Genomic DNA, 52,500 nt, shown 5'->3' with positions numbered 1-52,500 from the left:
ATAAAAAACTTTGAGCGTGAGGTACTAGGAGAAGGAAGGCCGCGTTCACTCGCCTTCGTTCGTGATTTGCTCGATGGCTTAAAAGCGTCACGTGAAAATAATGTTAACTGTCATTAGCAGCTGTAATTTGAGCAATAACAGTGAACATGAAAACATCATTGATGTATTAAAACACTACTACATCGTCCTAATGATGTCCTAATACAATACTGATATAGATCGTTTTGTGATATGAACGCAACGCAAACCGGCCCAAATCTCCTTGGGTCAACTGAACGCGGCCAGGAAGTAAGATTGCCCTGGGGGCATTAAAGCACTATCTGGCAACCGCGATCATTTTAGGACAGAGGAGGAGAGGGAATATTGGTGGTGTGTCTCAGTCCCTCATGGCTCAGTGTCGTGGTGTTTCGGTGTTGAAAAGTGGTGTAGCAGACTTCATTTGTTTGAGAGAAGGTTAAGTTAGAGAGTTAAAGTGTTGGTTTTTGTTAAGAAGTGAAGAACCCAATATTCAAGATTATTTATGAGTGGAAAATTAGGCCTACTGTTTCAGTAAATCCCAAAAGTACAGCTGCTTCAATTCCCCATAAAATTCTGAAAAAACGAATCTAAACACATTTCAAAAATAGAACCCAGTGAAATATCTCTCATACTTGCCTAAAAAGTGGGCCAATTCTCCACCTGGGAAAAAATAAGCATAAATAATGAAAACAAGAATTGATCTTAATGACGTCCAGTTTCTTCCAAGTTCCGAAGACTTGAATTCAAGAGAATCATTTGAAGAAGAAGAAGAAGAGTTGCCAAGAGTAAACAAAGAGGTGCTCAGGTGAGAATGTGAATCTCAGGTGTGTGTGTGACACACAGGTAAACATGACAGGAAGTAGTGGGTTCCAGTTACCCCTTTTGGCTTAAAAAAATATGTATTTTGTTACACCTCTGGAGGCAAATATTAAAATACAGTAAAATATTGAATCCGTTTGGTAATTATCTGTAATTATCGTGCGATTATCGTGTGCAGTGTAGGGGGGAGTTAATGGGATAATGGAATAACAGGATAACTGGTAATTGATAATTGCATAATTGCATAATTGATTTAGGAGAAATGTCACTTTGAATTATCTTAGAAATGTTATTTTTAATTTTATTTGTTTAATTAAGTAGTAGTTTAGGTATATCAGTTAACTAGCGTTTTTGGGGAGGTCTAAGCTACACGTGGATTCTCTCTCTCTCTCTCTTCTCTCTCTCTCTCCTCTCTCTCTCTCTCTCTTCATCAGGGCGGAAATAGCTGTAATTTAAAAAGATCATTCAAGTGTGATAGTGTCAATTCTGGCCGTGAGTGATGAAGATCCCACAATTAGGGGAGGACCAGACTGATGTTCTTAAATTGAGAGAGGAGAGAGAGAGAGAGAGAGAGAGAGAGAGAGAGAGAGAGAGAGAGAGAGAAGATTGCTACCTGACTTTATACATGAAAAGTGATGGAGCAAATATCATTATGAAATGTCAGTAATATTTGTTACTGGTAGGAGAGAGAGAGAGAGAGCTGGTAAATTATTCCGAATTGCTCCCACACCTGTGCTTGGCTTAACACACCTGTAAAAATTGATTACAGCAAACAGAGAGAGAGAGAGAGAGAGAGAGAGAGCCGTAAACCCTTCTGTAAAATTGTTCCCACACTTGTGATTGGTCTAACACACTTGTGAAACTAATTGCAGTAAACATTGAATAAGAGAGAGAGAGAGAGAGAGAGAGAGAGAGAGAGAGAGAGAGAGAGAGAGAGTTCTATAATAAATATATACATATACAAGACACAATTGATATATCATATTACACATACTAAAGGCTTAAAAAGCAACAAAAAACGGGAACTGACCTCAAGTGAGAGGGTAACTAGACCAATATAATTTTATTATAGGTTCTGTCGGACCCCTGAATCAAAAGAGCACGTGTTCCATACGCGCGCGCGCTCACACAGGTTAGGCGTAGGCGCGCTTAAGTGTGTGTCTACATTCCATTTAAACGCTCACGCACCGCTAAAGAGGGTGAAAGTGCGATCAGTGATCAGTGATCGGTGATCTGTGATCAGTGGTGGGGCGGACGGAGGTGCGTGTTTGAGAGATTGGGATCAAACTCGATTGTCTTTTGTTTTTTTCGTGTTTTGTTTATGTTAATTATTCTTTCGTTTTTTTGTATAGTTTACTTATTATATTTGTGTGAGTTTTTTTTTTATTTTTTAACGAAGTTTTTGGCTTTATGTTTAGATTGGTGCTTTTGCAATTGATTCTATTAATATATTGCGGTGTTTAGTGCTCATTTACAACATATTTTCGTTATGTAGTGGTGCTTATATAATTTTTTGCGTTATTTATAACAATTTGCTTGATTTCAGTGCGTTATTTATCGTTAAGTTGCTTTTTTTGTAGCTTTTAGTGCTAATTGCTTCGTTTTTTAGTTGTTTAGTACAAATTTGCTTTTCTACTCTTCGTAATTTGTTATTCTTCATTTACAGAATTCTGTACTAAAAGCAATTTATCCCTGTAAATTCAGAATTAAATCATTTTCAATATTTTATAAACAGTTCTCTGAAGGGAATTTACTCCTTTAAGAAGTGTATGTCGTTTAAAGTAACAAATGAATAAATAAATATGGAAGATGGGAAATAGAAATATGGAAAAAAGGATTTCATGCTGAAATATTAGTCTTTTGATGATTTAACCTTATTCGGTTCAATGATTACAACGTGGACAATTTTATTCGAGGTAAGAAAAAAGTATATATATATGTATGTATATATATATAATTTTTTTATTTTAGTATAATGGTATATTGAATGTACTTATTGGTAATATTCGTGTAAAAATAATATTAATATTTTCCAAAATTTTTTGAATGATTTGAAGTTACCATTTATTATTTCAATAATAATAATAATAATAATAATAATGTAATATAATAATAATAATAATAAATAATAATAATAATATAATAATAATATAATAATAATAGCTACTTTTACAACAACCACTATTACCATTTCTACAGACCACAACAACAACAACAACAACAACAACATAATAATAATAAAATAATAATAATAATAATAATAATAATAATAATAATAATAATAATAATAATAATAATAATAATGTAATCTATTTGTCATCATTTTCACATTTTTCATACTTCACTAATGACAGTAACAACAAAACAAAACTATGAAATTTATTCCATAGCATTGAATCTTATTATTATTATTATATTTGCTGTGGTGGGTGGGGGTGGGGTGGGGGTGAGGGGGTGGGGGGACTATCACAGTCCTCAATTCGACTGGGTGTATATATAGTGTGGGGTTCCGGGTTGCATCCTGCCTCCTTAGGAGTCCATCACTCTTCTTACTATGTGCGCCGTTTCTAGGATCACACTCCTCTGCATGAGTCCTGGAGCTACTTCAGCCTCTATTTTTTCCACATTCCTTTTCAGGGATCTTGGGATCGTGCCTAGTGTTCCTATGATTATGGGTACAATTTCCACTGCCATATCCCAAATATCCTTCTTATTTCTATTTTCAGGTCTCGATAATTATCATTTTACTTATTAATTTTATTATTCCATTATTCATTACTTATTCTTATTTATTATTATTATTATTATTATTATTATTATTCAGTCCCCCACAAGACATTCCTAACCTACTCAGTCAGTCTCAAAGATTCCACTACTAATTTAATCTCATTTGTAATACTAGAACCGCTACAGATAATTCCTTTAAGCCATAGTAAGTTCCCAGTGACCTAAATGTTACAAGAAATATTTATTGACCGTATGACAGCTGTATGGTTTCGGTGTATTCTGGGTCTCTTTCTTTCTTTCCTATTTCCTTCCCGATACTTCCTGAGTGTATAGTTTTTGAATTAACGTGTCGCTTACTCGGGGAGTAAGCCTACAAACTACTTTGTTGTCGATGTTGTTTTTCGGGGGTGGGGTAGGAAAGGTCTACGGAAGAGTCTAAGAAGGTCTGAAAAAGGTGTTTTGAGTTGAGTTAAAGATGCAGGAATTTCAGGACAGGATGTTTATGGTTTATTTATTAGAATGAAAATGTGAAAAATAAATAATGTGCTGTTAAACAGTACAGAACAATTATTTCTAATCAAATAGAGCGTATTGTATTTTGATTTTCGTTGGTGAAACAATGCTTTATTTTACCGTAGATTTTAGCACTTTTCAATTTACGTTAAAAGTTGGGAATATAATGTTTACAACTTGTGCGTAAAGGGAAAATCTCGCACGAGTCCCAAGTAAGCTGGAGGTCGGATCACGCCTTTTTTTCCGAGTTTCTCCACATGGCCAGATTGTTTCAAATCGCCCCAATGCCTCCTTTTGTAGATGCTGATGTTTTTACTATTTCTGGGGAGCTACATAAATTCTCATATTTAAATGCTTTCTAATTGTATACCCGTTTCATTAACCCTTTGTTTCACATTCTTTCCACATGAGCAGACCAATTCATAACACATCCTTGCACAAATGCAGACAGTTTAACCATTTCTAGACTCCTCCATATTACTCATACTTGCCTAATTACCTATCTACCTATACTTAGGAAATAGTTCAGTCGTTTTAGTATTCTGTAAAAGAAAACTATTGAGATGCTTTGTCTGTCCATTCACACATTTCTGTCCACCCTCAGATCTTAGAAACTACTGAGGCTAGAGGGCTGCAAGTTGGTATGTTAATCATCCAACCTCCAATCATCAAACATACCAAATTGCAGTCCTCTAGCCTCAGTAGTTCTGATTTTATTGAAGGTTAAAGTTAGTCATAATCATGCTTCTGGCAACGATATAGGCCAGGACACCACCAGGCCGTGGTTAAAGTTTCATGGGAGGTGGCTCAAACTGTATTATGCTGAGACCAGAGAAAGATTTATCTATTTTCCATGACCTTGATAATATGCTATGCACAATTGCGCTGAAGAAACTTCGGCACATTTTTAACTTGTTTCTTTTACATTCAAAGTCAATGATCATACTTCACTCCCATAAAGGAAAGTTGGCTCAACAGCCCCATTTTACACTGAGTGTCGACAGCGGCGTCTTGTATTCAAACTGAAACGTGGTATTAGCATCTCAGTACATTAGGATAGGGGCCAAGGATGAGTGGTACATCGCTCAGCTCATGATAGCTGGGACAAAGTTCACCTCCAGTCTACCACCCACAAGTCCACCCGGTTTGAAACCGTACCAGCTGGTGTCAAGAAAAAAAAAAGGGTGTGGGTGAAGCAACCTGACTCCCAAAGACTTTTCCAGAATGCCACAACACTCCAGACACCCTCTCTCTCTCTCTCTCTCCCTCACATAGATGACTCATTCAGGCCTATGGCACAATTATGAATTCTAATGAGGATGATATTTCTATGACGGTCATACCCACTCATAACCTATTGAATATTCTCTTCAAATTACAACAGTCACCGAGACAGATGTCTCTTTCACTTGTGGGAATAATGACTTGTGATTCTTCTGTACAGGTAACAATAGTGGGTCTGCCCCCACTCTTCCTTCTCCTCCTGGTGCCAGACTGACTTTCTTTCAACTCAAGATCCTCTCTGTCCTCTCTAACAGTCTCCACCATTTGCCTCCTTTCCAGATGGCGAGCATCGAGGTGTCTCTCGGCTGGAAGAGGCGACGGGAGGCACTACTCGAGACTCTACCCAGGGCAGCCAGGGACCTCGTCCGCGAGCTAGACGGTCTACACCAGGCTCTCAGGGACAAGGACGGCGTCATTCAGTCGTAAGTTTGATGAGGGTTCAGTGGGTTAAGTGGTTCCCAAAATGGGACGCGAAGTTTTTTTTTTGTCTGTTTAGAGACTCCATCTTGGTTGCTGTGAAGTTAAGTCCTCAAGTGTTTTCTTTAGAATAGAGAGAGAGAGAGAGAGAGAGAGAGAGAGAGAGAGAGAGAGATGCATCGTTGCACTCAATTGCGAGCTATTGTTGAATTCTGGGGTGCTCGTCTGTTTTTTATTTCAGTTTAAGACGATGCTGATCTCTCTCTCTCTCTCTCTGTTAAGAAATAATGTTAGTGATTCTCGATGAAATTGAAATATTGCTCTAAACCATTCGGTAATGCATTGTAATCTCTCTCTCTTTCTCTCTCGCTAAGTAAATATTCTAGGCACGTAATCCCTCAAAGCAATATATTTCGAGAATGTCTTTCCCTCCAGGCGATACTTCTAAGGAATTTGGCCCCTTGGGGAATATTATCGAGACTCCTTACACGCATTCCATTCGAGTCAAAGTTTCGAATGCCATTCTTTCACCCTGGGTGAAATAGATAACTTTTAAGGATATTTTTCTCCCCTCCAAAATTTAATCGTTCAAAAAAATCTATGACCCTAAAAAAGAGGAGTTCATTATTTCAAGCTGTCAAACCAATCTACTGATCGTTAAAAAAATCTGACCTTAAATCATAGATGATAAATGTATTAAGCTCTAAGAGTAATTCATTTATCATTAGGAATATTTGTGATCCCAATTCATAGGAATTCATTGAATCAAGCTGTTGAATTAATATACTAATCATTAAAAACAATCTGTGACCCCAAATCATAGGAGACCAATATATCACTTCCGAGATATAACACTGTCCTTTTTCCCTTCTTCAGCTTCTGATGCTGTGATACTATGAACAAAATAACTTAGAAGCAAGTACTTGTATTTAACAACTGGTGCCTTATTTATTTGCTAATTTTAAGTAAAGGACCTCCCCAACCCCACTTTATCTTTGATGGTGATTGGGGATATTACTCTCTCTTGTGTATACATTTAGAAGCCGTCTAAGTGCAGTCTCTAAGACCTATACATCTTGATTCTTTGATTGTTATTTCTTCTCAACTATTCCTCAGGTTGAAGACCCAAATCACCAACTTAGGAGGCACAGTTGGGGGTGCAGGAGAGGGAGGGGGCGTCTTGACAGAGGCAGAGAAGAAGACCATTCAGGAGAGGCTGACGAAGGTCCAGGGAGAGATGGACGCCAAGAAGGTAGCCATTAAGAACTTGAAACTGGCACTGGAGAAGATTGATATTACAGAGTAAGTTGGATTTCTGTATTGGGTTGTCTGATTGGAGTGTTCTGTGGGGTATGTAGAGTAGGCATAAACCTATTCATGATTGGGTTGTCTTGAATTACATTCTGTAGGGCCGGCTGGAGTGCCCTGTGAAGAAGGTAGAGTAGGAATAGGCCTATTCATGAGGACAACCTTCATCCAGAAGCAGGTACTGTTAAGTACAGAGACTTATTCTTCTTGTTCAGATCGAAGAGACTTGTAGTCTCATATTTCATTTGGTGATTGTATCAACCTTACCTTTTGTGACCAAACAAGATTGTTGCACATAGAGCAACTTCCAGTGAGGGGCAACTCAATGGCTATTAGCAAAGAGGAAGTATTTGTTACTGTTTGTAAATGGTTGACTAGATCTAGTATGCTTCTAGCCCTAAGAGTAACTGGATTATTGGAGAGATGGTACTGTGTATAATGAATGAGAAACATTATCTTGAGTCTCTTTAAATACCTTCTTTGGCTCTAAGAGAATGACACTTTTTGGCTACATTAGTGACCTCACTATACAATCCTCGATGACACTATGTATAATGGATGAAAAACATTATTTTATGACTGTTTGAAAAGCTCTTTTGGCTATAATAGAATGGTACTACTTGGCTACATGAATGACTTCACTATACAATCCTCCATTTTCTTACAGTAACATCGACGTCAGAATCCGAGCGGCGGAACTCGAATACGAGTTGGAGAGGGAGGAACTCAACATCCTAAACCTGAAGGAGGAATCGAACGTCCTGGGAGCCCGCCTTCAGGAGAACACCTCCTCGACGTCCTCCTCTTCCACCTCGTCGAATGGGGGCCAGGGCCCCAAGGTGACCCTGCACGCCCTCATGTCGTCAGCGGGGGGAGGGGCCGCCCTAGGTGGAGCGAACCTGGTGACGCTTAGCCTAGCTCACACTCCTGGTAACCCGCCGTTCCACGTCATACCAAGGCCTCCCATGGGCTGTGTCATCGACTGGGCGGCTGAGGACACGAAGCTCAAGAAGGGAGACAGGTGAAAAAGGGTTCCTTTTAAGTTAGATGGGTCTCCTTGGGCTGCGAGAGAAGGCCTGTCAACTTGACAGAGGCTTCAAAGGGAGTTGATATCTTTAGCATATCCAGCTCAGCATACTATAAGCAATACTAAAAGCCCTTTGCAGCTATGATTTGGATCAAAATTATGCTAGAACTACTAGGAAAAGCCACCAATTCACCAGGGACCCTGTGAGGAGTGCCACCTATTGATCTTATTGAGTGATATTACAATAAAAATTTAAGTAGAGTAATAGACATTATGCCTGTTGGGTTTCTTGTAATCTAATTCACCAAAAAACTAAGTTTTATGACATTTTACAGCAACGAAAAAAAAGGGCTAATCTACCATAACCTGACCTTGCCTTACTTAACACCACCCTAATCCTAAAACTTAAACTCCAGCTTTATTTTGTTATATGAAAGTTACTATTATAATAACTTCAATTCAAGAAAATATGTAGGGCTTTCTACTGAATCATACAAAAACAACAAATAAGTTTTAGGCAAAAAAAGTGACGTTGTAACTTAGTTAACCCTTTCATCTCTGTGCAGGCTTTTGGAGGTTGTGAGAAAAAATGTGCCCCATTGATTTATAGCTTAATCAACCCTTTCACCTCTTCTCAGGCTGCTGGAGGTTAACGGGTCAAACGTGGTCGGAGGAGGACTCGAGATGGTAACTCGACTAATGGCTGCTTCGACTCACCTGAATTTAGTCATAGCAAGACCAAATCCAGGTTAGATGCTGAAATGTTTGCTCTAAATTGCTCGGGTGTTCCTTACTAAAAAAAGAGACAGAGAAACAGCATGGCTACTCAAAGGTTGTTTATTGATAAAAAATACTTAATAGCACCAATTTTCAACCTTGGACCTTTCCATAAACAGCAGTATTGACTGATATTGCCAAGAATTAACAAAGATTAAAGGTTAATATAATCATAATAATAAACCTCTTTCTACCAGGAACTGGAACGTGCGGAAGGAGGTCAGACGCAAGAGCCGAAAAGCAGCTGGAAGACAGGTCACGCGAGATCAAGGATCTGGTCAGCCGGCTTGATAAAGCACTGAAGGAGAAGGAGACAATGAAGTAAGGTCGTTAGGTTAGGTTGTACCTGTCTGAGGGCAGAAATATGATCAGTAAGAATTGGGTACATGTAGTGAGATTGAATCGTTTATAGTTATTTCTTTTGGTAAAATCGGAGGACTCTGTTCCTTTAAAAATGGAGCGTATATCAATGCGAAAAATGAGGATGTACACTGATAACGTACTTAGATTGAACAGTCAGATGTAACAGGTGATTTTCTTCGAACACAAACGGCAGGTGTGTGTGGTTTTAAAAATGTATTAATGAATTTATCGACAATTAAAAGCCACAGTAGTGTTAAAAATATATTTTTGTAGCGTTAAAAATTACTAGGAGAGACTTTCGGATACTGATCTGAATAGTGACACTCCCAATGGCCTTTAATTAACCCTTTGTGCTCTTTGTAGATAGTCTCCTGTAACACTCCCTCCATTGTTTTGCAATCAGTAGGACTGAAGAGGGATACGAAGCAGTATCCAAAAGTCTCTCCTAGTCATTTTTAATATTGTACAAAGATATATTCTTAACACTACTGTGGCTTTTAATTGTCAATATTATAGCCTCGTTATGGAGGTTCCTTAGTTCACTGAATTTATCATTACTACTTTCTTATATTTAACCATTTTATGATCATGAGTTACTTTCGTGTGATGAAAATAGCTAGATTTCATTCAAGATTCCTACCAGGTTCTGTTCCTGTATTACATTCTTCGGTCTCCATTCATGCAAGCACAGATCTGTTCATTCTTAACAGGAGCGACAACACTCGTCTCAACCACAGAATAAGTTATCTGGAGGAACAAGTGTCAGAGCTACAAATATCCCTTCAGAAGACTCGAGAAGCCACCCTTGGACAATCTGAAGGAGAAGCCATTGTGACGACCTCTCAACCAGGGGCTACTGTCATACAGGTAAGAGTTTTAAGTTTAGAAGGATGTTCTAAGTAGCTTTTATTCAGGTAAAGGTAGGAGCTGCTTTGGGAACCTCTTCTCCTGTCATACAGGATTGGGGATATCTCCCTAAGCAGAGATAGAAAATCTATTATAGTTCCTGCCATAGTCTCTACAAAGTAGTTTGTTATTATATCTTCGTAAAGCCTCAATACATGATCTTTTAGGCAGCTGACATATGCATTGGTAACCTCTGCTGAAAGACATTGGTCAGCTTTAGAGGTAGACTCAGAGTAAGGGGTGTTTCCATTCAAGCAAAGTAATCTTTACGAAAAAACTCAGGATAAAATATCAGGATCATTTAGAGAAATTACTGTCTATGCCTCTCAACCAAGTAATGCAGTCACGTAAGATACAAAACTTCCCTGGGGAGAACTCAGAGGAACTCCTCAAAAGGAAGACATTGTAACAATAGGTCTTATTTAACTTGAATCTAACTCTGTCCCCTGGAACCTAACTGTTTTCCCAAAAGCTTGTCCACCCCTTCCAGGTCTTCCAGAAGGGGGACCAGAAACTCGCAGTTGCCAGTCCAGATGTGAGCAACGGAGGGGTGGAGAGGGCCCAGCAGTATCCTACTTTGCCTAGGATTCGCTCTCCGGACTCCTCCATGTCCTCCTCTCCTAGTTCCTCACCCTCAGATGGTCCTATGGGTAGGCAACACCACACCCTAGGGCATGCCACTTCCAGGCCTACCTCAGCAGCTGACCAAAGAAGAAGGATGCTCTCTCCTCGGCCAGAATCAAAGAATGAGGTATGAGTTAGGACCCAACCTCCATTTTTTTATTTGTTTTCTATATTCCTTCAGGGGTGGGCTCAATGGGGGTTATGAAGATGCCTGTTTTTTAGACCTGCACATAAGAAAGTAGAGTTACAGGTTAAGGAAAGCTAGCTTTGTATGAACAATAATCGTTAAATGAATGGTCAACTTCGATTTTAAATTTATATGTCAGATATCTTATCATTTTCTCCAGGATCTACCTTTATCTACCTAAGGGAAAGTTACCAACTTTCAAATTTATTATTTTACTATGTCATACTTCCATTTTCCCTTGATTAACCTTCATTGCCGCCTGAAAACAAAGTAATATTCTAACGTTATCCTCCTTCCAGGACTCAAGACCTCCTTCCAGAACAAAGCCAGTCCCCCCAAAGAAGCCAGAACGACTGAGCTTGCAGAGAACGACGAGCATGCAGAGCGTAGAAGAACTACCCACCAACTCCAGGTCGTCCAACAGCGCATCCACAGCGAGAAGCAGCAGCAACGGCGTGCATACTTGGCACTCTCACGACAATGACCTAAGCTCTCAGGAGAACGACTACGTCCCTCACGCGACCTCCTATGACCAGGATCGCCTCCTGGGTTACCGGAGCCGGGAGCACTCTTTCGACAGGCTCCAGGAGCGCTCGCATTACTCCACCCGGGACAGGAGCTACGATCGTCTCTCTAACGATCGCCTCTCCAACGGCGGGGACGGAAGTGTCAGGATGGTTGTGAATGGTGGCAGCAGAAGCCCCGTCACCACAGGGGAGCACCTCAGCAGGAGACCCAGTCCTCAAGGGGCTGCTGCTTCAACAACGTCGGTTCAGGAAGTAGCGTTGCCGAGGAGAGGGAATTACAGGTCTCATTCACCAGACAGCTCTTACCACCTGGAATCGGACCGCATAGACGGGCAAGACAACGACATATTCCGGGCGGAAATATACACCAGCCCGGGTAGCACGTCTCACTATTCGTCCTATTCTCACAAGCACCATCAACCAGACTATCATCGTCACAGCCACAGTCACTATCACCATCAAACGCCTTCGACGCCGGTGGCCTCCAGAACCTCCACGCTCAGCGTTCCAGCCAAGAGTTCGCGCGCTCACGAGCAGTGGTGTTGAGCATCTCCGGGAACCTCTGCTCATGTGCAATTTGAAATGCAGAATGATTATGTCAGAAAATAGCCAAAACATAAGCCTCATAATTGAAGGGTCCCATAATTGTGTTTAAATCTAGTGAAGTGATTCAAAAGCCTATACCTATCCAAAACCAACGTGACTTATCAGGATTAGGTCCAGTGTAGTGTAGTGTCTTCTCATGACAATGCTTCAACATTCCGTTAATGTTTTATTTATTGTGATAATTATAGCACTCCAGAAGAATTTTACTGTGTGCTTTTGATGGCAACACTGCAATATTCCTGAGCCATCTTTTCCTGTGATGGCAACACTGAAACATTCCATGCTGCTTTAGTCACACTAAATTCCAAGTGTTTTGGAGTCATGACATTAATGGTTCAGGACATAAATTTAATATTATTATCAATATTATTATTATTATTATATTATATTATATATACGATGTCCTCCATAGTTACCGTGAGCTCATTCAAGCTAAATCCTTAAGTTTAGTGTCGATATGAGATATCACTGACATAAACATAACTCCAAATATTCACAATTGCAGATCTCAGTTTAATTTGTAACATGTAGTAGACTGAAGTTCTGCGCATCACTGTGCCAGTAAACATTCATTTTGACAGAAAAATGGAAGATACAATTAATTTTAATGATGTTTTGGAAGTCCTAAGTTAGGTTAGATAATGTCCTTTCTAGGTTACAACTATATTTTCATCCAAATCATCAGTAAATTATTGATTTCTGTATTTTTTTCTGTCATGAAAATCACTAAAAAAATAATACAATGAAGATATGTTTCCCACGAATCATTATGTTGGACAAATTTACAATATTTTGTGCATAATTTAAGTTCTACCATGTGTCTGAATATTCCAGTCAAGAGAGGCACCACTGAAAATATATTTTGAGAAACACTACGAGTCAGCTTGCCATACATCTATGTGATATTTGAGTTTGTATGTTTTCATACAATTCAAAGCTGACGTTTTTCACTGAGGATTGGAAATTATGCATTTTTATATAGCATTTACACCTTATATACAAGAATACTATAACTGCCAGAGGCTGCTATTGTAATTAAACCTAGATAGCTGTTAAATTAGCTGTACTCTGCTACATGGATCAAAACAATCAGTCATTATTCTGCATTTGTGTACATAGTTTTGTATCAGCAAAGACATTTAATTCTGTAATCACTTGACCAACGTATCTCAAAATAGCAAAATTTTACTTTGGTTGTGCATGTTATTAAGAACACTGGTTCGTCTCATAAGAATATTTTAAAAAAACTGAAAATGTTATTAATTCTTTGAAAGAACGTATGGAGCAAACTAACTGTTCCTAACCTAACGTAACTTAGAGCCAAACTACAAAATAATATGCTCAACTAAAGTGAATTTCTACCCACTTAAAAAGGTACAGTCCTCAAGAATCATGTTGCACATAATGTACAAATTTACTGTAATATTGTTTAGACGTGTTAATTTCAATGTAGTGTTAGCAATTTTTTTCCCATTTAGTTACCAGAAATGTAAATATAAAACCCTTGCATTTGTGACATAATAAAAGAGAAAAGAATTTTTTAATAGAGATTATTTTGTTTTTCCTTTGATAGGATGGTCTGTTATTAAAAGTAATTAGTGGCTTTTGAAAGTAACTAAAGGTAATTGGAAAGTAAATCAGTGGTCTAGCTTATATTGGTCGATCAATAGCTAACTGTAAAACATATCCCTTCTCGTTTTAAATGGTAGTGATACCTGTCAAGCTGCCTCTTCCCACATTTGCTCGTAGAGATCAGTAAACCCATGGCTGTTAGATTTAGTTATAGATTTAACCCTCTACAAGCAGGCTCTGGAATTTCCTAGCTTATTCAGTTTTCCATAGAAAATCTGCAGAGAGAGAGAGAGAGAGAGAGAGAGAGAGAGAGAACGAACGTAGCAGTACATTTCAGCTGTTCTTGACAGAGAGAGAGAGAGAGAGAGAGAGAGAGAGAGAGAGAGAGAGAGAGAGAGAGAGTAAAGGAAGTCTCTCTTCATGAGGACACAAGAAACATGAATATAATTTTGTCCAGTTAATGAAGGTTCATTGAGATAATGACTTGCAATGACATTTCATTTAATAATTGGAGTTGATTATTTTATAATGAACGATTTCATTGTGATTCTTTGTATCTCCTTTTGGTAATCAGAGCATTTGTTCATCTGCCTGTGAATCAGACGCACCTGTAATTTATATTCCTGTATGATACAAGGTTGATTTGGTTTGAAATCTATACCTGTATCTATACAGATAATTGTCATAAACATAAACAATTGATTTGGACCCTATACCTGTATCAATACAGGTATGGACATAAACTTTAAACAATTGATTTGGATCCTATACCTGTATCAATGCAAGTATGGACATAAGCATAAACAATTGATTTGGATCCTGTACCTGTATCAATACAGGTATGGACATAAACAAATGATTTGGATCCTATACCTGTATCAGTACAGGTATGGGCATAAACAAACAATTGATTTGCATCCTATAACTGTATCAATACAGGTATGGACATAACCATAGACAATTGATTTGGATCCTGTACCTGTATTGTGGCTGGATCACAAGCAAAGCAAAAGCAAGCAACAAGATCTCCCCACTTTTATTTTATGGAACACGGTTGACAAATAGTTCGTCCCAGCCCCACTTACTCCTTTACGACACTAATTACGCAGGACATTTGTCTTAACGAGACACAGAACACACAAAACTCAAACTCATGTACTCACCTCAGTCGTCGAGACACAACAACAGCTGAATTCAAAACACAAAGACAGACAAGAACTAAAGAAAAAAAAACAACAACAATCACTTCGTAAACACATACCAACAACTCGAAAACAACATAACAAATCATACAACAACTCAGATACACAACAACATCAAAGACAACGCGACAAATCAACACACAAACAACTGCCAACACTGTCTCCAACAAACAATTCACAAACATCAAAACACAAAATCAAATGCAACAGACACTCTTTAGCTCAACAACAACCAGACAGACACATGCACAACAACTATACAATATCAAAATCAATCAAATCGCAAAACAATAACTGACCATCAATAGACTCTGCCTTTATCTCTGTCCTCTTTGACTGCTAATCACAGACTGACTCACTGACTGCAGGGTTGCCAGATTATTTTGGGAAAAATAGCCTGTACTAGCTTCAAAAGTAGCGGATTTGAAATAAAAGTAGCCCAATGGTGAAGTCTATGATAACACTGTAAAATTATCAAGCAAGACTTATACTGAAATATACCACATATTTATATTGATAAATAGAGAGATAGATCAACCTCAGAGACCTATCTGTGAAACTTACCTTCAATATGATGTATTTTACTCAAGGGTGCTATGATTAAAATGCTGTATCTTCTCAGATGGGTGAAAATTCCAACTATTTCTGTTGAACTAAAAAGGCTGAACTTCTTGTTTTCTTAGAAAAATAAACTTTCTTTCCACTTGGTATGACATGTTGAAAACATAATAAACTGAACTCAAAATGCTTGAATTGTTTAAATAAAATAATTTTCACTTAATGGGGAAAGGTTAACAAAACTGAATTACTTCTTATTAAGGAATCAACATTTTCTCTGTTACTAGGTTTCGAATATTAATTCATTTACCAACTCTTCCTCATTTTCATCACTCTCTTCCTGTTTATAGTTGTATATTGAGGAGTCAAAATTAAGCATAGCCCTACTGGGCTCAAAACCTACACAACATTTTCCCGATAATTCAAGGTTCGTTTTTATTCTTAGAATTGATGTCAATAACTCTTGATGTGCTGGTACAGAGCTTCTGCTGTCGTACTGGTAACTGGAATAAGTCCAACAAACTGAGAAATTATCCTGCTGTGTTTCTTACTATAGTATCGAACGCATACACATAAGTGTTTGGCACAAGCAATATACCAGGTCATTTAAGAGCTCTGGTGATAATACCTTCTTAATAAGGGCTGTGCATTTTGTTCTATGTAATCTCATTGTATCTGAACTTGAAGTGCATGGGATATTATTCTTTTAAAAAGTCACATAAATGATCAACAGTATTAATAGAAGAATGACAAGCAACATAAACTGCAAGTTTAAGCTCAAAGATTTTAACTTTCTCTACCTTTGAAACAGCTTTAAGGCTAGGTTGCTTAGGACATACTGTAGACATGTTTACCTTGTGTTTTGTTGCTTCACCATGCTTTTTCAAATCTGTTTTATGAGTAGGCCTTTGTTTTGTCAGTCTTAAATTCTTCAATCCATTTTTCAAATAATGGATCCTTTAACCAGGCTGCTTGAAAAGCCTTATCATACTTGGCCCACTTCCCCATTATAATATAATTACAATATCACGTCCTTGTACGGAAATATCAAGATCGCTCTGACTACAGCCTGAGAAGGCAGCGCCGCAGTGAAGCCTTTATTGAACATGTATGATACAGGTTACATACCGAGAACATAAACAACGCAATATATTGCACGACGCTTCTTGGAAATAGAAATGAATTATAATAAACTCTCATAGAAAATTGTACACATTTAAGAGTGGGCACTAAAAAAATACCAATTATGTACAAAAGTTTAGTTTATTTCAACAAAATGAAATGTTATATAATTGAAACTTTCGAAAGATCTATCGTTCAAAGCAGATTATATGAAAGTAGCCCAATTTTAACATTAGATTAATGATAAAAGTAACTAATAATTACAAAAAGTAGCCCAAAATTTAGCAAGTAGCGGATTGTAATTTTTTGTAGCAGACAGCCATAAAATGTAGCCCAATCCGCTACTTTTAGCCCAATCTGGCAACTCTGACTGACTGACCAAGCAATCGCGCCAGCAGACAACCCAAAACGATCGCCCAACAAGCAAACCATCACTAACTATCCATCCACCACTTACGCTCTTTCTCTCTCTTTCTCGATAGCTCGCTCACTCACATTATTCAGAAAAACACATATGCACTTACACACTACCATACAGCAACACCAAACACGAACTCGACACATCAAACCCACGCAAACATTTACTCTCAATTATTCCCGACAACTACCAACAACCCAACGACGCTGTAACTTACTCTCTCACTCTCTCTCTTTCTATCTCTCTCTCTCACGCAACCCTAGAAGACGTTGTCAAATGTAACTACCAATACAGGTATGGGCATAAACTTAAACAATTGAATTTAGAAAATCTTGTGGGGGCCTGCTATGTATACAGGTATGGGCATAAACTTAAACAATTGATTTAGATCTTGTGCCTGTATGTATACAGGTTATAGACATGAACATAAACAATTGATTTGAATCCTGTACCTGTATCAATACAGGTATGGACATAAACATAAACAATTGATTTAGACCATGTACCTGTATGTATACAGGTATGGATAGGGTGGTGGCCACTTCAAAATTCCAAAAAAGAAGGACAATAATTTTTTTTTTGCCAACACCAATTTTTTACCTAAATTGAACATGATTATTGAGGGCTTGAAACAATATAATATATATATATATATAGTATATATCTATTATATATATATTTATAGATCTATATATATATATATATTAATAGATATATATATATATATAAATATATATTTTATGTATATATAATGTATATATATATAATAATATATAATTATATATATATATGTGTGTGTGTGTATATATATATATATATATATATATATATATATATATATATATATATATAATATATATATATATATATATAAATGAGCGTTTATTTGTCAAATAGTATAAGAATAAGGAACTGAAATTAATTAATGCTCAATTTTATTAATGATGGGACAATTTAGTACATAACAATAATATAAAAATAAAATAACTTGTGAAAAAATTAGTCTTGTTGGAAAGGATTGCTGCATCAGCTCCATTAATTTTGTATAGAGTCTTCTCTATTTTCCTTATTAAGGATTTCTCAATGTTGCTGAAACTGGCAAGCAACGTGCCAAAGGGGATCGTCAAATCCAGTAGTGTCATATTGAATTATCTTTATTATCTATCTGTCTAACATTTTATATTATTCCCGAGTTGAATACCAAATTAAGCCAGTGTTTAAAATATATAAAAAATATTAAATAAATAATTACCATCAAACTACTGAATAAATTAGTCTAAACAAGAAAAAAAAAAAATACGAATATAATAATAAATTTAATATATAAAAATTAAAAATTTAAAATTATCATTACCGGAATAAGATAATATAAAAACTGGTTATCCATAAAGAAAATGAAATAACTTTATCCTCAGACCAGTATCTGAGTATATTACTGAGAACATCATAAAAAAAAAAAATGGAATTTCGAAGAAAATCATATATTATTTATGTTATGAGTTAATCACCCATTAATCACCTTACCCTGATGAGCCCCTATTGAAGGCGGGTTAATTTTACCACACTGTGCCCACGTCCGCGCCCGCGCCCGAGATCTCTCAGGCTCCCGAAGTCCGTATAAAAGATGCAGGGTGAGTTCCAGGAGACCAGAGACGCAGCGATGGCTCCTCTTCGTCAGAATTCTTCGAGGTTCTCCTTCGTCGCCTTCGTCAGCGTCCTTCTCATCGCCCTCGGGCAGCAGAAGGGCGCCCAGAGCACTTCAGACCTGCCCGCGTTCCCCCCCGCCCCTTTCCTCTTGCCGGGGTGGGACGAGGACAAGGAACTCCACCGGCTGAAGTGGTCGGAAGCGCTGCGGAGTTCCCTGAAGAGGAACCAAGACCCCGCCGCTAGCGACCTGGTGCAGTACTTCACGGAGGAGCAGGTGGACGCAGCCACGAAGTCCGAGTACAAGATTGTGCCCCACCCGATCATCTACACGTCCCAGATCCTCCACAAGGGCGTGAACTGCTCCACGATCAATGTAGACCTCCACAAGAACCACGTGAAACCCGAGCTTCAGCTTAGGCCTAACTGGATCCACAAGTCCGAATTCATAGGCGACTGCCCCACGAACTACGTGGCGAGGGAGTTGCCCCCCATGTACTCGCCTACGGTCATTCTCGAGGCCGTCTGCGCTTGCGGGGGCTCCCAGTGTTCCAGGAGAGGACACCAGTGCGTCCCAGTTTCCAGTCGTGTGCCCGTCTGGGTCCGGAGGGGCCCTAATTTCCTCGTTCTTGACGTTGAAGAGCTGACTGTCGCCTGCGTGTGCGTCCGGCGACCGAGTGGCGAAGGGAACTTCATTTTCGAGGCGGCCGTTCAGAGCTAGATCAGCCATAGGTTCTCTCCTCTCAAGCCCTGTCATACCCTCGGCGCCATCTTGCAGGCTTCTTGCACCTTCCAGATGGCTTGATGAATCGTACAGTACAAGCTTAGTACTTGTACTGTTTGTAGACTACACAAGAGTTACTGTACAAGAATTCTGGTGAATTCTGATATGACCTTCATCTTACTTTCATCATATTTAATCTTTGTACCTTTCAGATGGCATTATAAAACTTGCAGCACTTAACTAAACTTGTGGGAACTTACCCTCTTCTTCTTGCTTCCATCAATTTCAACCTTAATTTACAGAAGTTCTTAAAATGGCCTCCCCCAAACTGTCCACTTACTTTCCTATATTTATTTTTCAATCGGTTGAATTTCTTCCGCATTCTGCATGTTCATGAAAACATTCTACAACATAAAAGTGAGCAATGATGTTTGTGTTTCTGTAACCTGTAACCTCACGGGGACATTTGTCTTTCAAAGACAATTTAATCTCGTTAAAAAGCTGAATGAAACGATCCATTACCAGTGTCTGATATCACCCAAGCTTCTATCTTGCTCCTGATTGGTCGAGACATTTAATTGCTAGCCTCTGATTGGTGGAAAGAAGCATAAGCTTCAGTCTAAAAGTTAAGAGGAAAGTGAGGATTGCAAGCAACCTTAGGCGCCTTGTACAAGGGGCAATTGGTCACAATAAAACCAGAGATAATTAGAAACCATTACAAAGATGATCCGATGTACTGGTTAATGATCATATTATATAGTATTTGAGATAATTATCTAATTATCTTAATTATTTATATTAATTGGTTTCTTGTGATTTTTGGAAAAGATGTAATGTCTCTCTCTCACTGTTAAAGTTATAAATGACATTATGGGGAGGTTTATGTGACATGAAATAATTATAGTTTCGTCTTAATCAAATATATTTCATTTTCCAATTCTAGCAAGAGCATCATTAGGTCATATAGAAAGGATGGAAAGACAGATGTAAAAAGGGCTACTCAATTAACTAGGTAATTTCAAACTCATTATATATCGCTGCTTTTAATAATGTCTCATCATCTAAAAATAATTGCCTCATTTGTGACGAAAAGGTGAAATTAACGCATGATTATAATCCATAAATAACTCTTAATCAAAAGGTCTTTTGATTAAGAGTTATTTACTGAGACATTTTGATACAGAGAAGCACCTGTTAGCCACATGTCACCTTGAGGTTTTTGAGCTCGACACCATTTGGACTCTTTGCCCCGATGAAGGTGTCCTTTTCTTCAGTACCTGACGCTCGGTGCCTGAAAGATAATAATAAATTAAATGAAATGCTAACCAAAAATGTTAAAATGTTTGGGTCTATGATCTAAGGTGAAGGCTGTGATCCCGAGAGTCAATGAAGCTTAAGTTTTGTATCTTATTCTGAATTTGTATTTGACCTGGGAGGATTTAGCCATTCTTGGTTATTTCTAGTTCTTCTTTTGAACGAATTCATATTTTTGTTCAAAGCAACATTCCTTGATCAACCTTATTACACTGTAAGCCTTGTTAGAGGGAGTTCCGATCATTAGGCCCCCCTCCCTTGCAGGGCAAACTGTAGTCAATATGACAGGTTCTCTGAAGCCTCCATTCCAATTCCAGAAATGAGGACGTCACGTTCCGTCCAAAACATTCAGGGCAAAGTGATTCTATTAAAGGTTGCAATCTGAGAATGTATATACTCACGTCTTCGAAGAGCTACGCCTCTCCAGGGCTTCGACGGTCTCGATCATGGGGCGTCCTTTGGTTTCTGGCAAGGGCAGCAAGAGGAAGCTGCCCACTATGGACGAGAGTCCAAAGATCACGGAGGGTGCCCAGGGTGTGATGGGGCCCTGAGACGGATGTACTTATGAAACTTTGTGGAAATGTTTCTACAATTGTAGTGGGAGGGTTTAGTGAGATTTGGGGAAACGTAAAATGTTTTGGCAAACGGTTTTTGGAGTAATATGTCTTGAAATGGTTTGGTGAAACAATTCTTTGAGTGATAAGTCTCAAAATGGTTTGATCAAACAATTTTTTTGGAGTGATAAATCTCAAAATGGTTTGATCAAACAATATTTTTGGAGTGTAAGTCTTAAAATGGTTTGATCAAACAATTTTTTTGGAGTGATAAGTCTCAAAATGGTTTGATGAAAAACATTTTGGGGGTGATAAGTCTCTAAATGCTTTCATAAAACAATTCTTTTGGGATGATGTCTCGAAATGTTTGGAAAAAAATATTTTTGAATGATGTCTCGAAATGTTTTAGAAAATGATTTCTTGAGGGTTAACAAGTTGAAAAAGGTTTTACTGGATTTCAATTAAATGGTTGTTAAAGCTTGTTGAGATCAAGTTTAGCTGACGATTGCTTGATGAAGTGAGTGAAAAATGTTTACATTCATCAGTGAAAACATTTGAAAAAATATCTAGATCATATATCTGGCAAAACTTTGGCAAATTATCTGTTACAAAAGTTTTGTAGAATACATTACACATAAGAAGTTTGATGAGAAACATTACTTAACTCACAAAGACACAGAATGTCGAACCTACTGAGCAGTTTCGAGAAACAACACCAAAACACACCAGATAATCTGTGACGTAAGGAGCGATGGCGCTTCCGACGCAAGACAGGGTCACACCTACGCCTAGTCCTTGCATCCTGACCTCCGTTGGGAAGAGTTCGTTCAAGTACACAAAGAGAGACATGAATGCCATACAGTTGCACAGTTTCCCCAGCATTGCCAGCGTGGTGACGAGCCAAGACAGATCTGAAAGACAGACTTTCCTTTACCACTATTGGCCTGTTCGCTGCCGTCTTTTAAAATATAGCTTCCAAATCAGTCTCGCCTTGAAGAAAAGAGACCAATATGTCTTGAATTGGGGCTAGCCTTCAGACAATTTATCTTGACACTCTTGGACTTATTTTGAAAGTGAGATAAAAATGGAGCCTATTCTTTGGACATTTTATCCAGAAATCCTTATTTTCTTCATTGACAGAAAACTGAAGACTATAACTGTTCACCATCTGTTAAACAGACCAATATGTCTTGAATTAAGGCCAGTCTTCAGACAGCTTACCCTGAAACTCTTAATTTCTTCACTGAGAGAGAAATGAAGACTACAACGTACCCACCATCTGTTAAATAGACCAATATATTATTACACCACAGGGGCTAATGTCTTGAAATTCAAGCTCCCAAAGAATATGGTGTTCATTAGAAATGTAGGATATACAGGAAAGGAGGATATACAGGAAGAATATCCAGAATGTGCTCTAGCTTTCAGACAATTTATCCTGAAACTCTCAACGTTCTCTCTGCACTGAGAGAGGACTGTAGACTCACCCTCTGGTATGAAGGCCAGGGCCAGCACAGCCACTCCGCAGAAAATGAGGAAGAAGATAATGGGCTTCTTCTTCCCCAGCCAGTTGATGAGAGGGGCAGCCACAGTGTAAGCTGGAATCTCCATGACCCCTCCGAGAACAATGTAGAGGAAAGGGTCTGTGCTGTAGATGTCTCCGCTTAGGGTGAGGCCAGCGTAGACGACGGACGAGCTGAACAGCACAGAGGAGAGTAGGATGGTCATGGAACGAACCTTTGGAGTTCTGGAAGGTGAGAGATGGAAGGTGATGTAGAGAAGTACAGTTATGAGTGGATGATAAAATAAAGTTTATTTGGTAAAAGATAAAAAAATTAAAGTGGAATTGTTATAAGGTGCATCCTCCAGAATCCTGGAAAGGAAGACGGAAAGAGATGTCATGACAGGTTTTTTTTGGAAAAGTATGATTGCAATGAAATGGGCGAGTGAAGTTGATGCAAAAAGCAAACAAATAACAAAGAAAAAGAAACTAAAAAGAAGATAGGATTCAGGAATGTTTTGAGAATCACTTACGAGGTTCTGGAAAGGGAAAAAAGTATAATCTTACAATAAATGCTTGCATGATAAACATATTTCATTGATGTAATTGAAATAAAATAGATCGAGTTGCTTTTGACCTTACCTAAGCAATGTTGGAATGTAATTTATCAATTGCTTCTCTTCTCTCTTCTCCTTTACTGCAGTAACATTTTGCTGAAAAGGAGATATGGAAAATGAAGCTGGTAGAACAACGTCTGCGATTATATCAACATCCCAAAATAGTTGCACCATAGCAATGGGCTTGTCAATCTATGTATTCCACCATAGTTAAACAGTGCCAAAGTCTAGAGCCTGTCTTAGAGAATCACCTCATCTTGGATCTCCTTGAAAATCTCCTTCAGTCTCTCATCAGAGGGCAACTCGACCTTGTTCCACCGGGCAGCTTTGCGTAGGACTCTAATCGCCTCATCTTCTTTCCCTTTCAGGATCAGCCAGCGGGGCGATTCATCTATCAAGCTGTTGAAGTAGAGGGGGGAATACTGTATGTATATATATGTACATTCCCCCTTTTACAGACTCATCATTTTTAACTTCCTTGGAGACAGAGTGGTCCGAGCGACGACCCAGAGAATGCTGATGACTCTTTTTTGGGGTGGTGTGATGTTAAAGTTCCTTACCTAAGCATAGCAGTGCCATGAGAGCTTGTCCAAGGCGCCTTTGAAAACTAGCTGCAACCAGTTACCTGAGGCGTGGACGAAGAGTGTGAATTCATGTGTACGTGTACGAGCTATGTCCATTCTTAATGGCAGGTATTAGCCAGAAGGATGGAGACGGTTGCCTTGGAGAGAAAGAGCCTGGATGGCTCTATAATGTGTTTTTATTTCTGTGCGTGATATTCCAGGCTGCAATGGGTAAGAGTTACTGTGCTTTAGCCAAAGATGTGGCTTACTGTTTTTTTTTGATATTTTGTAAAGATGTTCTATTTCATTTAATCTTTTGACTTTGTCTTTACAATTGTGTATGCTCATTAGTGTGTCCCTCCTGTCTTTTAAACAGGCGGATCTATTGATGTTGGCTGTGTCCTGTGTGGAGGAAACAATATTTTGGAGAGGAGATAATCGGTGTTTGACTATTACTGATTAAGACTATTATTTACCGGGGGTTATCTAAGTTACTTGAACTTTGGGTTATCATTCCATTAATTATCCTGTAAGAATCTGAGTTATTCAATTAGTACTTTATGGAGGAGTTATGAAGTTTCATTTGACAACGTCTGTGTGTGTGTGTGAGAGAGAGAGAGAGAGAGAGAGAGAGAGAGAGAGAGAGAGAGAGTAATTGGTAGTTGGATGGTTAACGACTGTATTGGCTGTTGGGGAGTTCTGGGTTGTCTGCTGGTGCTGGTAGAGATCTGAGTTCTGTTTTTGAGTGAGGTTTTCAGTCAGTCTTTAGTAAGAACTGGTGAGGTTTATTAGTGACGGCAGCGGTCTTTGAAGGCATTGGGAGTTCGTTGAGTTTTGTGTGTTTTTGTTTGTTATTGTGATTGTTAGGTTAGTGTTGTTTGATTAGAGTTGTTGTGCCTGTGCTGTTGTGATTTTTGTGTTTGTGCAGTGGTCTTTTGTTGTGTTTTGTTGTGATATGTGAGGTTGTGTTTCTTGGTTGGTTGCTGTGTTGTTTGGTGGTTGTGTTGTTTGGTGGTTGTTGTGTTTTTGAGTTGTTTTGTGGTTGTGTTCCTTGGTTGTTGTTGTGTAGTTGTGGTCCTTGGTGGTTGTTCTTGGTTGTTGTTGTTGGTGTTGTTGTTGTGTCCTCGACCAGCGGACAGCACAGGATAGCCCCGGAGTAACTGGAATGTTGGTAAGTACGTGTGTTTTGTGTTGTGTTTTGTGTTTTGTTTTTTGTTTTGTTTTTGTGTAGCTGTTAGGTCAACTGTCCTGCTGTATTCTGAAGTGTAAAGTAGAAAGTGTGACTGGGGTGAGTTGGGCAGCTGGACTGATTAGGTATATGTGGGGGGGGATTCTGCAGTTTTTTTTCTAGCTTGTGATCCCGCCACAACTTTACTTTGAATAAACATAACTTTTGTAGTTCTGACTCTGATTTGATGACCTAATGAGAGAGAGAGGGGAAGGCTATTTTCAGGGTCTGAGAGAGAGAGAGAGAGAGAGAGAGGGGAAAGCGCGTGGGTACGAGAGAGAGAGAGAGAGAGAGAGGGGGAAAGGAGCTGTTGGGTATCAGGGGGGAGAGAGAGAGAGAGAGGGGAGGGACAAGGCGTTACCAGTTCGCCTTCCGCTATGGCTTAACGCTTACCAAATGTGAAACGAGACTCTACTCTCGTAAGATAGATATGTATATATAATAAAGGCACCCCATAAAAACACCAAAAGGGTAGAGTTTATAGTATTATATTTCAAAGACAACTGTCTTCCTCAAAGGACAGGTAATGGATCCATTACCTGTTCGTTGAGGAAGACAATTGTCTCCAAAATAGGGTGATTAAAAACGAATGACCCTATTTCACGATCAAATATTTCGTAAGTAAATGTATGATTCAGAATGAGGGAGTAGGTGTTTGAAAGATCAGATTTCCCAGTTTTCTATAATTGTCATGTGACGCTGCCCGACCCATGACTCATGCGTCTGGCAGCGACAGCGAAAAAATGGCGACCCGTCAACAGAAGACTTTTTGCATTCTTGAGTTTGCCTAAACTAAATCAGTGATTACAGTGCAGCGTGCATTCAGAGTGAAATTCAGTTGCGATGCTCCTTCTTCCAAGAACATCCGAAGGTGGTTTAAGCAGTTTGAAGAGAGCAGGTGTCTGTGTAAAGTTAAAGTCCCGGGTGACGGCGCACTTCAGAGGAAGATGTGGAGAGAATCTGTGCTGTGTTTACCTGGAGCCCAAGGAAATCCACACGCCATGCAAGTCGTGAGCTGTGCATTCCTCAACCCACGGTATGGCGTGTGCTTAAAAAATGGTTGCAATTGAAACCGTACAGACTGTAGCTCGTTCAGGCGCTTAAAAACAATGGCTACCTACGACGAATGGAATTTTGCAACCAGATGCTGCAAATGATGGAGGGTGACGAAAACTTCAGTTCACTGTTAATTTTCAGCGACTACGCCACATTTCATCTGAATGGCAAAGTCAACCGACACAATGTGCGAATTTGGGGAACCGAATTTGGGGAACTCTGTTACAGGGCAAGGCTATAAGGATATGTTACGACACTGACTCTTCCCATTAATGGAAGCTGATTCAAATGGATTCATTTTTCAACAAGATGGGGCGCCTCCCCACTGGAGCTTATCAGTTAGAGCATTTTTAAATGAAAAACTGCCTCAGCGATGGATTGGTCGGATAGGGGCCCAAGACAGTGCTCTTTGTGCTCGGCCTCCTAGATCTCCTGACCTCACAGTTTGTGATTTTTTTCTCTGGAGGTTTGTAAAAGATAAAGTCTTTGTTCCGCCATTGCCAACTGACCTGGAAAACTTAAAACATCGAATAACAACAGCGATCAATTCAATTGATCCTGATGTGCTTCAACGTGTTTGGGAAGAATTCTCATATCGTATTGATGTTGTTTGTGCTGCAAGGGGTGGCCATATTGAGCACTTGGAACATGTGAAATAAAACTTGACTGTTAGTAGAATACATGTATTATAAGTTTTATTTTTTGCTATTTTTCCTTCATAAAATATTTAATCATGAAATAGGGTCATTCTTTTTTAATCCCCGTATAACGCTGTAAAATCTACCCTTTTTGGCATTTTTATGGGCCACCTCTATTAGGTGGAATTCTGTTAACAGATAATATTTCATAGTTATATGCATATCAATCTATATGAATATAAATCTTGATGTCCTAACCTTCTCCTAAGAGCAAAGAATATTTTCTCCTTCCCAGAGATAGCTAACCAAACTTACACTTCGCGTACTTACAAATGAAAGACCACTCTCAAGAGCAGAGGTAACGTCACAGCCACCTGAAGGATCCTCCAGTCCCCGATGACGGATGCCATTCCCCCCCATGCCATCATGCCAAATGACCAGGGCAGGGCAATGATGATACCCACAACGGATCGCCATCTCAGCTCCGCCACCTCCAGAGCTGAAGAGATGCACGAGATGATAGAGGATTGAAATGGATGTTTAGATATAGTAACCCTTAATGGACGGATTGCTCCTCGGGAGTAGTAATAACAAATTTGGGGTGGTGGACGGATTGATCCCCATTATCAGTAAGTTGAATGAATTAAACTGAACATAGAATTTAGGCCAAAGGCCAAGCACTGGGGCCTATATGTCATTCAGCGCTGAAACGGAAGTTGATAGTAAGAGGTTTGAAAGGTTTAACAGGGGTAAAACCTCAGAGTTGCAATATGAACCAATTGTAAGGAGAGGGTGGAAAGTAAGATGGAAAAATGAGAATAGATATCAGTAAGTTAGTTCATTCATTTATTCACCGTTTCATCTTCAATTCTGATGAGTATCTTATCTAGTACAAATCGATGGAGCTTGCAGATTTGATGCATTAAATGGAAGTATATCGGTTGATGAATGATGTAATATTTTAATAAATAATTGAACAAATGATTATGTCAATAAGTTAATTAATTCATTCATTCATCGATTCACCTTCACTTTTGTAGAGTACCTCTTGTAGTACAAATCAATGTCATGTACATTTTGCCTATTGTTGATTCCAGGATTTCAATCTGAATGTCAAATTGTTTTATAGTTTGTCAAGCCACATTGTCGAAATGTTTTTATTGTGGACATTTTGTAGATTCAGTGGATTACCAGACTAACAAACAAATGATAGAAATGGACGTAAACAAAGGAACTAACCCAACGGGTGGGCGCCATTCGCTGAAACGCATCCCTGCAGAAACCGGAGGGCGAGAATCAAAGTGAAGTCTCGGGAGAACACGATGCTGAGGCAGAGGATGGAGTGGATGTTCTGTGTCACCACCAGGACTGTCTTCCTGCCAAACCTGTGATGGAGAGAAGGTGATGTTAATTAGTTAGCCAGGACAGGTGAGGAAAGGTGAGATGCTTTGCCGCGGAGACGTTTCAGGATGTTCTGACCTTCATCTTCAGATTTTTCGTTTGTGGAGATGTTTCATTACTTCCTGAATCAGTCTTCAGGTTATGCCCTTGAGATGTTTCTAGATGTTTCTTAATCAATCTTCAGGTCTTTATACTAAAGTTCTTTGTGTTGAAGATGTTTCTGGTTGTTTCTAGATCCATCTTCAGGGGTTACAGTCTTACAGATGTTTCAAGTCGTTGCAAAATCCATCTTCAGTTTATGCCCTTGAGATGTTTCTAGATGTTTCTTAATCCATCTTCAGGTTTTTACCCTAAGGATGTTTGTGTCTGTTTCTAGATCCATCTTCAGGGGCTATAGTCTTACAGATGTTTCAAGACGTTGCTAAATCCATCTTCAGTTTATACCCTTGAGATGTTTCAGAATGTTGTAGAAGCCATCTTCATTTTCCAAGTTCCTTAGATGTCGTCCATCTAGTTTTTTTACATCTTTGGTGACCCCTAGCTAGAGGTCAGGTCACTTTGCTTCGTGTGGGGGGAAGTGAGTTTTACCTACAAAAATACTAAATATTCATTTTCAGTTTGGAAATGACTGAACCTAAAATATATCAATGCTAAAACATATGGCACATTGAAGTTTATTACTGTTATTTTTTTGTAAAACCCATCAAGCCACCTCTTCCCAAACTGACAACAGGAAGCTAAGTCTTAGTGACTGCTATTGGTCATCCTAACTCTTGTTCTTGGCTCTTTTTCTTCAAGTAAACATGATCACTGACTACTTCCAAGTTTTCCAGAACTAATTAAGTATATCTTAGTTTTACCAGACCACTGAGCTGCTTAACAGCTCTCCTAGGGCTGGCCCGAAGGATTAGCTATTTTTACGTGACTAGGAACCAATTGGTTACCTAGCAACGGGACCTACAGCTTATTGTGGGATCCGAACCACACTGTATCGAGAAATGAATTTCTATCACTTGAAATAAATTCCTCTGGTTCCGCGTTGGCCGAGCCGAGAATCGAACTTCGGACCACCAGATTGGTTGCCGAGCGCGAAATGCACTCGGCCAATGTGGAACTTCCAGAACTATCGAGTGGATACAAACCTGTCTGAAAGGTATCCAGTGAAGCTACAGGTAAAAATGGTGGCAATCATTTGCATCCCCTGATATGTAGCTTTCAGGTAAGCCTTTCCACAGACCAGCTGGAACTGGAACGAAATAAAACAAGTAAAAAGTGCGCCGATAGCATTACTAGACACATGATCAAGGCTAACTTTAATCTTAGATAAAATAGAATCTACCGAGGCTAGAGAGCTGCAATTTAGTATGTTTGATGACTGGAGGATGAATGATCAACATACCAACTTGCAGCCCTCTAGCCTCAGCAGTTTGTATAGATTACGGATAACTTTAACCTTAAATAAAATAAAACCTACCGAGACTAGAGAGCTGCAATTTGGTATGTTTGTTAAATGGAGGGTGGATGATCAACATACCAATTTGCAGCCCTCTATTTTCATTAGTTTTTAAAGATTAAATAAAATAAAATCTACCGAGACTAGAGAGCTGCAATTTGGTATGTTTGTTAATTGGAGGGTGGATGATCAACATACCAATTTGCATCCCTCTATTTTTTAGTAATTTTCAAGATCTGAGGCCGGACATAAAAAGTGCGGACGGACAGACAAAACGGACATTCTTAAGCTTCATTTCGAGAAATGAATAAGATGAATGTGGAATAAATAAAGGAACAGAAACATTTTAAAAATTAATGGAATACTTATTGAATGGATGAAAATAAATTAATACAAAAATAAATAATGAAATAAAACCAAAGAATAAATTCATAAACACTGAGCAACGACTAAATAAAAGAAATGAAATACTCCAGTGAATGAATGAAATGAATGATGAAGAAATAGACAGTGAATGAAAGAAAATGAATGAATGTTTGAGCACTGAAAAGCACATCAAAATAAAAACTCATCTTTACTTCAGAGGTCAGAGTCCACTCGTGAGTTGTATTGTCAAAGACCCAATCTGTACATGGATAAACTTCCCTTACTGTATTTCCTTCAGCTGTAGTTGCATTCACGTAATAGCTACAGGAATCTCTGAAATGATGAGATTGGTTACAGGAATTTATTGCGTCTGAAACGTTATATATTTTATTAAGAAAATTTGAAAGTATTTAGGTTTTTTCTTCAGACTACTATTTAAAAAAAATTTTTGAATTTTCAGGAATTTAATTCTTGTCAAACAAGAATTTTTTCAGAATTCAGTTCTTGTCAAATTAGAAATTTCAAGAATTCCTTATTTGTCAAATTGGAATTTTCAAGAATTCAGTTCTTGTCAAAATGGAATTTTCAGGAATTTAATTCTGATCAAACTGGAATTTTCAGGGACTTAATTCTTGTCAAACTGGAATTTTCAGGAACATAATTCTTGTCAAACTGGAATTTTCGATAATTCAGTTCTTGTCAAATTGGAATTTTCAAGAATTTAATTCTTGTGAAACTAGAATTTTCAAGACTTTAATTCTGGTTAAACTGGAATTTTCAAGAATTTATTTTTTGTCTATTTAAAATATCAAGAGTTTATTTATTGTCAAAATGGAATTTTCAAGAATTTAATTCTTGTCAAAATGGAATTTTCAGGAATTTAATTCTTGACAAACTGGAATTTTCAAGAATTTAATTCTTGTCAAACTGGAATAATCGAGAATTTAATTCTTGTCAAACTGGAATTTTCGAGAATTTAATTCTTGTCAAACTGGAATTTTCAAGAATTTAATTCTTGTTACATTGGAATTTTTAAGAATTTAATTCATGTCAAACTAGAATTTTTAAGAACTTAATTCTTGTCAAACTGAAATTTTCAAGAATTTAATTCCTGTCAAATTTTAAGTTTCTCATTATAGATTTAGATTTCTAAGGTTTTGGATTTCAACAAATTTATGAAGTTTTATCAAGTTTAACTAAAATTAATTCACTTCTTTCTGGAATCTAATTTTTCAAAAATTTAATTCTTGTAAGAGAATTTATTTTTAATAATTTAGATTTTTATGGCTTGGGATTTGATTTTTATCTAAAATATTTTAATTTTTGAAACTCGGTTTCTATCAAACCATGAATTTTGATAATTAGTAATATTTATTTTCTCGTGCAAAAGTGGTACTTTCATTAAAACCCATATGTTTTCCAAACAGAGGCCGACGGCAGAGGCAACAGTCTGGAACCTTATGGATAATGAACATTAAGTATTAGCTATTACTTACTCAGAAACACCTGTGTGATTCTCTGGGGGTACACAGGTGTACCCTACTTCCGGTGCCAAAAATACCCCGTTCAGGTATTGAGCTGGGAGAACTAACTCGGCTGAAAAAAGGAGAAGAAAAACATGAGTCTTGTAGAAGTTGGGTTTGGTGTTTAAGTGGATGGGTGACCTATTATTATTATTATTATTATTATTATTATTAATTATGATAATTTTTATTATTATCATTGGATGCAAGAGAGGTATAAAGAGAACCGTAAAAAAACTTAAGAATAGCAATAAGAAAAATGAGAAAAATAGAAATGTAATGAATACAGTAGATTAACAAATAATAAAACTGTACTTAAGAATAATGAAAAAATAAAGATATTGATGAAACTCTCTCAGATATAATCTAGTAGGCCTATTTACCTTGCACAGCCTCTTGCTCGAAAAAAAAATTTCAATTTTGAAAAATTAAATTAAATGAAATTAATTTGATGGAAATGAATCGTTATTCTATTTACTTTGCACGGGCTCTTCCTCCATAAAAAAGGGCCATTATAATTAAAAAGTTAATTTGATGAAAGATGATAGTTAAAGCTTTTATTTTAAATGAGTTTTTTTTTACTGACCATACATGTCACACAGAAAATAAAGCAGGTTCCACGGTCCTGTTCCCAAGGAAGTCAGGAGGTCCTCAAGTTTGTTGGTCACCATCTTTTTGAAAATATCTGCCAAGAAAGGACCTTAGATTACAGGCAGTCCCCGGGTTATGACCGTGTCGGCTTACGACGTTCCGAGGTTACGACACTTGTCAATAGACGTTATTTCCAGGATTACGACGCATGTTCCAGGGTTACGACGCCTACAACGCTCATCAGGGAGATGAAATATGACACCAAAAATGCAAAATAATCAATATTTGAAGGTTTTTTTGATGAAAAATGCCATAAGAATGCAGTTTACATAGTTTTCAATGCACCCAAAGCATTAAAAGTAAAGTTTTCTTAGGATTTTTGGACGTGTTTCCGGCTTACGACGCGTCTCAAGACCGGAACCCCCGTCGTAACCCGGGGACCGCCTGTGTGTATATATATATATATATATATATATATATATATATATATATATATATATATATATATATATATATTGGTGTTGACTTCACAAATATATAATATATATATATTATATATATATATATATATATATATATATATATATATATATGTATATATATATATATATATATATAGATATATAATATATATATTAAATATAATATATATATATATATATATAGATATATATATATATATATATAATTATATAATTATGTGTGACTTCACAAATATATATATATAATATATATATATATATATATATATATATATATATATATATATAATATATATATTTGTGGTCACACAATAATTATGTAACTTTGCGAAATGGAACTTTTTTGAAATTACACACTTTTCTTGCAATCAAGCTTAATTAGGCGCTTTTGTGAAATTGCGTGCCTTTGAGAAATTACTTTTGTGAAATCAAACATTTCTGTGAATAGTTCACATTTTCTGAAATTTTGCAATTTGTGAAATTGTACACTTTCTTGAAATGACACAGTTTTGTGAAATCAAATGCTGTTTGTGAATGTACACATTTTTTTTTCGGAAATTACACACATTTGTGAAATTGCACACTTTTTTGAAATGACACTTTTGTGAATCAAACACTTTTTGTGAAAATTACACACTTTCGTGTAAATCCCATTTTTGTGAAATTGCACACTTTTGTGAAATTACACACTTTTGTGAATTAAACACTTTTTGTGAAAATTACACACTTTTGTGAATTAAACACTTTTTGTGAAAATTACACACTTTTGTGAATTAAACACTTTTTGTGAAAATTACACACTGTAGTGAAATCACACACTTTCGCGTAAATCACACTTTTGTGAAATTGCACACTTTTGTGAAATTACAACACTTTGTGAAATCAAAACACTTTAGTGAAATCAACACTTTTGTGAAAATTACACACTGTAGTGAAATCACACACTTTCGCGTAAATCACACTTTTGTGAAATTGCACACTTTTGTGAAATCAAACACTTTTGTGAAAATTACACACTGTAGTGAAATCACACACTTTCGCGTAAATCACACTTTTGTGAAATTGCACACTTTTGTGAAATTACACACTTTTGTGAAATCAAACACTTTTGTGAAATCAAACACTTTTGTGAAAATTACACACTGTAGTGAAATCAAACACTTTTGTGAAATCAAACACTTTTGTGAAAATTACACACTTTAGTGAAATCACACACTTCCGTGTAAATCACACTTTTGCGAAATTGCACAACACTGTGAAATACACGCATTAGTAAGGTGACACCCTCCCTTTGTGAAATTACGCACCGTCATGAACTTCCGAACTGGTAGTGGCTGAAACAACAAGTTCAAGGTCTATTTCTATGTGAGCTGCCATTAATGACTCCGTGTTTTTCTGTCTGTGGTCATTGTTCTATCCTGGCATTGTTCCTTGCTGCAGTTTGGGTGAAATTCCTACATTTATGTTTGCAAAACTTCCATGAAGTTTCTGCTTTTATGCTTGCAGAAGTTCTCTGAAGTTTCTGCTTTCATCCTTGCAGAAGTTCCCTGAAGTCTTAGCCATTTTTAAATCCTTATTTACTCATTAATTATCAAACACCCATTAGACTCGGAGAACATAACCTCTAAAAAATCTCCCATGAAAATAATAACAGATTTTAAAGATTCATTTAATTTCTTTGAGACAACTATACACTCATTTGGAGCATTCAAAGAAGCTCTTTAAGGCTCTAAGTACACTTAATGTATACACTTAATAATACGGTTAAGTTATTCTAAATAATCTTTTCTCAGAATTTCAATTCAAGCAAAAGCACAGTTTCCGTGGCTCGAATTTCACGTTACGAACTGATTCTAATTAGCATATTTACCTGTAAGTTTTTTTTTTTTTTTCACCTGCGCAGTTCAGTCTAGTCCTTGAAACTCCTCTCTAGATAACCGTAACGGCCGTGTCTGTGGCTAAAACGGAACTGAAGCTACACTGGGCGACTTGGTACGGTTCCAAACGGCTGCACATGGGTCCACATTATTGCATGAATGAGCGTCAATTTTGTGAGAATGGGGTGAGAGTATGGCGCGGTTGCCAAACGTACGACAACAGTCAACACCAGTGAGTGAACGGAATCCTCGAGTGAATCTTTATTTACAACTAACAATCCTTACCTAAATTAGGTCACGTTTGGGCCACGTATACTCTGAGGAAGAAGAGGCATGCAATTGTATACGTGTACTGACGCATTGATATTTACATGTTTATCGTCACAGATGGCTCATGAGTAGCACGTTTAATGACATAAGCTCCCCCAAACTCCATTTCGAATCATATCGCTCTTGTGGGCTACCTAGGATAATGACTTATGCTGGCATAAGCCAGTTTATGCTAAAACTGCCCACAGGTGTAAGTAGTAAGAACAAGGATATTGAATTATGGAGCTGATATATTATTATTATTATTATTATTATTATTATTATTATTATTATTATTATTATTATTATTATTATTATAGCTGTTTCAACGGCATTAAATTTATATAGAATCTTCTCAATTCTTCTTATCTTTTTCTTATCAGCATGTAGTTGGCGTATCAGGTTTGCTTAGACAACTGAAATCTATGTCCTTAGGAAACCTGATATACAAGACACATGCTGATAAAAAAATGATAAGAAGAAGAATTGAGAAGATTCTATATAAATTAAATGCGTTGAAACAGCTAATTGTATTCAATGCTACTGCCCTCTGAAAAGGCCTCCTTCCTTATTATTATTATGCTGCGTTGAAAACAGCTATTGTATTCAATGCTACTGCCCTCAGAAAAGGCCTCCTTCCTTATTGTTATTATTATCATTATTATTGATTTTGTTCTAAAGGGTCCACAATAATACAAAATGTAAAAAGTCCGTGTATAATTTTGAAGACTTTACAGAAAGCTTTCGAACCCTTCCCTGGGTTCATCTTCAGTCCAAAAATGAAGATGAACCCAAGGAAGGGTTCGAAAGCTTTCTGTAAAGTCTTCAAAATTATACACGGACTTTTTACACTTTGTATTATTGTGGACCCTTTAGAACATTATATATACTCTCGTGATAGAGAGTTTTCCCTAATAATAATAATAATAATAATAATAATAATAATAATAATAATAATAATAATAATAATAATAACTAATAATAATATTATTATATTATTATTATTATTATTATTATTTAGGCAAGGCGCGCGTTAATATCTTCGTAGGTGGGAGGCTCGCGCTGGTCCTTCGCTCGGTCGTCTGGTTGGTTGGTGGTGGTCTTTTGCAGGCGTGTCGTGCCTATTATTGTCATCAGGATCAGGGCGGACAGCTTCAGCACGTATTTCCGCCCATTCTTCTCGCGGGCGGTGATGTTCCTCCTTCAAGGGGTCCCTTCATATCGGCAGTCTTCTCCCGTAGTTGCCGCTGTAGGAGGGACGTTCTGAAGTCCCTGGTCCTTTCTTCATTTCTTGCTGTGGGGTCGTGCAGCCTGATGTTTATATATTTCGGAAGGAGACCTTCTCGTAGACATGTTTTGTTAAACATGACTGCTGCTTCAGAACTATTAATCTTGTAAAGAGTCTTTCTGATGACGGCTTTCTCGTTGTTGCTTAGACTGGCGAGCAACGCACCAAAGGGCATGGTAAAATTCGGTTGAATCATTTGATTTTTTATTGCTTATTATTATTATTATTATTATTATTATTATTATTATTATTATTATTATTATTATTATTATTATTATTATTATTATCCTAAAACAATTGAACCTTGCATTTCTATAATTCATTTACATTCTCATCTATTTATCTATTAATTTGTTCTGTAATTTATTTATTCCTTCATCCATTATCTTATCAATTTATCTTTCTGTATTTCACAGTGTCTTCTGTAACTTCATTCAAATGAACACCAAATTCGAATAGGGGTTTATCTTCTGGATGATAATAATAATATTTTATTTTGGAACCACAGTCAAACTTTCTTGAATTTATGCCCTATAATAAATGAATTTCAAACACCTTTCAAATTTTGGCAAATTTGAATCCAACCAGAGATATATTATCATATGTGATTTTAGACTCAATAAGTAAAAGTTGTCTTATGAATAACTCTGTCCTTTTTAATTCAATATACCATCATTCATTGCAAATGACCTTATTTCTAATAACATTATTATTAAATTACACAGCTTAGTTAAATAGCTAAGATATTTGTACATAAATTACATTAACTATCGAGTAAGTTAAAACATTATCCACTGGGAAGCACCTGTCTTCCCTGTCACCATCTGGACTTGGAACAAGTGACCATCTTGACTTTGTCAGTAGCATCTTATATCTTACACATCTCAATGTCATCAATTTTATTTTATTCCTCCACGAATTTCTTCCGTTCTTCTCTTGATGCTTCTGTGTTCCTGAGGAGATAGAAAATATAGATAGATCACTATTTTTCAATGTCTAAAATCACAGGCTTTCAGTAGACTTTATTTCCATACATTTTCAGTCTCTGTTGTGGGAATTTGGATCAAGAGAGTCAAACAATTCGAAAGCTTTACTAGTATTTCTTGTCCTTCTTCTGCGTTTCCTTAATCCCTTTTTTTTATTTAAGAAACATGGTCTTATTCATCTCAGAGGTAATGTTAACAGGAATTTGAATATTCCTAAAAAACAATTTTGTTAAATTTTATGAACTGGGAACTAAAGCTTGTCTTTTCCCTTGAAGTAGATGAAAGGTAGAGACTATCTCTTCATCTATCTCTTCAGAGAGAGAGAGAGAGAGAGAGAGAGAGAGAGAGAGAGAGAGAGAGAGAGAGAGAGAGAGAGAGAGAGAGAGAGAGAGATGCTCTAATCAATCTTTGAATCTAAATAAAGTATAAAAGAAAGTGAGGTGAAATATTTATGTTTTCTGTATGTTGACACTTTCAAGAGAGAGAGAGAGAGAGAGAGAGAGAGAGAGAGAGAGAGAGAGACTTACGGCATCAATTTCTCCTGGGCATGATCATACCTTCCACCACTCCCCTCCAAGGCTTCCACAGTCTCTATCATGGGCATCCCTCTAGTCTCGGGCAGGGGTATCAGGAGGAGAGTAGCCACTAAAGACGAGAGCCCAAAGATCACTGAAGGTGCCCAGGGTATAACTGGGCCCTGGGGGCAAAGAGAGAGCGTTTCAGTTTAGGTTATTTGAGGTTATCTTCCAAAGGTTAGGTTATGCTTAGGTTTAGGTTAGGTCGGGTTCTTTGAGCTTAGGTTGATGTTTTGTCGAGTTGAGGGTAAATGTTTTTGGTGGTTGGGTATGTAAATCATTTTAAATTTCTTTGAAATGGGTATGTTTTTCCGTTAAAGTCTTGGAAAATGTTTGTGCAGTATTATGAATTATAAATGTTTGCCCACAAGATTAGGTTAGGTTAGGTTAGGTTTTTTTTTGAACTTGGGGAAATATTTGTCGAATTGTGGGCAAATGTTTTTTCTGGTGGGTTGAGAAAAGGTTTATAAATGCTTCGGAAATGTTGATATTGTGGTGCTGAAGTCAGGGAAAACATACCTGGCCAAATGTTTCTTAGAAACTTAAAACGTTTAAAAAACATTAGCTAAGAAGCAATACTTCGTCCCAAGGTAAACACAGATTACCCACCAGGTAATCCGTGACGTAAGAAGTTATGGCTGTCCCTACGCACACCATGGTGATGGCGAATCCGCATCCTTGCATTCTGACTTCGGTCGGGAATAGTTCGTTCATGTACACGAACAGGACCATGAAAGCCATGCTGTTGCACAGCTTGCCCAACATTGCGAGCGTCATGATGAGCCAAGACACGTCTGAAGTGGAGGAAGATGTTAATTTTTTAATTTGACAGCCTTCGTGAAGGTAAAATCGTATACGAACACTGACAGGCAGAAGTAAACATGAGACTACAGCTCTGCATCTGGGATGAAAGCTGTGTTTTTAAGTTTATCAGGGTACTTTTATTGGTAAAATCGTATACGAACACAGAGGGCAAATTTCAGCATGAGACAAGAACTCACCATCTGGCATGTAAGCTACATTTTTAAGCTTATACGAATACACAAAGGCAAATGTCAGCATGGGACTAGAACTCACCATCAGGGATGAAGGCCAGGGCCAGAACCACTACGCCGCAGAAAGTGAAGAAGAACATTGCAGGTTTCTTCCTCCCCAACCAGTTGATAAGGGGAGCAGCTACAGTGTAAGCTGGGGTCTCCATAAGACCTGCCAAAACTATATACAAGAAAGGGTCGGTACTGTAACTATCCCCACTCAGAGTGAGACCTGTGTAGACGAGGGCCGAGGTGAACATGATGATGGAAAGCAGGATGGTCCTGAAACGGATTTTTGGGGTTCTGGAAAGAGAGAAAAGGAGATGATTGTTGAAAACTGGATGGACCTGGAAGCCATATTTGAGGTTCTGGAAAGAGAGAAAGGGAGATGATTGTTGAAAACTGGGTGGCCCTGGAAGCCATATTTGAGGTTCTGGAGAGAGAGAGAGGGAGATGATTGTTGAAAACTGGATGGCCCTGGAAGCCATATTTGAGGTTCTGGAGAGAGAGAAAGGGAGATGATTGTTGAAAAACTCCCGGAATGGGCCCTGGCGAGGAAGGCCATATTTGCGGTTCCTGGAAAGGAGGAGAAAGGAGAAATGATTGTTGAAAACTGGATGGGCCCTGGAAGGCCATTATTTGAGGTTCTGGAAAGAGAGAAAGGGAGATGATTGTTGAAAACTGGATGGCCCTGGAAGCCATATTTGAGGTTCTGGAGAGAGAGAAAGGGAGATGATTGTTGAAAACTGGATGGCCCTGGAAGCCATATTTGAGGTTCTGGAGAGAGAGAGAGGGAATGAATTGTTGAAAAACCGGTGGCACCTGGAAGCCATGTTTGAGTTCTGGAGAGAGAGAGAGAGGGAGATGGATGATGAAAACTGGATGGCCCTGGACGCCATATTTGAGGTTCCTTGGAGAGAGAGAAAAGGACGATGAATTGTGAAACTGGATGGCCCTGGAAGCCATATTTGAGGTTCTGGAGAGAGAGAAAGGGAGATGATTGTTGAAAACTGGATGGCCCTGGAAGCCACATTTGAGGTTCTGGAGAGAGAGAAAGGGAGATGATTGATGAAAATTGGATATCCCTGGAAAGGATTTTTGGAATTCTGGAAAGGGAGAAACATAAGGGTGATAGAAAAGGATAATCCTGGAGCCCTGGAAGAACAACAGGATAGTCCTAGAAAAGATTTTTGGAGTTCTATAAAGGGTAAACTGGATGGCTCTGGAATGGGTTTTTGGAGTTTTGGAAAGGGAGATAAAGATGGTTGATAAAAACTGGATGGCCCTGGAATAGAATTCTGGAGTTCTGGAAAGGGAGATAAAAGTGGTTGATAAAAACTGGATAGCCCTGAAACACATCTCTGGGCTCTGGAAAGTGAGATATGGTCTATGTAGGAGCCATCAGCCATTACCTGTAACCAGATAGACTGGAATGACCCATGAGGTCAAGAAAAGGAGCCTGTAATGAGCCTGGAACTCATTTTTTCGAGTTCTGGAAAGCTAAAGAAGAGATGATTGCCAAGAGTGGCGTTTGTGGAGAAAATTAATTCAGGAGTTTATAGAGGCTTGAGATTTAGTTTGAAGAATAGAACATGGGAATGATGAGAATTCTGGAATGTTAAGCTCCAGTTCTGGAATGTCGTTTTTGGTCTGGTAGACATGGAAGAAAGTATAACAGTAATAGGATACACTTATAGAGTTCTGAAGGGTAACCATTTAAATATGGAAGAAAGTATAACAGTAATAGGATACACTTATAGAGTTCTGAAGAGGGGCCATTTGTAAACATCAGTTGCTTTAAATGAATATGACTGAAGTCCTAACTGCTTTCATATCTTAGAAGTTAAAAAGGAATAATACTTATTTCATCTCTTACCTGAATAATGTTGGGACATACGATGAAAACTGTTTCTTAGCTCCAGTCTTTTTCTTATCTGTCTCACCATTTTGCTGGAAAAACAAAAAAGAATATATTAGAATTCAGTTGCATACAAGTTTACAATTTTTTTTCCAAATAATAGACTACATAACATTAAACTAAATCTTTTTAATGGACTTCATTGTATTTTATGTATTTTACCCCTGTGCAGCTGGAGGTAACAATATATATATATATATATATATATATATATATATATATATATATCGTTACCTCCAGCTGCATCTCCTTGAAGATCTCGTTCAGCCGCTCATCACTGGGCAGCTGGGAACCGTTCAAGCGGGCAGCTTTGTGTAGGATCTTGAGGGCCCTTTGCTCTTGACCTTTGAGGATGAGCCATCTGGGAGATTCGTCTATGAAGCTGCGAAATACAAGAATATGTATGAATTATGCATAATGGCTGAGATTTTCTGGAGTAATGGTCTTCCAAGAAGCATTGGCTTTTGAACGAAAGGTAAGCTGAAAGGTTTCAATGTCTCGAGAATAACATTCTAAATAGCTCAAACTGAGGACTGAAATTTCAGTAAAATACACAAATGATACGCGTACATAGACCTATACGCACACGTACACAAGCTACTTGACTCAATCTACTCACAAATGGAAACCGAGTCTCAGGAACAGCGGCAGAGACACGGACAACTGCAAAATGCGCCAGTCTCTTATCAGGTAGGCTATGCCCCCCCACGCCATCATGCCCAGTGCCCAGGGCAGGGCAATGAGGATGCCAACGATTGATCTCCATTTGACCTCGCATGCCTCCAGAGCTGTGGGCAGTTAAGTGGTTAGCATAATTGTTAAAGGATTGGAAAAGTGAATGAATTGATAACTCAGGTTATAGGTCAAGGCGCTTAAAGTGGACTGGGTGATTTGTTTCAGGGGGAAATAATGTGGACAATATCAAAGTCTTCTCAAATCCCCATGCAGAATTGTTTCAAACATCCCTAGATAAAACCATCTCTATCATCCTCATACAAAACATCTCTTGCATCTCTAAAGTGCATTTTTTCAAACCTCCTTAGAGAAACTCTCAAACATTACGACACAAAATCTACCTGAACATCAAAACACAGCAACTTCTGCAACATCCATGCAGAAAATTATCTCTCACCATCCCTATGCAGGACATCCTCAAACATCCTTACTGAAAGTAATTTCAGACATCCCTATATGCAACATCTCAAACATTTCTTTAAAATTACTGACCCAGGGCATAAGTAGAATTAGTGGCGAAGATCCCCTGAAGAAAACGCAGGACGAGAATCACAGTCATGTCGTTTGCGAAGACGATGGAGAGCGTGAGAATGGAGTGGATGATCTGCGTCACCACCATGACTGTTTTCCTTCCGTACCTGTTCCAGAACTGAGAGTTAGTTTGTAAGCTACAATTCTTATGAAGAAGTTGTTAACTATCTGAACTTAACAAGCAGGTATACACCAAGGTACGCACCACTTATCTGGAATGTACCCTGTCAACGTTCCTTCTGTACCTGTTTGAGAGCTGAGAGTCACTATTTTTATGTGGAGGTTAATTGGAAGGACAAACCAATAGCTTTGTCTAGCTATCTGAACTTACTCATCCAGTACCACAGACTGAACTTAACCAACAGGTACGTGCCTATCTGGAATGTACCCTGTCAATGTACCTTCTGTACCTGTTTGAGAGCTGAGAGTCACTTTGTAAACTACTATTTTTATGTGGAGGTTAATCAGAAGGACAAACCAACAACTTTGTCTAGCTATCTGAACTTACTCATCCAGTACCACAAACTGAACTTACGAACAGGTACATGCCTATTTAGAATGTACAGTATCAACGTACCTTCCATACCATTTTCAGAAGTGAGATTCATTCTGAAAGCTACAATTTTTATATAGTGGTTAACTAGAGAGACAAACTAACAGACGTAACTACTATCTGAACTTAATCAGCATGTATGTCACCATCTGAAATATACTTTTCATTGTACATTCTGTACCTGTTTCAGATCTGAGAAGTCAGTTTGAGAGCTACTACTCTCATATAGATATTAATTGAAAGGACTGTCAGCATCCTTGTCTAGCTATCTGAACACAATCAACGTGTACTCACCGATCCGAGAGGTATCCAGTTAATGTACAGGTGAATATGGTGGCCATCATTGGTATACCCTGGTAGGTGGCTTTCAGGTAGGCCTGCCCGCAGACCAGCTTGAACTGTTGGAAAGAAACAAAGAAGAATGGTGATTATAGCAGGATAGATAAAAGAAAACTTATGACACAGAATCTCACTACAAAAAGCTAAGTAGTTTGGTCTGTCTGTCTGTTGTCTGTAAGCAATTTTCAACGGTGCAGAATTCCATGCAAGTGCTTAGCAGCTGATGGACCAATCTATTAGCATTGGGGGTTAAAGAGGGGTGAAAGAGAGAGGGTCTTTCCCTACTCAGTGACTACCTAACTAACAAGACCAAGCCATTTTCAAATCGTTGCTGAATATGGTAAGATAAGGGTGAAAATTACATCTGGGAAAACTACCGCTCGGTTGGTAGTTTACGGTAAACATTGAACTGTGAATTCTTGCGTCCTGATAAGTGGGGCAGGTACAACAACAGGTACAACAACATACAAAAATAACAAGAGAAGGAAATAAAAAGTTCAAGCGTTAGCTCAACAAATAAACACCGGTGTTAGATAACTGTTACTTTATAGTACAGTCACATCGTCTGGGACCGGGGCACCAAGGTACCGTGCCCCGCTACCTATACTCTGTTTTCTTCCATCTGTCCATCCGGCTGTGGTGTTTGCGCACGGTAACACTGCATCCCGGGCTTTAGATAATATCTTATTTCGAATATTAACAGTATTAACGGTGTAATTTGCATACAGTAAATTATTAAAACACTATTCAGTTGCAAATGTACACCCAGATATCCTTTTATTTACCTAAAACTTACACATAGAGTAACTATTTAAAGCCCGGGATGCAGTATTACCATGCGAAAACACCACAGGCGGATGGACAGATGGAAAAAACCGAGTATAGTGAACAGAAAATAAGAGAAAGACAGAAAACAGAAAACTTACCTCAGAAGTAAGAGTGGATTTGTACGTCGAGTTGTCGAAGACCCAGTCAGTGCAAGGGTGTTCTTCTCTCACTGCATCTCCTTCAGCTGTTGTTGTATTCATATAATAGCTGCATGAATTTCTGAAATGATGAATAAATATGAAAAATAAATCAAAAGAAGGAATTAGAGGGGAGATAATGATGAAGATAATTTACAATATCTACAGGGAACGTCAAGGAAAGTATTCAGTACTGAACAACGTTTCGGGAATCAGCAAACGTAGAAGGGTAAAAGGAATTGGCTCACAGCCTTATGGGGACAAAGAAGAAGAGAGGAAGTACCATTTGAGTTATTACTTACTCAGAAACACCCGTCACGTTGGGATAATCTGGGGGTATGCAGGTGTAACCAACTTCCGGTGCCAGGTAGACGCCACTCAGGTAGTGGGGTGGGTATATGAGCTCACCTAATATACAAATAATAAAATGTATATATATATATATATATGATATATATATATATATATATATATATATATATATATATATATATATATATATATAATATGACCAATATCCTAACTAGGCTTGAAAATATCACTGTTCCTAAAAATAGCTTCTATTTGAAACATGTAGGAAAGATGGCAATTACCATCCACATCTGAGCATTACCTAAACTCAAATATCCAGGAAAAAGGATAATTACCATCCACATCCCAGAGTTCAAACTTAAATCTACAGGAAAGAGGGTAGTTACCATCCACATCAGAGCATTACCTAACCCAAACCATCCGCCGTTGAACCCAAGATAAACCAAAGTTGAAAACAATCCACTTACAGAAAGCATCGCAAATAAAGAAGAGAATGTTCCATCTTCCAGTCCCCAGGGTGGTGAGGATATCGTCGAATTTATTGCTAGTCATTTTATCCTCAGTTTCAAAGTTCCACCTGAGTTGTTCCAGGCAAAGGTTTCCAGTTTCTCTCTGGAAATTGTGGTGGTTTGGTTACCGGAGAGAAATGTTATGGTATTTGTTGTTATAGATATACTCATAATCATATCTTTTTATGTTATTAGTTCATAAACATTTTGGGTATAGAAGAGAATTGTCATGAGTTTTGTCATGTTATTATTAATATAATCATTATCATATTTTTATGTCATTAATAGTTAATGAACATTTTGGTTATAAAGGAGAGTAATAATGACATTTGTAATATTATGACAAACAGCATTTCTATTTTTTAGTTAAAATAGATATAAATTGTAGTGGAAAAATACATAATTGTTATCAAAGTATCATAAACTAAAAATAAATTAAAATTTTGAGTCAAAAATGAATAATGAAATAAAAAAAACTGAAAATGCTTCAATAATTATCCAATCAGACGGTCAATTTCACCCTGATATAGAATTCTTCAAGGCATAAGGCCTTCTCCCACACACCTTCGTCTTACTCTTCCACTTCTGGAAGCACAGAAGAAAATTCTGATCGTTAAGAATCTAGTGATGTCAGACTCTGCAGTTGGTAGACTTATTCAGGCTTAAAGCTAATGTAAGATATAATTATTTTAGAAATAACAATGGTTAAGAGAGAAATAAATTATATTGAGAGAGAGAGCAGAGTGAGAGATGAAGAGGAGAGAGAGAGAGACGAGAGAGAGAGAGAGAGAGAGAGAGAGAGAGGACGAGGCGAGGGAGAGAGAGAGAGAATTTATTCGAACTTAATAATTGTTAAAAGAAAAATTATTCATATTTAAATATAGTTATCTTGGTTATTGTGGGGAGAGAGAGAGAGAGAGAGAGAGAGAGAGAGAGAGAGAGAGAGAGAATTTGAGTGCATTCATCAATAGCTTCAGGTATGTCCATCCACGCATGCGTCGTGTGTCTGGATTACCTGAAACTCATCTCGTGTTTCCATAGACACAATTGGTAAATATTGGCTCAGTAACAATAGTACTGCATTACAGCTGATTCTAATATGAGTATAAATATATAAGATGTATCCATTTGTTGTTATATATTTTTATACATAGAGTACAAATATCATAAGTATATCATTTGTGTTATATATTTTTATATATATAAGTACAATATTTATAAAATTCGGTCGAATGACGTCACAAAACGAACTAGTAATTAAAAGCGCCGTCATGTCAATTCTGATAATACTTTGGCTTGATTTTATTATAGATTAATATCGACACATGCAATTGTGTATACATGTGTTGTGCATGTGTATTAGAACACGTATGCGTGCTTTTTTAGTTTTGTATAGAAAATATTATTGTGAAAGTGTATGTATACATACATACATACATACATACATACTATATTTATATATAATATATATATATATATATATATAATATTATATATATTTATACGGTATATATATGTGTGTGTGTGTCTATGTATATATACATACACTTCCACAACAATATTTTCTATATTTTCCACAATAATATTTGACACACTGTGTTTTTGTTGTATACTGAGGAAATACAAAAATATAGCAAAATAGAAATAGTGTGCATATATATATATATACACATACTATATAAATATACATATTATATAAATAAATACACACTATTTTTGTATTGATATATTTTTGTTTCCTCGGTATACCACAAAAAACACTGTGTCAAATCATCTTTAGTTACTCTGTCTCCTTCTCTTTCCAAAATTTAACAGCGCACTTCAGAGTAACGGGAGAATAAGATAAGAATAACAGAATGATAACAAAAAAGGATTACCTTACTGTAATTTCACCCCCAGAAGTCAACGCCAGTAACAGAGATGCCTTCTTCGTAAGTACTGTCAAACTATGATGACTTAGGAGTTCTTAACTGTCATTGTACGATAGAGAGACGTCATACGGTTATATAATTGCTCGCCCTAAGACGTGTCTTAGCATTGGCGAGCGTCTGCTGGCGTCTCTGTTATTGTATTGTTGTGTATGTCTCTGAGGATTGCTGGTAGAGTCAGTCCCTCTCTCTCTCTCTCTCTCTCTCTCTCTCTCTCTCTATAGTTAGACCTCATCTTGAATATGCAGTACAGTTTTGGTCACCAACACTAAGAAAGGACATAAACAGATTAGGAGTACAAGCAAGAGCCAAAAAGTTAATTCCATCCATCAGGCAAATAGGTTACCGTAGAGTCCCAGGGGTCTCCAAACTTTTCAATGTAAGGGCCACATTATATATTTCCCACATTTATGCGGGCAAAAGGAAAAAAAACAAATCAGTGCCAGTAATTTAATTTCCTCAAATATTAGAGTATAAACATGGAAAAATGAAAACATATCTTGTTGGAAAAAATCAGGGTAAACTAAATAGATTCCTGCCTTTAGTTTTATGCAACCATATTAGTGTGACGGATGATACTGACATTTTGACTTCAAAATTTCATTGAAATCAGGTTCCAGATTAGATGAACCAATTGTAAGAATTGATTTCAAATGATCATCAGACAAATTTGCTCGATAGTTAGATTTCACATACTTCATTTTGGAAAATGTTTGTTCACACAAGTATGTTGCACCAAAAATGGACACAAAACTACAAGCAAACTTTATCAAATTTGGAAACTGATCTGGCTGCAGGCATTTATAAAACTCAATCAGATTTCCTTCTCTATACTCATCTTCCAGTCTGTCATCTGCCTGGAGATCAATAATTTCCATTTGAAATTGAGTTGGAAGATTTTCAGCATTGCCGTCAAATGGATTATGAAAGAGCCTGATTTCATTTGCTTTGGCATCAAGGTCAGCAAATCGCTCCTGAAACTGTTTTTTCAAATCTGAAATGATTTCATTTGCAAATGAAGAAGGAAATTCAACTTTACTTTCTGCATGAAATTTTTCACAACATGGAAAATGAGCAAAATTCTCAACTTTCACCTGGCCTTCGAATAGCGCAAGTTTTGTTCTGAATGCCTTGACATGAACAAAGTAGTCCCCGATTCTGATAATAATGGCGACGCCAGTCGTGCGAAAATGTTGTCTTCAAGGGCATGACTAAGGGATTTCTTTTGTTTGGCGGGCCGGATGTGGCCCGCGGGCAATAGTTTGGAAAGCCCTGCGCGTAGACGACTAGAGAGAGCCTGAACCAAGACCTTGGCCTGAACATGCATGGCTTAGAAACACGGACAACTAATAGAAACATTCAAAATACTGAAAGGCATAGCAAAAGTAGACATACAGGATATGTGACACGTGGAATAAACTGCCACCAGAAGTTGTAAACAGCAACATTGTGGAAGAGTTGAAAAGAAAGCTGTAGACAAAGTCATAAGGAGGTCACCGTGAATGAACAGTGAAACCTGTTCCTAGAGATAAGCGAGCACACGATGTCTCCTCTTGGATGGACTAACAAGTCTTTGAGGCATCCTAATCCTTGTAACTCTTTGTAACTCTCTCTCTTATTGTTTTTAATAAGATTAACATAGAATAATGGTTAAAAATAATATTAATTTGATGGATTTGTCTAAGATGCACCAAAGGCTTATTTGAATAACTGAGTCTACAGAATATTTTAGTTTTCTAATTGCTGTCTACAAAATATATCATTATAATTACTGGCTACAAAATATCTCATTCTAATTACTGTCTACAAATTAAATCACTTATTTCAATCACAGTCTACAAGATATCTCACTTATTTCATTTACTGTCTACAAAATATTTCATTTCTTTTAATATAACTGTCTACAAAATACCTCACTTATTCTATTGACTGTCTACAATATATAATCTTACTGTCTACAGATCAACTCACTTACCGTAATTAATGTCTACAAAACAATGAGGTTATTTTAATGAATGTCTACAAAATCAGTTACTTCCTCCTCATGCCTTGTAGAAAACACAAAAACACAATGTTTTTGGTAGTATGCCCTAATTCTACAGCAGCTCCCAATTCTGTATTTTCGCTTACTCTGGGGAGTAAGCCTACAAACTGCGCTGTAGTAGTAAAGGGGGGGGGGGGGTTGGTAGGAGAGGTCTTAATTGGGAAGAATGGGCCTTAAAAAGGGTCTGAGTTAAAGATACAGAAATTTTGGGAGAGTTTATTTATGATTTATTTAATAGAATGAAAATGTTAAAAAAAATAAATAAATAAATAGTGCGTATGTTAAACAGCATAGAAAAATTATTTCTAATAAAATACAGCATACCTTGTTGACAGTTGTATAAGTAATACTAAGTATTAGTATACCAGTTACGAAGACCACTTCACGTTAAGTTAGGAGTATAATTTTTACAACTTATGCATAAGGGGAATATCTTGGACTCGTCCCGAGTAAGCTGAAGGTCGGATCATGCATTGTTCTATTTCATTTCAGTCTTATTATTCGCTTTGAATATCCTATGTCAGTTTATTATTATTATTATTATTATTATTATTATTATGAATCCTTACTAGGCCTATGTGTTAACATTTGCTAGGCCTATGCTTCCCTCCAACAATTTTGAAGTTAAAAAGATATATATCTAATATATATTTAATAACAAAAAGTTATATACGATGTTATATTCATTCCATACGAAAATTCAAGACAAATAATCTCTTTATCAAATCGAGCCCCATTTAGTTTTGTAAAGAAGTCTGGTAAATAATAATCTTATTGTTCAAATTCAAAACCTAATTCATGTAGGTTTATGTGGTTGTATTAAAAAAAATTCAGTCTATTTTAGTTTATCGTCCGTTTTTTGTAACATTCATATTCACGTTTTCTTTTTCTAGAGGTGATCTCAATTTATAATTTTATGGGTAACGTAAATATTTTAAGGTTTCTCACAGCAATGATTATGTTTACGTAGTTTGGGCAATTTTGCTTAATATATTCACCTTCTTTATGCAGTTGTTAGGCATAATATTATCAAATATGCCTTAATTACAGATTATAATGGATGGTATAGTGCTGTAATTGCATTATTTCAGCTTTATTAGCCTATAAAGCCTGAATATCTTAGCAAATCCCAGGCTAGTTTGAATGTAAGCCTAGGCTTTAACACAGTTCACAGTGCCAAGATATATAGTGCCCAATTCACGACGATCCTGAGTATATAATTATGCTTTTTGGTAAAATATTGGTCCAGTTCTATAATATACAGGCATTTTAACTTAAAAAAAACATCACAACAATCATGCCTAGAGCAGAAATATTAAAATGTTTGGGCTCGGAAAACATCAGAGAGTGAAACACTTGAAGAAATGATTTTTTGATTGTTTGTCGGTAAAGAAGCAACGTTACTGAAATATTATTGACCTGGGTCGAGGAGGTAACTGAGATAAGACAAGAAATTGCTTGGGAGGTGGTTAAAGGAAAGTTTTGGGTACCAAAGTCTGAGGTTAAAGATGCCCATTTACGAACTGGATATTGGTACGAAAGCCGTATACTTGATTGCGATAGATATTGGTATGGCTGTGAATTGCGCATGCGCGAACCCTTGTTTACCGCCTCGGGTGTATCAGTGACAGCAAGAAAATGACCACTTAGCAACGTGAGCCGTGCAATAATAAATCAGTTTTCGCTGAAAAACAGATGATATCAGGTTTCAACAAGCTGAAAAGGGCAATGGACGTCTACGAAGAGTCAAACTTCCAGAAATTGTATATCCGTAGGTCACGAACGATCGAATCGGCCCTGAAAAGAGCTCCGAAGAGATGATTCTAACTTTGAAGCTTAGCTATACTCTGTTTTTTTCCTTCTGTCCATCCGCCTGTGGTGTTTTCGCATGGTAACACTGCGTCCCGGGCTTTAAATAGTTACGCTAAGTGTAAGTTTAAGGTAAATAAAAGGATATGAAGGTGTACATTAGCAACTGAAAAGTGTTTTAATAATTTACTGTATGGGAATTACACCGTTAATATTCGAAATAAGGATATTATTTAAGCCCGGGACGCAGTGTTACCATTCTCAAACACCACAGGCGGATGGACAGATGGAAAAAAACAGAGTATAGTAAGGTAGTGCAGCAGGCAGTAGTGGGTCCAATATGGGAAACATGCTGTTAATATAGACCTTTTGGATGATTACTTACGATTGATAAGTCCGTCTATCATAGGATCGACTTTGGTAGTTTTCCTTACTACCATGAAATCTGCAGAGCACGATTTCTGTGTACTTCAAGTCTTCTTTGAATCTCCTCAGCGGAGCTCTTTTCATGGCCGATTCGATCGTTCGCGACCTACGAATATACAATTTCTGGAAGATTGACTCTTCGTAGACGTCTATTGCCATTTTCAGCTCGTTGAAACCTAAAACATCTGTTATTCGGAGAAAACTGATGTATAATACACGGTTCAGAGGAGATTCAAAGAGGATATGAAGCACACAGATAGATTAGTTTAGTTTTATTTTTCATGTATATAGTCAATCAGCGAAACAATTCAGTTCGACTACTATTTCTACTGTCGCTGATCTTCAAGTGCCGAACCTATAGCTCTTAGCAACAGTGTACGGCAACTGATGCATGATTAGCAAACTGCCGTACCTACAATAGCGCAATACGGCGCCACTGACAGAGCTGACGTAACCCCACTACACTATGTTGTTTGTACGGCAGGAAGTCTGAAACTGACGCATGCGCAATTCACTGCCGTACCAATATCTATCGCAATCAGGGATACGGCTGGTTCTTCTGAGAAATAAGCATAGTTACTCGATGTCAGAGGTTGGGAAAACAGGGGGTTATGCTTTAAATAGAATTCTCCACTGAAGAAATATCTAAGACAGTGGGTAAACAAACCTGCATTAGGGGAAATAATTCCATAGACTTTATATTTTCCACAAAGGGCAACGTGACATCCAGTGGGCTGAGGACTGGTTAGGAAATATTGACCACAGCATAGGCCTAATTCGATTCGAAATCAAGCCACTTTTTGAAGAGAGATACACCTAGAAAGCTAAAATCTTCAAGGAGAAGGAACCAGAAAGTTGCAAAATGTGAAAGAAATTAAGTTAGGTAATAATAATAATACTTTCTAATAAACGAAATCCACTCACAAAGCTAAAACTTCGAAATAAAAGTACACCATACGGAGAGTTTTGAAAAGGAAGCAAATGGTTAGATATTTAGAAACGTGGAAGTAGTTAGGTAGGTAGGTAGGTAGAGAGAGAGAGAAGAGAGAGAGAGAGAGAGAGAGAGAGAGAGAGAGAGAGAGAGATGTAAACATGCAGCAGATCACATAAAACTGACACATTTAGACCCTATTAAAACAACACTTTCAAAGCATCCTTCCATCTTTGCCTTGCAGTCACAAGCTACAGAACACACCTGATTTTCTACAGAATAACACAGACTACCTACAGTTACCAGGGTAGGGTCCAGGAGACGGGAACACAGAACTAGCCAGGCAGGTCCAGCACTGGAGTTTAGGCAGAACTAGTTCTTTATAGTTTTTACAGCGAGATTATAACCTCTGAAATGGACAAGGACGAGGAGATAAGATAAAAAATAAGAGATTTGAGTGCTTGTGAGATTCTGGGCATTATTTCAAAGATGCCTACTCAGGATGAGTCGTGAGTTTCTCTCTCTCTCTCTCTCTATATATATAATATATTATTATAATTATATATATATAAATATATATATATATATATATATAGATTATATATATATATAGTATCATATAATCTAAGAAGGAAAGTGAAAACCTGGATTGGTCCTTACGACTTTTGACTTACTGTCTTGTTGAATTATATTCTGCGTTTGTGTGTGTGTGTGTGTAGAGACACAAATTCAAATGACAAAGGCAAAAAAAAATTAAAAAAAAAAACAGAAACACAAGTCACGTTCATTTCATTTATGGAG

At 37.4% G+C, this 52,500-nt stretch overlaps 3 protein-coding genes across 6 annotated transcripts in view; 2 read left to right on the top strand and 1 right to left on the bottom strand.

Moving 5' to 3' along the window:
• The window catches only part of LOC135205005 (uncharacterized), a 113,304-nt gene extending 99,659 nt beyond the window's left edge, over positions 1 to 13,645 (top strand). For 2 of the 4 annotated variants that reach the window (XM_064235235.1, XM_064235237.1), the window contains 8 exons: positions 5,641 to 5,783; positions 6,895 to 7,080; positions 7,754 to 8,107; positions 8,752 to 8,861; positions 9,088 to 9,211; positions 9,964 to 10,120; positions 10,632 to 10,910; positions 11,270 to 13,645. In XM_064235235.1, the coding sequence (XP_064091305.1) occupies positions 5,641 to 5,783; positions 6,895 to 7,080; positions 7,754 to 8,107; positions 8,752 to 8,861; positions 9,088 to 9,211; positions 9,964 to 10,120; positions 10,632 to 10,910; positions 11,270 to 12,043 (2,127 nt within the window). In that variant the 3' untranslated portion in view covers positions 12,044 to 13,645. Of the gene's footprint in view, positions 1 to 391; positions 824 to 5,640; positions 5,784 to 6,894; positions 7,081 to 7,753; positions 8,108 to 8,751; positions 8,862 to 9,087; positions 9,212 to 9,963; positions 10,121 to 10,631; positions 10,911 to 11,269 lie in introns of those variants that run through there. The other 2 variants (XM_064235238.1, XM_064235236.1) reach the window with 2 other exon arrangements.
• A 4,990-nt stretch (positions 13,646 to 18,635) lies between these two features.
• On the top strand, positions 18,636 to 19,738 carry LOC135205003 (uncharacterized). The gene has a single exon (XM_064235234.1). It carries the CDS (start codon positions 18,636 to 18,638, stop codon positions 19,338 to 19,340), a length of 705 nt encoding a protein of 234 aa, XP_064091304.1. The 3' UTR covers positions 19,341 to 19,738.
• A 799-nt stretch (positions 19,739 to 20,537) lies between these two features.
• On the bottom strand, positions 20,538 to 46,666 carry LOC135204990 (uncharacterized). Its single transcript, XM_064235218.1, has 26 exons — positions 46,439 to 46,666; positions 44,520 to 44,664; positions 44,043 to 44,148; positions 43,702 to 43,822; positions 42,731 to 42,834; positions 41,845 to 41,990; positions 41,237 to 41,405; positions 40,852 to 40,999; positions 40,576 to 40,649; positions 38,743 to 39,002; positions 38,275 to 38,459; positions 37,618 to 37,787; positions 37,021 to 37,057; positions 34,526 to 34,559; positions 32,144 to 32,242; positions 31,531 to 31,630; positions 30,247 to 30,367; positions 29,358 to 29,461; positions 28,054 to 28,199; positions 27,145 to 27,313; positions 23,581 to 23,728; positions 23,355 to 23,425; positions 22,699 to 22,958; positions 21,938 to 22,122; positions 21,059 to 21,204; positions 20,538 to 20,634 (listed from the first exon to the last, which is right to left on the bottom strand). Exons 2-26 carry the CDS (start codon positions 44,602 to 44,604, stop codon positions 20,538 to 20,540), a joined length of 3,285 nt encoding a protein of 1,094 aa, XP_064091288.1. The 5' UTR covers positions 44,605 to 44,664; positions 46,439 to 46,666.
• Positions 46,667 to 52,500: the final 5,834 nt, after the last annotated feature.

Source organism: Macrobrachium nipponense, chromosome 48 (genome assembly GCF_015104395.2).
Source record: "Macrobrachium nipponense isolate FS-2020 chromosome 48, ASM1510439v2, whole genome shotgun sequence".
Taxonomy (NCBI): domain Eukaryota; kingdom Metazoa; phylum Arthropoda; class Malacostraca; order Decapoda; family Palaemonidae; genus Macrobrachium; species Macrobrachium nipponense.
This window is presented reverse-complemented; position numbering and strand designations above follow the sequence as displayed.

Bases quoted from the DNA above. Each gene is read 5' to 3' on its own strand.
- LOC135205003 (XM_064235234.1), top strand. From the start codon at position 18,636: ATGGCTCCTCTTCGTCAGAATTCTTCGAGGTTCTCCTTCGTCGCCTTC.
- LOC135204990 (XM_064235218.1), bottom strand. From the start codon at position 44,604: ATGACTAGCAATAAATTCGACGATATCCTCACCACCCTGGGGACTGGA. The intron at 30,368-31,530 runs GTAAGTAATAGC...TCATCATTTCAG, and splicing joins AATCACACAGGTGTTTCTGA to AGATTCCTGTAGCTATTACG. The intron at 22,123-22,698 runs GTGAGTCTACAG...TCTGTCTTTCAG, and splicing joins CCTGGCCTTCATACCAGAGG to ATCTGTCTTGGCTCGTCACC.